The sequence below is a fragment of the Balaenoptera acutorostrata genome, chromosome 19, assembly GCF_949987535.1.
Source record: "Balaenoptera acutorostrata chromosome 19, mBalAcu1.1, whole genome shotgun sequence".
Classification (NCBI taxonomy): domain Eukaryota; kingdom Metazoa; phylum Chordata; class Mammalia; order Artiodactyla; family Balaenopteridae; genus Balaenoptera; species Balaenoptera acutorostrata.
Genome location: NC_080082.1, coordinates 65,959,490 through 66,029,363, shown reverse-complemented (window position 1 = coordinate 66,029,363; position 69,874 = coordinate 65,959,490). Strand labels below are relative to the sequence as shown.

The following is a 69,874-nucleotide window of genomic DNA, read 5'->3' as shown; positions in this document are numbered from 1 at the left end:
TGGAGCCTGTGCTCCGCAACAAGAGAGACCGCAATAGTGAGAGGCCCGCGCACCGTGATGAAGAGTGGCCCCCGCTTGCCACAACTAGAGAAAGTCCTCGCACAGAAACGACCCAACACAGCCAAAAATAAATAAATAAATAAATATATTTTTAAAAAAAGAGAGAGCATCATTTAAAAAAAAAAAAAAGTAGCTCCTGCTCACCGCAACTAGAGAAAGCCAGTGCACAGCAACAAAGACCCAACGCAACCAAAAATAAATTAATTTAAAAAAATAATAATAATATAAAACAGTTATTTTACCAGCAGAAATGGGTTTATTCAGAAATAGCAGAGAATTATAAATCAGAACAAGCAAGCAATGGCAAAAACCATAGGCAAGTCCAACAAAGGAGAGAGATGTTATTTTATAGAGAAAAGGGAGGAAGTCAGGAGGCATTATTTTGAAAGAAAGTCTATTGGAGAAAAGTGAGAGTTTAGGGTAATGAGGGTTTCTCATTGGTGGAGTTGCTGGGGTACTAGGTTTCTTGTAGGAGATGCGATGTACATCTTTTCCTGTTGGGGCCTGTAACTGATGATTCTTTCCTGTTGATGATTCTTCTGTTGGGGTTTATAATTGACAATTCTTCCTGTAGTTGATGTCCAGTGGTATTTCCTGAGAGCTCCCCTTCTGGCCTCTTGACCACATATTAGTGAGGTTTCCCTTTATCAGTGTTCACAAATTCGTTCTTTATGACCTCCTTGTCTCACCCCCCTCTCTGCCTTTAAAAACCTTTCATTTTCTGTAGCCCTTTGGAACTCCTTTCTAATCGCTAGATGGGATGGTCTCTGATACATGAATCATTCAATAGAGCCAATTAGATCTTCAAATTTAATCAGCTGAATTTTGTTTTTTGCCACTAGTTAGCAAAGTTTGTTATGCAAATTCCTCTTGTGCTGTCTCCAGGCTAATAAGGGTCTAAAGTTTTCTCTGGTGATTAATTTTTGTCCTTTGTAAATTTACGTCCTGCTTTTAGGCAAATAAGGGGAGAACACACGTGCCTTTCTTGCATTAACTGCTTCTTAATTTCCTTTAGTTCAAAATAAATATGTCAAAAAGGCATATTTTTGGGTGAAATGAAAAGGAGGTCATGTTTCAGGGATGGAGTCAGATTCTCACAAAGAAACTAAATAAATGACCAATAGGAATGGGCAAAAGACCTAAATAGACATTTCTCCAAAGGAAAAAAAAAATTGGGCTGGCCAAAAAATTCGTTCGGTATTTTCCGTAAGATGGCTCTAATAGTGCTTAGTTGTCTTTAATTTGATTTGAAACAATTTTGTTAGATTGTATCATGAGAGCTGTCGTATCAGAGTGCATTTTTTAAAAAAATCAAAATTGGTGAATTTTTTGCAGCCATTTTAATATTGAAGATGGAAGGAAAAAAAACAACATTTTGGGCATATTATGCTTCATTATTTCAAGAAAGGTAAAAACGCAAATGAAGCACAGAAAGGAAAGATGTTTGCAGTGTATGGAGAAAGTGCTGTGACTGATCAAATGTGTCAAAAGTGATTTGCAAAGTTTCGTGCTGGAGATTTCTCGCTGGATGATGTTCCATGATCAGGTAGACCACTCAAACGTGATAGCGATCAAACTGAGATATTGAGAACAATCAACATTATACCATGCAGGAGATAGCTGACATACTCGAAATATCCAAATCAAGTGTTGAAAGTCATTTGCACCAGCTTGGTTATGTTAATCGCTTTGATGTTTGGGTTCCACATAAGTTAAATGAAAAAAACCTTCTTGACCATATTTCCTCACGTGATTCTCTACTGAAATGTAATGAAAACATTCTGTTTTAAAAACAAATTGTGATGGGCAATGAAAAGTGGATACTGTATAATAATGTGGAATGGAAGAGATCATGGGGCAAGCAAAATGAACCACCACCAACCACACCAAAGGCCGGTCTTTGTCCAAAGAATGTGACGTGTATATGGTGGGATTGGAAGGGAGTCCTCTATTATGAGCACCTTCCAGAAAACCAAATGATTACTTCCAACAAGTACTGCTCCCAATTAGACCAACTGAAAGCAGCACTCGAAGAAAGCGTACGGAATTAGTCAACAGAAAACACATAATCTTCCATCAGGATAACACAAGACCACATGTTTCTTTGATGACCAGGCAGAAACTGTTATAGCCTGGTTGGGAAGTTCTGATTCATCTGCCATATTTACCAGACATTGAACCTTTGGATTTCCATTTATTTCAGTCTTTACAAAATTCTCTTAATGGAAAAAAATTCAGTTCCCTGGAAGACTGTAAAAAGCACCTGGAACAGTTCTTTGCTCAAAAAGATAAAAAGTTTTGGGAAGGTGGAATTATGAAGTTGCCTGAAAAATGGCAGAAGGTAGTGGAACAAAAGGGTGAATACACTGTTCAGTAAAGTTCCTGAAATAAAGTTCTTGAAAATGAAAAATGTCCTTTATTTTAATTTAAAAACCAAAGGAATTCTTGGCCAACCCAATACACATGGCCAATAGACAAATGAAAAGATGCTCAACAACCTTAGTTATGAGAGAAATACAAATCAAAACTACAATGAGGTACCACCTCACACCAGTCAGAATGACCATCATTAAAATGTCTACAAATAATAAATGCTGGAGAGGGTGTAGAGAAAAGGGAACCCTCCTACACTGTTGGTGGGAATGTAAGTTGGTGCAGCCACAATGGAAAACAGTATGGCAGTTCCTGAAAAAACTAAAAATAGAACTACTATATGATCCTGCAATCCCACTCCTGGGGCATATATCCAGACAAAACTATAGTTCAAAAAGATACATGCACCCCTATGTTCACAGCAGCATTATTCACAATAGTCAAGACATGGAAACAACCTAAATGTCCATCGACAGATGAATGGATAAAGAAGATGTGGTACGTATATACAATGGAATACTACTCAGCCATAAAAAAGAATGAAATAATGCCATTTGCAGCAACATGGATGGACCTAGAGATTATCATACTAAGTAAATCAGAAAGAGAAAGGCAAATACCATATGCTGTCACTTATATGTGGAATCTAAAATATGACACAACTGAACTTATCTATGAAAGAGAAAAAGACTACCAGACATAGAGAACAGACTTGTTGCTGCCAAGGGAGAGGGGGGATGGGGGAAGGAAGGAGTGTGAGTTCGGGATTATCAGATGCAAACAATTATATATAGAGTGGATAAATAACAAGGTCCTACTGTATAGCACAGGGAACTATATCCAATATCCTGTAATAAACCATAATGGAAAAGAATATGAAAAAGAATGTATATATATGTATAACTGAATCACTGTCCTGAACAGCAGAAATTAACACAACACTGTAAATCAACTATACTTCAATTTAAAATAAATAAATAAATGGACTTTCCTGGTGGTGCAGTGGTTAAGACTCCGTGCTCTCAATGCAGAAGGCAAGGGGTTCGATCCCTGGTCAGAGAACTAAGATCCCGCATCAATCAATCAATCAATCAAGAAAATGTAAAACGGTCCTAAGGATTCTGAAGTAAAGCAAAAATAAAACAGAGGAGACTAGAGAGTTTGGGGCAATTCCCCCTCCCCTGCCCCCACACCTCGCGACTTGTGGGATCTTAGTTCCCCGACTAGGGATTGAACCTGGGCCCTTGGCAGTGAGAGTACGGAGTCCTAACCACTGGACCACCAGGGAATTCCCTGGGGTAACTTTAGAAGGGGCAGCCTGGGAAGTCTGGGAAGAGGAGGGAATACAAGAATGAGTCTAGAGTGAAGTGAGGAAGGAAGCCATGTGGATGACAAATGAATAAAATATTCAAGTCCTGACAGTGATACGGCTACAGTGAGAGAAACACAGGGCTTCCTGGGCATTTACATCCAAAGGGACATTTCTACATACTATCATGACTGAACAATTTAATTGATCCACTTTCCAAATATAATTGTCTTAAACAGGAAAATAGATTATTAGAATCCAGTTCCTCTTGCTGTTAAACACATGGCAACTACAAAGATAAATCTAGTGATGTTCTCAGTTCCCGGCCTGTCCTGCAACCTTCTCTGATCTAGCAGAGGAGTGGTCATTCTCAAAATTCTTCTCTTGCCCATCTTTGCCCACAAGCTCAACTCTTCCTCTGCCCAGGCCCTTAGCTGTGTAGAGGTTAGGTGTCCCACCCACCAGCAGACAGCAGCCTCCAAACAAGTCAGGGCCTGACAACCAACTAGTCTATGGGCCAGCCATGCCCACCAGACTGCCCAAAATATTCTATTTCTTTTTTCTTTAAAAAAATTTTATTTATTTATTTATTTATTTGGCTGCATAGGGTCTTAGTTGTGGCACGCAGGATCTTCGTTGCAGTGTGTGGGATCTTTAGTTGCATCGTGCAAACTCTTAGTTGTGTCATGCATGCGGGATCTAGTTCCCTGACCAGGGATCCTGGGCTCCCTACACTGGGAGCTCGGAGTCTTAACCACTGAACCACCAGGGAAGTCCCTCTATTTCTTTCTTAGACTGACTATCAGTTTTTCATCGACATTATCTAATTGCTTTTTACATGCCAGTAGAATGACTGTTACATGCCTGTAGCAAAAAATATAATGCAAGGACTTCCCTGGTGGCACAATGGTTAAGAATCTGCCTGCCAATGCAGGGGACACGGGTTTGAGCCCTGGTCCAGGAAGATCCCACACGCAGCAGAGCAACTAAGCCCTTGTGCCACAACTACTGAGCCTGCGCTCTAGAGCCTGCGAGTCACAACTACTGAAGCCCATGCGTCACAACTGCTGAAGGCCCCGCGCCTAGAACCTGTGCATCACAACGAGAAGCCACCACAATGAGAAGCCTGTGCACTGCAACAACGAGTAACTCCCGCTCGCGGCAGCTAGAGAAAGCCCACATGCAGCAACAAAGACCCGACGCAACCAAAAATAAATAAATTAATTAATTTAAAATATATATATATACATACAATGCAAGAGGCTTCAAATTTTAAAAAGAGTTTATTTGGAGTCTTAAGACTTGCAATTCAGGAGACACAGATACAGGTAACCCCTAAAGAGTGTTCAGGGAAGAAAAAGAGTCAGGGGCTTATAAAGCAAAAAGCCCTGAGGTTGTTAAAGTTGCCTGGTTGAGAATTGTAATTGACTCTCACTCAGAAAATATTTGTCCTTAAGGAATCACGAGTTATTTTATGGTAAGGGTCAGATAAATAGCTTGAGTTTCTGACAGGTGTTCTCTATGACTTCATCAGGTCAAAAGGTCAGAGTCCATCCAGGTGAGACATGCATAACTCACACTCCCTAAACATGCTACCCCCAAGTGCAGCACTTTGACATATTAAATATCTTAATAAGAAACAGACATATATGTATAACCGAGACAGGAAGACAAGAGTGTGGCCATCTTGGAAAAGGACGGGGGGATGGCCTTGAGCAAACAGGCCCAACACCTGAAGACTTCAGGTTTTTTGGGGGTTTTTTGGGGGGAGGCTTCACCACGCCGCCTTCGGAACCCGGGCCCCCTGAAGTGGAAGTGCGGAGTCTTAACCACTGGACTGCCAGGGAATTCCCCAAGGCTCTGGTCTTTGAGTCAATAACCAGAGATCCATAGGACTAAAAGATTAGCTCTATCTCTGTTCCACTGATGTATATACATAGTTTTCAAAGGACAAAAGCGGGGCTGTAAATCCGCCACGTAAGATATAAAGGCCTGACACACATTCCTAAGTTGTTTTTGCAGGAAGCAGACCCGGCCCCGCCCCCCACTCAGGCACTCAGGATACTGGCCCTGGGTAGTTAAGGTGCAGATTAAGGGAATGATTTCAATGGGCCCCGAATCTTGCATATTCCCATATATAGAAAAGCGCTAAATTCCTTAACTTGAGATATCTGCTTTTCTTTATTTTTTTAATTTATTTTTGACTGTGTTGGGTCTTCACTGCTGCACGAGGACTTTCTCTAGTTGCGCCGAGCGGGGGCTGCTCTATCGTTGTGGACGCACGGGTTTCTCATTGCGGTGGCTTCTCTTGTTGTGGAGTACGGGTTCTAGGTGCACAGGCTTCAGTAGTTGTGGCACGCGGGCTCTAGAGCGCAGGCTCAGTAGTTGGGGCGCACGGGCTTAGTTGCTCCGCGGCAAGTGGGATCTTCCCGGACCAGGGCTCGAACCAGAGTCCCCTGCATTGGCAGGTGGATTCTTAACCACTGCGCCACCAGGGAAGTCCTGCTTTTCTTTAATTAACAGTAATCTTTTGATGTTCCGACTACATGGTCTTTGTTGCAAAAACTCCTCTAGATCCTGGCTCCTCCCTGACCTCTTCAACTATCTGAGAGGCTGCCTCCCGGGCTTGAAGTCCTCAGAAAACCCGCCAAATAAAACAGAATTCTCAACTTTTAGGTCGTGCATTTTTTTTCAGACAACATGCGTGTGAAGAGCCCTCTGCTTTTCATTTAGTTCTCTTTAAGACCAGTTTCTTGGTCAGCCGACTGTGTGCTGGGCTCAAGGTGGAGGCGGACGCAGCCTTTGGACATAATGAAATTGTGTCTGAGAGAAACGCCTCCCATGGGAGAGGCCCTTGGAGCTGACAGACGATGGCGCCCCCTTGAGGACTGTGCAGGCAGACGGTGAGTGCTCTGGGATTCAGAGGAATGAGGGAAAACCGTCATGGTTAGAATTCAAACAACTCAAAAAGCAGCAGCAGCAGCAGAAGCTGAACCTCCCTGGTCCTTGCTGTCTGCCACCAGCCCTGGTGGGGCATGAAGCGCTTCACGTGCCCTGATAAAATGTTTAAACCCAGCTCTGGGGTCAGTCTTGGGAGTTTGTATTCAACCTCTAGACCCCAAAACTTTCCTGCTGTGTGACCTTGGGAAAGTGTTGGGCTGCATCCAGCAGTCCTGCAAGCCCTGTACTTGCCCAGCCTCAAGACTGAGGAATGCCTGAGGTCAGCGGCAGAGACATCGATGGTCTAATAGGTGGGGGGATCTCACCCACCTGAAGCAAAAAGTTCTTGGAGCCACACCCCACTGTGTGCAGCAGATGACGGGCAGGACAGGGCAGCTGTCTTCACTACCAGGTGTCGACTAAAAAAATACATACAACCTAAAAGTTGAGAGTTATGTTTTATTCAGTGGAAATTTTTCGAACTTGAAGCCCGGGTGGCAGCATCTCAAGTAACCTTGAGAGAACTGCTCCGAGGAGGTGAGGGGGGAGCCAGGATATACAGGAGTTTTGCAACAAAGGGCAGGTGGTAGGAACAAAAGATTACTGTTAATAAAAGAAAACTAGGGACTTCCCTGGTGGCACAGTGGTTAAGAATCCGCCTGCCAATGCAGGGGACACAGGTTCGAGCGCTGGTCCGGGAAGATCCCACATGCTGAAGAGCAACTAAGCCTGTGCGCCGCAACTACTGAGCCCACATGCCGCAACTACTGAAGCCCTCGCGCCTAGAGCCCGTGCTCTGCAACAAGAGAAGCCACTGCAATGAGAAGCCCACGCATTGCAAGGAAAAGTAGCCCCCGCTCGCCGCAACTAGAGAAAGCCCGCGCGCAGCAACGAAGACCCAACGCAGCCATAAATAAATAAATATACTTTAAAATAAAAATTAAAAAAAGAAAAGAAAATTAGAAATCTCAAGTTAAGGAATTTAGTGCTTTTCTGTGTATGGGAAGATGCAAGAGTCTGGGCTCACTGCAATCATTTCTTTGATATGCACCTTAGTTACCCAAGGCCAGTGTCCTGTGTTTTCTCACCCTGAGTTCCCTCAGGGCTCACCGTGGGCAGTGGCTGCAGTCTGATGGCTGCTAGATGGCAGGTATTCTCTATTTCCTTCCTGAGTTCCCTCGGGGCTCACCAGCTCACCATAGGCTGTGGCTGCAATCACTGATGACTGTGACATCCTTTGTTTACTGACATGGCAGGAAATATTCCATTTCTCACAGGGAAGAGGGAGGTTCCCTGTTCCAGGAAGAACTGACATCAGGTTGGCTCACCTGTTGCCAGGAAAACTGGCAGAGGAGCACTCCCCTCACAGTCCCTTTAATAAACTGTCACAGTGGAGATAGTCCTAATCTAAAGATTAGAACAAGGACTTCCCTGTGGTCCAGTGGTTAAGACTCCGCACTTTCACTCTCGTGGTCCTGGTCGGGGAACTAAGATCCTGCGAGCTGAAGTGATGGGGTGTGGGGTGGGGGGAGTATGTAGGCATTTACTGATTAGGCTTTATGATTAAGAGGGAGGTCAGTCAGGTGAGTGGGGTGTAAGTGAGACAGGGACTGATCGGGCAGGGGATGTACAGAGAGCAAGAGAGCAGCCATACGGCTGGGCCTGATCATATAGGAAAACACTTCACTTCTCTGACCGTGCATTTCCCCCAGAAATCTGCTTCTCCAGGTAGGTTGCTGTGAGAAATGTTCATAATGAAACCGAGCAGGACCCTGCAGGGCCCTCTGAGGTACAAAACCCCTCCTTACGTTCGTTGGATTCCCTGGTGGTCCAGTGGTTAAGACTCCATGCTTCCACTGCAGGGGGCACGGGTTCGAACCCTGGTCGGGGCAACTAGAATCCTACATGCCTTGTGGCTAAAAAAAAAGAAAAAAGAAAAAAAGCTTCAGCCTCCTAGACCTTTTCTGAGTTCCAAAGGGCATATCCATACAGTCACTAATTAGGGAAGGGAGGGAATGCAGAAACAAAGGAGGAGCGGTCAAGAAAACAATAGCGCAGGAATAAAGCAGGGTCCTGGTTCCACCTCAAGGGATATACATAACAATATATTTTTGAGTTCTTCTGCAGGATCTGAGGCCCCTACCCATGTGGAGGATGGTAGCTTCTGGCTGAACACAAGCACATGGACCCCAGACTGGCTGGAACCAGAAGGCTGATGACTGAGATTCCTGAAATTCCCTGTTACCTTATCACCAACCAATCAGAGGAGGGTTACACACCCTGCAGCCCACCCCCGGATTTTGCCTATAAAAACTCTTCCCAGAAAACCATTGCGGAATTTAGGCTTTTTAAGTAAGTGTTTCTGCAAACTTTATTGATCCTTCTGATCTCGGGTGGCCTCGGCCTGCAGCGGCTTGAAGCAGGATTTCCCTTCCCCGGCCAGAGAATGAATTCAGTTAGGCTGCAGCAGCGAGAGCGCTGAATCTTAGCCACTAGACCAGTGGCCAGCGACAAGGCCCTCAGCAGGAAGCCCCTTTTCTTGTCATTTTAGCAAAGTTATACTGTAACAAACTTTTAAACCAGGCACCCGCATGCTCTACTAATCTCCGGCCCAAGCACACCTTTCAAGTCTTTTAATCACAGAATACCTTGCCTAACTTGTCATTTCTTTCTGTAGATCAAAGAAGCAGTAATGAAAAATAAGTAATTAACAGATGACCAGATCTCTTCCCTAGCTTCCCCTTCAATGATCTCACAAACAAACTGTGTGAACAAGATAACATCTAGGGGAAGATCACAAGAAGTCCATGAGCCTGCATGCAGTGGAGGATGGCAAGGACTCTGATCCGCCATCTTGAAACCGTGCACCTCAGATTGGGACTTGAACCCACGTGCCGGGACTCGAACCTGGCCAAGACCCTGATTGGGACTTGAACCCAAGTGCTGGGACTTGAACCTGGTCAAAACCCACAGTCTTCCAACTGAGATCGCACACCTGGCTTCAGGACTTAATGAAGCTCAGGTTCTTGATGTCTAATCGCAGAAAGAATTCAGTGATAGACAAAGTGATAGGTAAGAGGTGGATTTATTTAGAGAGAAACACACTTCACAGACAGAGCGTGGGCCATCTCAGAAGGTGAGAAAGGCACGAGGGTGTGGGGTTGTCAGTTTTTATAGTGGTGGGTAATTTCTCATAGGATAATGAGTGGGAGAAGTATTCCATCTATTTTGGGAAGGGGCAGGAATTTCCAGGAATTGGGCCACCACCCAATTTTTGATCCTTATTGTCGCCTTAGAACTGTCATGGCACCTATGGGTGTGTCATTTAGCTCACTCATGTGTTACAATGAGCATATAATGAAGCTCATGGTCTAGGGGAAGTCAACTTGTCCACCATCTTGGACCCATTTGGTTCTAATCCATTTATGTCATGTCCTCGGGCTATGTCATCCTTTCAAACGTTGTGCCCTGCCCCCTTCCCTCCTGTTGCAATCTCAATGATTAACTGAGATGACGTCCCTCCTTTCCTTTAAAACTTTCATGGCGGAGCAGAATCTCTAGAGGTGTTTTCTGGGGGACGCTGAGTCCACCATCTCCCCAGATTGTCAGCATTCTGATTAAAGGCACCTTTCTTTTCTATGGCCATTTGTGAGTATGTAATTGAGTTTGTAAGCTGCGAGCAGCGAGACCTCCATTGGATAACAGCAGGTGGAGGTTCCACGTCCCCAAGCCCAGCCAGGCCTCCGTATAGGTGCAGCCCAGAGAAGGCACAGAGACTCTGGGAGGAGGCACAGTGCCCCTCACTCCTGATATCCCCCAAGTTGAGGAGGTCTGGCAGCGATTAGAGCAGAGTGATGGAAAGCGCTCTTGGAGTGGGGGGCCTGAGGAGTATTTCCCGGGACAGACCTGAGCTGTAGATGCCCAGGGTGCTCCCCCTAGTCATTCCCTGTCCCCCCAGGACACCGCCGGCAAGCTAGCACTAGGGTGACCATGCCCCACAGTAATTGCGTTGTCGGGGCAGGGTGGGGATGTGGGTGTGGCCAGTGCATCCTCTCCTTACCTGCTCTCGGAGCCCTGGGATCAGGCCCCCCCATCCTCTCCATTTTGCACAGGAAGAAACCGAGGCTCAGAGAGGGGGTTTCTCTTGCCCGTGCTAAGTAAATGCCCAAGACAAAGTCAGATGACCAGTGTCCTCAGGACAACAAAGTAGACTGAGAAGATCTTAGAGTCTGGGGTGACTTCCCAGGGGGCAATCAGAGGACTGTCAGGAAAGGACACAAGTCAGTCTGGGATGAAGTGAGGGAGCCACGTGGATTACAAATGAATAAAAAGAAAATTCTGGGAGTTCCCTGGCAGTCCAGTGGTTAGGACTTGGCGCTTTTACTGCCTTGGGCCTGGGTTAAATCCCTGGTCTGGGAACTAATATCCTGCACACCATGCGGTGCGGCCAAAAAAACCCAAAAACAAACAAAAAAATCTTACAGTGATCAGGGCTGTGGTGAGGGTAAACAGGGTCACAGCTAGAGAGTAGCCCCAAGCCTTATTTGGGTTTCCATAGGAAGGGATACAATGCTCCTACACATAATCACTATTAAATATTTTAATGAATTCATTTTTCAATTATAAATAAATATCTTAAAGAGGAAACTGGATTCACAACTGTAAGGGGTAAGCCAGCTCCACTTGGAATAAACAGAGGGCAACCCACCTGCAGAGAAAAATCCAGTGACCTTCTTGGTTCCTTTCTGCACAGGAACCCTCTGTTTATGAAACTGTGGGCCTCAGATTGGGACCTGAACCCACGTTCTTTTAACTGAGATAACACACCTGGTCTCAGGACTTAACGAAGCTCAGGTTCTTGATGTCTTGTCACAGAAAGAATTCAGTGAGAGACAAAGTGATGGGTAAGAAGTGGGTTTACTGGGGGGGCTTCCTTGGTGGTACAGTGGTTAAGAATCCACCTGCTGGGCTTCCCTGGTGGTGCAGTGGTTGAGAATCCGCCTGCCAATGCAGGGGACACGGGTTCGAGCCCTGGTCTGGGAAGATCTCACATGCTGCGGAGCAACTGGGCCCGTGAACCACAACTACTGAGCCTGCGCGTCTGGAGCCTATGCTCCGCAACAAAAGAGGCTGCAATAGTGAGAGGTCCGCGCACCGCGATGAAGAGTGGCTCCCGCTTGCCACAACTAGAGAAAGCCCTCGCACAGAAATGACGACCCAACAGAGCCAAAAATAAATAAATTAATTAATTTTAAAAAAAATAGAAAAAAAGAATCCGCCTGCCAATGCAGGGGACACGGGTTTGAGCCCTGGTCCAGGAGGATCCCGCATGCCGCGGAGCAACTAAGTCCGTGAGCCACAACTACTGAGCCCGCATGCCACAACTACTGAAGCCCGTGCACCTAGAGCCCGTGCTCCACAACAAGAGAAGCCACTGCAATGAGAGGCCCACGCACCGCAATGAAGAGCGGCTCTTACTCGCCGCAACTAGAGGAAGCCCGTGCGTAGCAACGAAGACCAAACACAGCCAAAAATAAATAAATTAATAAATTAATTTAAAATATATATATATATTTTTAAAAAGAAGTGGATTTATTTAGAGAGAAACACATTCCACAGACAGAGTGTGGACCATCTCAGAAGGCAAGAGCGGCACCAGGGTATGGGGTTGTCAGTTTTTATAGGAGTGGGTAATTTCATAGGCTAATGAGTGGGAGGAGTATTCCAGCTATTTTGGGGAAGGGGTAGGGATTTCTAGGAATTGGGCCACCACCCACTTTTTGGCCTTTTATGGTTGGTCTGGAATCTGTCATGGTGACTGTGGGTGTGTCACTTAGTGTGCTGATGTGTTACAGTGAGTATATACTGATGCTCAAGGTCTGGTGGAAGTCAACTCATCCGCCATCTTGGATTTATTTGGTTCTAACCAGTTTGGGTCATGGCCTTGAGCTATGTCATTCTTTTAAAGGTTGTGCCCTGCCCCCTTCTCTCCCGTTTCATTTAGAAGCAGAAACTCCCCAAACGTGTTAGTTTGGACTTGTAGCTGACTCTCCACCTCAGTCGAATGCACAGGAGGTTACCAGTGGGAATCCACCTTTGTATTGTTGAACTCTGCATATAATCACTGAGCTTGGAGCTGGGTGGAGGCCAGGCACTCATTCTATTTATGATTTCAGTACCTGTGTGATGTGTGTGATGCCAAGTAGAGTCAGACAGGCAGCTGGTGTGTCAGGGAGACGTGTCAACTGTGCATTTAACCTGCAAAATCCAAGCATATTGGCTAAGCAGAGGGTGTGAGAGAAAGAGCTGTTTTTTTTTTTTTTAACTTATTTATCTTACTTGCTGATTCCAATAAACCCTACCCCGGGGGTCCAGGTATTAAAGTCAGAGCAGTCACAAAACCAAGCATTTCAGAAGACATGGACATTCAAGATCTTTTGTATTGCTAATGGTGCTACAATGGGTAAAAACCACTTTGAAAAAGTTTGCCGCTGGGTATTGGAAAAATACTTGTGTTTCTCCTTTACTCTCACTCTACTGCCATACTCAACACTATTTTTTTTTCATTGAAGTGTAGTTGATTTACCATATTATATTAGTTTCAGGTATGATTCAATACAATAGTAATTCAAGATTTTTATAGATTATACTCTATTTAAAGTGATTAGAAAATAATGGCTATATTTCCCTGTGCTGTACAATAGATCCTTGTTGCTTATTTCTTTTATACATAGTAGTTTGTATCTATTAGTCTCCTTCCCATATTGTGTCCCTCTCCCCTTCCTTCTCCCCACCGGTAACCACTAGTTTGTTCTCTATATCTGTGAGTCTGTTTCTATTTTATCATATACATTCACTTATTTCTTTTTTTTAGATTCCACATATAAGTGATAACATAGAGTATGTATCTTTGTCTGATTTATTTCACTAAGCATAATACTCTAGTTCCATCCGTATTGTTGCGAATGTCAGAATTTCCGTCTTTTTTATGACTAATATTCCATTGTATATATATACCACATCGTCTTTATCCATTCATCTGTTGATGGCACGTAGGTTGCTTCCATAACTTGGCTATTGTAAATAGTGCTGCTATTAACATTGGGGTGCGTGTGTCTTTTTGAAGTAACCACACTCAACACTTCTGACATCAGAAGTGTGGCTGTTTTGTCACACCAACCAATTGTCTGTGGCACCAACTGGGTGTTCTACAATTCAGTGAATTCTGACACTAATTCGGGTTAGTGAAAATCCCTCAGGTTAAGGGCTCAGTCCCATATGATTGCCCCCCACTTCAGAGGCCAATTGCAGATAGTGGGTACCCATGTTACCCACAACTTCTGTCTGATTTGGCTGCAAATCAGAGGTTCCCCTAACTGCCCTCTTCGAATTGGATTATTCACTAGAACGGTTCACAGAATTTAGGGAAATACTCACTTACTTAAACAGTTTATTATATTTTAAAGGGTATGATAAAGGGTACAGATGAACAGCCAGACAGAGTTACAGAGGGAGAGATCAGGAAGGGTCCCGAGCACAGGAGCTTCTGTCCCTGTAGAGTAGGAGCATGCCACCCTCCTGGCACATGGATGTGTTCTGCAACCTGGAAGATCTCCAAGTCCTGAACTTAAGAATGCATGATCCATTATTAACTCAATCTCCAGTTCTTCTCCACTTCCAGGGATGCAGGGGTGCGGTGGGGCTGAAAGTTCCAAGCTTCTAATCATAGTTCGGTCTTTCTGGTGATCAGTCCCCATCCTGAAGCCGTCCAGGAGCCCACCAAGCATCACCTCATTTAAAGCCAAAGACACTCCTTTCATCCAGGAAATTTAAAGGGATTTAGGTGCTTTGTGTCAGAAGCCAGGGTCCAAGATCAAATTTTAGAACAAAAGATGCTCCCAGAGGAATTCCCTGGAGGTCCAGTGGTAAGCGTCCACTCTTTCACTGCTGTGGGTACGAGTTCGAGCCTTGGTCAGGAAACTACCATCCGACAAGCTCCGTGTCGCAGCCAAAAACAAAAACAAACAAAAAGCTCCTACTGCTCTTATCTCTTAGGAAAATACAAGGGTTTTGGGGGCGCTGTGCTGGGGAACCGGGCAGAGTCCAATATATATATTTATTTGCTGTTATTTCACAACCCATCTCCCAGAGGTCTTTCCAAAGAAAAGCCTTCTTTCATACCAAGATTTGCAAGAATATTCACCATAGTAAAATACCTGGAGACAGCCCAGGAAAGAGGATGGATGAATGGGCTTCTCCACATAGTGGAGCATTATCCCAGCCCGATAGCAAGGGAATCAGAGAAGTGTCACAATTTACCCCGCAGAATGCCCCTGTTCCAGGATTCAGGCCATTTCTACAGGGCACCTTCTAGTTTCTCAATGAGACTGAACCCTAATTTCCTATTGGAAGCCAGATCACAAATGTGTTCGCAATAACTAGCATGTGAGCTTTTGCCTCGACTGTACACAGAATCCGTTTTCTCCAAACTGCTCTTTCAAACTGGTTTTGCATATAAGCCTTCCCTACCCCCACACCCTCCATCTACTGGAAGAAGTGCATGGAAAACATTGGACTTTTCTGGTATTTGTTAATAAAATTGCACTCTGCAACTTTCAGTCCCCAGTCTTCTTTAGGTCCAGTTTAGCTATTAAATTGCCAGTAAATTAAATGATTATATATTATTTAAATACAAAGGGTCCCTTTCTTCAGTTAAGGCCTCTTTCCAAGTTTCCATCTCCGCTCCCCACCTTTTTAGGTGCCTGTGGCTGCACTAGAGATAAAGGGTGTGGACAGAGGACAGGGCAGCAGGCAGGGAAAGTCTCGTTGGACCACTGAGCTTGGAACTCACTGTCTTATTGTAACCGAAAGTGGGGTCCGGCTGCTCGCCACTCAAAAGCCAATAAAGAGGCCAGGTTGGTGGAAAGGAAACTGCTTTATTTTGGATGCTGGCAACCGGGGGATGGGGAGGGTGGACGCCTGTCCTAAGGCTGACTCCACCCCCACCCCCACACCCACCCCCCGCGACAATCAGTGGGCAACAGCTTTTATAGACAGAGGGAGGGGACCACATGCAGAAACAGCACAGTCAGCTCTAACAGTCATCTTGAAATTGGTCATCTGTGCTCTGATCAGCGTTCTCTTGATTGTTTTAAGCACAGTTAGTCTTCAGGTTCAGGGTCCGTTCTTTCCCTATTTCTCTGAGGCCAATTCTCAGAATTGTGGCAGCTTATGTCATGGCTACAGCCTGGTCATCATGCTGTTAACTTCTTCCACCTGGTGGGGGTTTCAGTATCTACAAGACAGCTCAGGAAATGGCTCAGAGTATTATCTACAGTCTTTAAGGAGGAACTAAAGATCCTTGATTTTTGCTTAATGACTAAACAATTATTATTTGGTCTCCTTTGACTGTTTTCCTTTGTCTCTGCATTTTCTCACTTCTCTGATTAAACTTATTCTCTTGCTTAAGTTTTTCCACAGACAAAAGCAGGCTGAGGACATGGGGGGGCAAGGAGCATAGGGTCCTGCTCCGTTTCATTCTCACTTGGGGCACACGCCAAAATTTTAAAGAATAAACACCAAAATAACACATCCATTCATTTATTCAACAGATATTTATTGGTTATTTGAAATGTGCCAGATGCTTTTCTATGCACCTGAGATACTTTAGTGAACAAAACTGAGAAATTCCCTGCTCTTCATAAACTTACTTTTTCTTTTGGGGTGGGGGGTGAAACAATAAATGGAAAATACAATCAGGAAATTACATTCTTTTTTTTAAATTGTCTTTTAAAATTTATTTTCTTTCCTTTTTTAATTTTTCATCTTATTTAATTATTATTATTTTTGGCCGTGCTGCCAGGCATGTGGGATCTTAGTTCACCGACCAGGGATGGAACCTGTGCCCTCTGCAGTGGAAGCGAGGAGTCTTAACCACTGGACCGCCAGGGAAGTTGCCACTTTTTTAAAAAAATTATTATTATTATTATTTTTAACAAAATTTTTAAAAATTTGTATTTATTTATTTATTTATGGCTTGTGTTGGGTCTTCGTTTCTGTGCGAGGGCTTTCTCTAGTTGCGGCAAGCAGGGGCCACTCTTCATCGTGGTGCGTGGTCCTCTCACTATCGTGTCCTCTCTTGTTGCGGAGCACAGGCTCCAGACGCGCAGGCTCAGTAATTGTGGCTCACGGGCCTAGCTGCTCCGCAGCATGTGGGATCTTCCCAGACCAGGGCTCGAACCCATGTCCCCTGCATTGGCAGGCAGATTCTCAACCACTGCACCACCAGGGAAGCCCTTTAATTATTTTTATAAAGTATATTCTATAGAGCAGTACTATGGAAATAAACATACGCACATACATAATTTCTATACATCACATTGGGGCCATAGCCAAGGAAGCATTTAACGTGGAGGGAACACTTTTGAGGGCAATTTTCTGGTGAAACCTAAGGTGGCGGTGGTAGGTGGAGGACTGGCGGAAGCGTCTCTGGCAAAGGGAACATACATAGGGCTTCTCTCCCGTGTGGATTCTCTCGTGAGCCCGAAGGTTGGTTTTGTGGCTGAAGGCCATTTCACACATGCTGCACATGAAAGGCTTCTCTCCTGCATGAATCCTCTGATGCACATGTAGGTCTGATGCCTGGAAGAAGCCTTTGCCACACTCGGCACAAATATATGTCCTCTCATTATTGTGTCTTTTCTGGTGAACTTTTAACCGAGAGGAATACCTAAAGATCTTGGGACACGTCTCACATTTGTATACTTTTGGGGCTCCGTGGAATCTTTCTTGGTGTTCCCCACGTGCAGAGTTCCCCTCAGTGTTCTGGTGGGTAGAAACAGGCTCAAGGGTGACCTGGTCTGGCTTGAAGAGAAACTCTGGTTCCACCTCCACAAGGACATCTTGATAGGAGGGTCCTTTCAGGGACCCTTCCTGGGACCTGGAGGGGCCTGGACCTGCTCTTCTGGAGCTGAGTGGATTCTCCAAACAAACACCTCCTTCTTCAGGCCTCGGACTGTTCTCTTCTTGGATAATGAGTAGGAAAGGTATTTGATTGTTTGGACTAGCAATACGGTCATTTACTTGACATGTTTTCAAAGAAATGTTGCCACCATTTTCTTTACCTTCACTTTCTGTAGCGGGGGAAAAAGTGACTCAGTGAAGTTATACCCAAGAAAGAGTCCACACAGATCATCCCTCTGGTACCTGGGCTTTCCCCACTCACTTTGTCTTGTTTCCAGGGAAGTATCTTGAGGAGTCCAGAAAGGTGTCCCCATGTTCTCTCTTGCTGGAGTTCCTGTCGACAACTGTTTTGTGAAGTGAACAATGACTTCTCTTAAGGGCATATTCTCACAAAAGAGGGCTTCCTGTCCCTGCATGTGGACGTGGACCTGTGAACAAAGCCTGATTACTATCTATAATAACTTCTTTCTCTACTTCCAGGCAACTCCAACAGACTACTTATTCCTTACACTCCCATGCCCCTCACCCTGGGGGTCAGAACCCTCTACTTACTAAGCCAGGTGGCTTCATGCCATCATCGGTCAGATCTTCCATGAATTTCTCCAGGTTTCTGCCGCTTGCATTCCATTTCTCTTGTAAAGTGGACCTGTCACCGCAGCGGCCATTGATCATAAACTGTTCCAGGACCAAACGAGAAATTATTTCATCCTTGCTGTGTTTTTCTGGTTGCAGCCATGAGTGAAATAATTTATAGAGTCTTTGCAGCTCCTGCCTTGCACATGAGTTATTGCTGTTTTGAAATAAGCTGAGCTGAGTGCTCCGGAACTCAGAGATCCCCTCTCCCTCCTGGATGGCAGATCCTTGGCTGGGTTTAAGCTCTAGATTATCTGACCCAGGATCCTTCCTGGATGGTTCATCTTGAAAGGAGATTCTGAGGTCTAAAGCCATTCTTAACAAGAATTCTCAGAGAGCCGCAACTTCAGGGATTCAATCTCTGCTGACTTGTTTCTTGGGGGATCTCTTTCAACAACTGGTGGATGTTTAAGAACTGCAAACTAGAAGAGATATGTAATAAATTACAACACTGGTATAATTGAAAAGAAACAAACAAAATTCAGGTTCAGTTGAGTTCATGGATGAATTCTACTAGACATCTGGTGAATAAACAAATGGAGAAAAGCGCAACCTCATCAGTCATCCCAGAAATGCAAAATAAAACTACAACAACGTGCTACAATATACCTACCAGAATCACTAAAATAAAACAGAGTCAGCATTGACATGGGTTGGAGCACCTGGCACTCTCAGTCACTGCTGGTGAGTACTCACGTTGGAAATGCTTTGACTAATATGTGCTAAATCTGTATTTATGCATTCCCTGTGACTCATCAATTTTACTCCTCGGCATGTACTCAACGGAAGAATATACTCATGTGCAACAAAAGCATATACAATAATGTTTCTATCGACATAATTCATAATATTCCTATGCTGTAAATAATCTAAATGTCCAACATTCAATGGGACAGATTACAATTAATTGATGTAGAGGCATTTTTGATAGCAATGAGAAGAAATTCTTCATGCAGCAACATGGAAATAATCCAGGCACCAAACAATACATTTTGTTTCTTCTCGTTTATGTTCATTGAAAACCATATAAATACTATCAATATTATTTAGGATGTTGGTTAAAATTTTGGAAACAATAGTAGATCCTGGGATAGGTACATATGGAGGGCTCCATAGGACGACCCCATCCCAGTTTGCCTGGGACTAAAGAGAGAGTTCCTGTGATGCTGTACTTCCAATTTTAGCTGGCGATAGTCTACCTCTTGATCTTGGAGGCAGTTACACACGAGTGTTTCTCTGTAAAAATCCACCAATCTATATACTTTCACTTTTCCTTTTTTCTGTATGTGCGTTACATTTCAATTTAAATAGTTCAATTTTAAACAGTAAATAGCGTCTTAAGTTGTAATTGAACATGATTTAACTGAACAAAGGCGATCTAGTACAAAGATGTTCTTTCAGTCATTATAAGAAAACAAAATATTACAAACAATTGACAAGAAAGTGAATGAAATAGGACAGGCTGGAATCCATATACATGATTTCATCTTGTGCTAGAAACTCCTACATCAGACACAAACACCTGCAAAACCACTTCAGCTACACCCCGTGTCAGCCCAATGATACATTCCTCAGGAAATTTTCATTTTACTTTCACCTCTTTCTTTTTTCCAATTACCCTTCCTTATGAAAAACATTTGTCTTTGCTTCACTGATGATCTTATCAAAGTTATAATTTTATATTGATCTGTTTCTTTCTTTTTAAAAATAAATTTATTTATTTATTTTTGGCTGCGTTGTGTCTTTGTTGCTGCGCATGGGCTTTCTCTACTTGCGGCGAGCGGGGGCTACTCTTCATTGCGGTGCGCAGGTTTCTCATTGCGGTGTCTTCTCTTGTTGCGGAGCACGGGCTCTGGGGCACGCGGGCTTCAGTAGTTGTGGCTCGTGGGCTCTAGAGCACAGGCTCAGTAGTTGTGGTGCACGGGTTTAGTTGCTCCACGGCATGTGGAATCTTCCCGGACCAGGGCTCTAACCCATGTTCCCTGCAGTGGCAGGAGGATTGTTAACCACTGCACCACCAGGGAAGTCCGTATTGAGCTGTTTGTATTGCCTATCCTTTTCTACTGGAGTGTAGGATTCAGAGGAGAAACTGAGTTTGTATTATTCAATATTGATTTGTGACTGCAAATCAATGATCTGGGCAACCACAGGCATACCCCTTGGGATGTCAAACAGATAAAAGATTTAATCCTCTTTCTACATCATTGCTCTATTTTTTTGTGTGTGTGTTTTTTATATATATAGTCAACATTTCAAAGACTTGTATTATTATTATTATTATTTTTGTCCGCACCACGCAGCTTGCAGGATCCTAGTTCCCCCAACCAGGGATCGAACCCGCAGCCTTGGAAGTGAAAGCACGGAGTCTGGACCACCAGGGAATTCCCAGATTTTTTTTCTTTTTTCTTTTGGCTGCGCCACGCAGCATGTGGGATCTTAGTTCCCCGACCAGGGATGGAACCCGCGCCCCCTGCATTGGAAGCTGGAGTCTTAACCACTGGACTCCCTGTATTTGTTGTTGTTTTCTTTTAAAGCAAATGTCGTGCCACAAAATCTGAAAATGTGGGTGTTTGTTGGGATATGTGGGCTCCCAAATACCTAATTAATTTCTGTTAACTGATGTCATGTTTTGTGTCAACCTCACCTGCTGATCTGATAAAACTAGCCACCCTGATCTCATCAATGAATGAGGCAAAGATGATTCTAGGCAAAACCCTACAGGAGAAAGTTGAACACATCCTTGCCTTCCCCTAATCCACTTATCACACCTATTTAGTCAACCTTTTTAAAATGCTAATCTGCTCAGGTCATGCTCCACTGCTCCACTTAATTCCCTCCATGGCTCCCTCTTGCTCTCAGGGAAAAGCACTAAGTCCTTCGTGGTTCCACCAGGCTTTGCCTGGGCCTGTCCTCACCCTTCCTACCCCACCTTAGGTGCTGTGGCTGGTTACCTACACCCGGGTATACTGGTCTCTATTGTTTTTCTTTTTTCTGTATAATCCATACCTCCTCCTTCATCTGGGACTCCCCAGGAGTTCTCTCTCTCTCTTTTTTTTTTTTTTTGGCCACACCACATGGCATGTGGGAGTTTAGCTCCCCAACAAGGGATCCAATCTGCGCCCCCTGCATTGGAAGTGTGGAGTCTTAACCACTGGACAGCCAGGGAAGTCCCATGGGTTCTCTTTCTGGACTACCCCAGGCACACACAGACCACTTGGTCACATTTGCAGGCATGCACTCAATTTCACACAAACAAGGCCACGGAGCACTATTATGGCTAGGACCTTGGAATTCAAAATTGCCATATTTAGAATTTTCATCACAAGAAAAAGGGATGTAATGATGCATGCTGACGGATGTTAACTAGACTTACTGTGATCATTTCTCAATACATGCAAATATTGTATCATATGCAGTACATCTGAAATTAATACAATGTTATATGTCAATTATATCTCAATAAAAAACAAAACACAACAAAACCCCCCCAGACTGCCAATGTTCTCAACCTGGAGCCTGGCATTTACAAGCTGTGTGACCCCAGACACGTTACCCATCAGGCCTCCATCCTTGTCATGGGGGCTCTGATCTCTTTATTAATGACACCCAGCTCAGAATTGCCATGAGAGCTAAAAGAATTGATACATATGAAGCATGTGGAGCATTCACTGGTAACTGACACACACTCTTTCATTTTCAGCCCCACCATCATCTCAATCGGCCATGGACCTCCACTGCCACAAGATGCAATAAAAATGAATTACTAGAACATAAAATTAACAAAAAGCAATGCCAAACTAACAGACTTTCCTAGGAGAAGTCTACTTCAGTCAGGCCAGATTTTGCACAGCCAGAGCAGCTGTCATAATCGACCACCCCCCATGCCTGAGAGACATCCATATCTTTGTACCTAGGAATTTTCTCCCCACAGCTATGCATAAATATACACGCATGCACACTCACACACACACACGAAATGGGAAACTCACCTCCTCCAGAAGACTGAACTTCAGACTGTGTAATCTTGAGCTGAAGGCTGAGGACTCGCTGTGTGACTCACTTTCTGAACTGGGTTCATCTGATGTGCCTTCCCAAGGCTCCTCCCTTTTATAGGATCAGGGACAATAATGCATTTAAAGACGTGATTGGATAAAGTGTGACTGTTGATGGAATCTCTGTTGGAATCCTCATCAGCTGCAGCTCCAGCTTTCCAGTATGGTGTTATATAACAGCCCTGGGCCTGGGGCAATAGGCCACAATCAAACACACATATTTCTGCAGTGAAATATAACAACATTCGCACTTAAGTGGGGATATAATGTTTAATCTCACATCAGGTTTTGTCCTATGTGAGTCTTATACAAAGTTAACACTTTCCAATTTTCCAAGACCTGTGGATTGCAAGTGAAGCAGAAAACAAGGCTAAGATTCTCTCCTTCTGGGAATTTCCTGGCGGTCCAGTGGTTAGGACTCTGCACTTTCACTGCTGAGGACCCAGGGAACTAAGATCCCTCAAGCCATGTGGCACAATGCGGGGGTGGGGGTGGGGGGGATTCTCTCCTCCTGTGCATCGGGGCTGATGAGTCAGAGGGTGCCCCAGGACCCCAAAGGAGAGGTTTCTAATCCAACAAATAAATCGTAGGGGCTGAAACCAAGATCATTTAGTGGGAAGGGAAATAGCAGTGCTTATTTTATGTAAAGAAAGCACATGATGTTTGATGGACTTGTGGGGACTGAGGAAGAAGAAGGGGTTAAAATGGGGAGAGCCTCCTGGTTTGAAAATGTGGTGGGAGGGGTGGGGTCTTACACTCACTAGGGGGAAAGCAGGAGGAAGAGATTTTAGGAAAACTCAACACTTCTGTTTCCTGACTTCTTGTGTAGTGAGTAACCACCTGGAAGATAAGAGAAGAGATAGGGAAGCAGATGGAATGTTTTTTGGAGAGAAGGGACTTTTGCAGCAGTCCTAACATTATCTGCTTTCAAGTTATATCCAGAATCAAACCACGTTTTAACCTGCACTGCCCAGGCCCCATCATCCTTCCCTTGGATTAATGAGGTCAGCTCCTAACTGGCTTCCCCTCCTCCCAGTAGTCTTCTTTCCTTTCTTTTCTTTTTTTCTGGCTGAGCCACAAAGCTTGCAGGATCTTAGTTCCTGACCAGGGATTGAAGCCAGAGCCACGGCAGTGAAAGCACGGAGTCCTAACCACTGGACTGCCAGGGAATTCCCACACAAGTCTTTCTATTCCCAAAGCAGCCATCATAGGGACCCTGTTATAACCGAGTCTGGACACGTGCCTCCTCTGCGGAAGCTCCCCAGTGGCTTCGAGTTACTCAGAGCAGGGCTCAGACTGCTTCTGGTAAAAAAAAACTTCGCCGCTACCCGTGGCTTCACAGTTTCACAAAATTCAGTAAAACCAAATTATCAGGGACTTCCTTAGTGGTGCAGTGGTTAAGAATTCGCCTGCCAATGCAGGCGACACAGGTTCGAGGCCTGGTCCAGGAAGATCCCACATGCCGTGCAGCAACTAAGCCTGTGTGCCACAACTACCGAGCTTGCACTCTAGAGCCCATGAGCCACAACTACAGAGCTCACGCACCACAACTACTGAAGCCCGCATGCCTAGAGTCCATGCTTTGCAACAAGAGAAGCCACTGACATGAGAAGACTGCACACTGCAACGAAGAGCAGCCCCCGATCAATGCAACTAAAGAAAGCCCGCGTGCAGTAACGAAGACCCAACGCAGCCAAAAATAAATAAATAAATAAATAAATAAATAAATAAATAAATAAATAAATATATATATATATATATAGAGAGAGAGAGAGAGAGAGAGAGAGAGAGAGAGAGAGAGAAAAGCAAAAGAAAAGCAGTTTCATACTCGCTTCGGCAGCACATGTAATAAAATCGGAACGATACAGAGAAGATTAGCATGGCCCCTGCACAAGGATGACACACAAATTAGGGAAGTGTTCCATATTTTGTGCCCTTCCCCACCGTCCTGAAACCCTTTGCCAATTCACAAACACACACACACACACACACACACACACACACACACAGAAAAGCGGTTTCAGTTACCACCTACATGGCCTCAGTTCAGTAATTACCAGCTGTACCAGCTTCAGACTGTGGTGCTGGAACAGACCGTAATATCTGGCAAGAGGGTCTGAGGAGAGGTCAGGCAGATCAGCTGCCCCTGGGCTGTCAGGCCATCCCCTCTCATCCCGCAAACTTTTGGGATGACAGCTCAGGAGACGCCTCCATCCTGGCTAAGTTAAGATGAAAATAGATGAGCCTGGTCGCCTAGTGTGGTGAAAACTGGGCTCCCTTCCCTGGCCCATCTCCTCATTTCATACTCTTGCATCTGCCAGGGCATCTGGCCTGACCTTGGCCATTCCTCCATACACACACAGAGCAACTCATACATCCAGGGAAAAGTAACTAGATACAGAAGAAGAATCGCAACCTCACAGAAATCATAGTAAGCAACATATGTTATATAGTTTAAAGAATTGGAAGTACAAAGAAATTAAAATAAGAGGATAAAATAATCCAGGACATGAGGAAAGAAAAAAGCCACAGGAGCAAGAAGATATGCTTTAAAAAAATTGGGAAAATGTTGGTTATGGAAAACATTGATAAAGAAAGGACTGAGTAGAATACATAGGAGGATGGGGATATTTAAAGAATGAATCAGTGAGTCCGATGATCAGATTGAAGATGACATCTAAATGGCCAAGGGTAGGAGAATGAAACAAAAAGCATAAAAGAACAAAAGTTGTGATCCACCTGTGGGAAGGGATTTTCTCTCCTTTATGCCTCTGAAACAGTGGCTGACACCTATTGCTACTAAATACTAGTTGTGGGATACATAAAGAAAATGGAACTAGAAACACCAAGATCTGGATCCAAGTAGTCTCCAAAAGAGGGGGAAAATATGTGATGCCCGGGCAGGAGACATGGGGCGGTGGGGGGGAGGGTGGGGTTCAGCAGTCTAAGTCAGGTGCAGACATGAGATCCCTTTTTTTCCCCTTAAATTATCCTTTTTTACTTTTTAAAAAACATCTTTATTGGAGTATAATTGCTTTACAATGTTGTGTTAGTTTCTGCTATTTAACAAAGTGAATCAGCTATATGTATACAAATATCCCCATATCCCCTCCCTCTTGCGTCTCCTTCCCACCCTTCCTATCCCACCCCTCTAGGTCGTCACAAAGCACCGAGCTGATCTCCCTGTGCTATGCAGCTGCTTCCCACTAGCTGTCTATTTTACATTTGGTAGTGTATATATGTCAGTACTACTCTCTCACTTTGTCCCAGCTTACCCTTCCCCCTCCCCGTGTCCTCAAGTCCATTCTCTACGTCTGCGTCTTTATTCCCAGACACGAGATCCTTGAGTTGCTGGACTCTGAAGGGCATGGCTGGAAGTGGCCAAAGTTTAGGGATGAGGCAGGACAACCCATGTGGGTGAGTCAGGGGACGAGAAGACAGAGGCACAGGTGACCGCTGTCAGGGGCACCATGAGGATGTTACCTGAGGGCATATGTATAGAGGCTGGCAAGAGTGGTAAAGAGGCCAGAATGCAAGAAGGCAAGGGTCCTGGGAATTCCCTGGAGGTCCAGTGGTTAGGACTCCACGCTCACTGCTGAGGGCGTGGGTTCGATCCCTGGTCGGGGAACTAAAATCACACACACACACACACACACACACACGCACGCACGCACGCACACAAAAATCCAAAAAAAAAGGCAAGATTCCTAATCAGGAAATGGCACAGCTCATTTAACTTGAGGGGGTGCGGCAGGGTCTCTCCCATCTCTCAGTGGCCCTTAATCTTGAACCATTTAGTATAGCTCAGAGACGGTTACCGACTTGGGTTCTTGGATTTTTGCCTTTTTTTTTTTTTTTTTTTGGCTGTATTGGGTATTCATTGCTGCGTGTGGACTTTCTCTAGTTGCGGTGCGCAGGCTTATTGTGGTGGCTTCTCTTGCTGTGGAGCATGGGCTTTAGGCACGTAGGCTTCAGTAGTTATGGCACGTGGGCTCAGTAGTTGTGGCTCGCGGGCTCTAGAGCACAGGCTCAGTAGTTGTGACGGGCTTAGTTGCTCCACCGCATGTGGGATCTTCCCGGACCAGGGTTGGAACCAATGTCCCCTGCATTGGCAGGCGGATTCTTAGCCACTGCGCCATCAGGGAAATCCCTCTTGGATTTCTTTAATCAATAGAAATTGGTTAAGAGGCCAGGGACTTCCCTGATGGTCCAGTGGTTAAGACTCTGAGCTCCCAATGCAGGGGGCCCGGGTTCGATCCCTTGTCGGGGAACTAGATCCCACATGCATGCTGCAACTAAGAGTTCACATGCTGCAATAAGACCCGGGGCAACCAAATAAATAAATAAATATTTTTAAAAATAATTTAAAAAATAAAAAGAAATTGATAAGAGGACAGATGAGAAATTTAGGCAAGGCTTAATTGGGACTTGTGCTGCAGCAGGAGGGATCAAAAACAAGTAATAGATGCACTTGCTCTCTCCTCACGAAGAGGCGAGCTGGTCTCTTAAATGGGGGGAGAGCAGGAGCAGATTAGTGGGTCTGCCTGCCCCCTTGGTGGTGTTCTGTGCAGGCATCATGCGTAGTACACTGCTTTTGCCCCTGGCAGGCAGTCACCTCAAAGGTGGCAGTTGGGTTTTGGCCTTTTCATATCTTATTGTTTATAATTTGCCCCAACTTCTCATGCATATATTTATTTTTAGTCCCTTAGAGTTTCTTTGTATTCTGTTGTTCAAGAAGACGTTTGTCCAGGTGCAAGCACTGCAGTGAAGGGTCTCAGGTCCCAGGTCCCAGCCTGTCTCAAGGTGAGGAGCCAATCTTTCATTATGTCACCTGGGGTGGCCTATCAGAACTGAGCAGCTGAGGGCCAGATCCCAGGCTTTCTTTTGTTTTCCTGTTGGATGTTAACGTCCAATCTCAGTAGAAAGGCTTTTGGTCTCTCTAAGGCTGTTGTTGATATAGATGATGCACACATCCATACTTACTATAACGCTTTGAAATTGATGGGTTTTTTTCCCCCTGTATCAGTAGTTTATTCCTTAATATTGATGGGGAGTATTCCATTTATAAATATAACAATTTCTTAACCATTCATCTGTGGATGGATGTTTGTTTTTGTTATCTAGTTGTTGGCTTTGAAGAATAAAGTTCCTGGAAACGTGCCAATACGTACAAGTATTCCTGTGGACACAGGTTTCCATTTCTCTTATAGTTATACTTAGGAATAAGTGGATGATTAACTTCTTTAACTGCCAGTGTTTCCAAATTTATTTGTACTATTTTGCATTCCTACCAGCAATGTATGAGAGTTCCACTTTTCTTCACATCTTCAACACCTAGATATTGTCAGTCTTTTAATGTTACCATTAAAATGAGTGTGCAGTGGGACTTCACTGTGGTTTTCATTCATATTTCTTTAAATAATAATACTGAATATTTTCATGTGCTTACTTATGATTCATATATCATATTTAGTGAAATATGTGTTCAGATGTTTTGCCTAGTTTTTTAGTAGTGTTTACCTTATTACATGTTCTGTATACCTGCCTTTTGTCAGATATAGGTTTTGTAAATATTTTTTCTTAGGCCGTAGATCGATTTTTTTTTTCATTTCCTTATCAGTACCTTTTGAACTGCAAGAAATTTTAATTCTTTTTTAAAGAATATGCATTTTAAAAAATTTTTATTTGAAAAAATTATTTATTTATTTATTTATTTATTTATTTATTTATTTATTTATTTTTGGCAGTGTTGGGTCTTCGTTTCTGCGCGAGGGCTTTCTCTAGTTGTGGCAAGCAGGGGCCACTCTTCATCTCGGTGCATGGGCCTCTCACTATCGAGGCCTCTCTTGTTGCGGAGCACAAGCTCCAGACGCGCAGGCTCAGTAGTTGTGGCTCACGGGCCCAGTTGCTCCGCGGCATGTGGGATCTTCCCAGACCAGGGCTCGAACCAGTGTCCCCTGCATCAGCAGGCAGATTCTCAACCACTGCGCCACCAGGGAAGTCCCCAGATATTTTAATTTTATTAAAGTCTAGTTTATCATATTTTTCTTGTATGGTTTTTTTTTTCCTATGTAAGAAATCTTGGCCTAAAGCAAGAACAAAGAGCATTCTTCCTGTTATATTTAAGATGGTATATATTTCTATCTCTTATATTAAGGTTTGTGGTCCATTTTGAGTTCAATTGTGAATATTTTGAGGGAAGGGTTGAGGTTTTTTACTTTTATGCATGAGGATATCACAGTTTTTCAGAATAATTTGTTGAAAATATTATCATTTTAAAATTAAGTTGGCAATTTTGTTGAAAATAAATTAATGATATGCATGTGGCTCTATTTCTGGACTCTTCCATTGCTCCATTGTCTATCCTTTCACCAATACCACACAGTCTCATTACTATAGCTTCATAGTAAGTTTTGAAATCAGGTCTTTAAAGTCCAAATTTGTTCTCTTTTAGAAAATAGAAAATGCTTGGACTATTATAGGCCTTTTGCATTTCCATATATATTTTGTTTTTTTTTTTAAAGAGAACATATTATTGTCTTCATAATAAAACAAAAGATGAAGCTTGGAACTGGATTGCTTGGCCTTGTATCTTCTTTTCTCAATTCACATGTGAAGCAAGGCAGTGTGGGCTAGTAGCTAAGTGCTTGGACTCTAGAGACAGACTGTTTTTCTAATTCGCCTGAGCTGTGCCATTTACCAACTGGCTGACCTTGGTCATGTCCATTCTCCTCAGTACTCAGCATTCACATCTGTTAATGTGGGAAAATGGGACATTGAACTATACAGCTACGCAGTGCAATGAAGACTCCATCCAGGTGCGAAAGTGAAAAATTCCCTGCAAACGGGCTTCCCTGGTGGCGCAATGGTTGAGAATCTGCCTGGCAATGCAGGGGACATGGGTTCGAGCCCTGGTCTGGGAAGATCCCACATGCCGCAGAGCAACTGGGCCCGTGAGCCACAATTACTGAGCCTGCGCATCTGGAGCCTGTGCTCTGCAACAAGAGAGGCCGCGATAGTGAGAGGCCCGCGCACCGCGATGAAGAGTGGCCCCCGCTTGCCGCAACTAGAGAAAGCCCTCACACAGAAACGAAGACCCAACACAGCCATAAATAAATTAATTAATTAAAAAAAAAATTCCCGGGGCTTCCCTGGTGGCGCAGTGGTTGAGAGTCTGCCTGCTAATGCAGGGGATACGGGTTCGAGCCCTGGTCTGGGAAGATCCCACATGCCGCGAAGCAGCTAGGCCTGTGAGCCACAACTACTGAGCCTGCGCGCCTGGAGCCTGTGCTCCGCAACAAGAGAGGCAACGATAGTGAGGGGCCCACGCACCGCGATGAAGAGTGGCCCCCGCTTGCCGCAACTAGAGAAAGCCCTCACAGAAAAGAAGACCCAACACAGCCAAAAATAAATAAATAAATAAATAAATAAATAAAAAAGAACAAGGCAAGGATATCGCCTCAACACATTAAAAAAAAAATTCCCTGCAAAGAGAAAAGCATGTATCAACACCCCAAGGTTAGTGAGAGCTTGGCTTGTTGGTATAGAGTGAAAGACTGCAGGGCTGGAGCGGGAGACTGGTAGGTAGTGAGATGAGCGGGGCAGGGGCTGCTGCATGTATTTTGGAGTCTATGATGAGAAATTTGGATTGTATTCTTACTGCTCTGGGAAGTTGTGGGGATTTAGCAAGACAAGACACATGATCTGTTGTTTTGTTTTTTTCAATGTCTTATTCCGAAATAACTGTATAGTCACAGGAAGTTGCAGATATAGTACAGAGTATCTTTCACTTAGCTTCCTCTGTGGTAGCAACTTATGTAACCTTAATATCAAAACAAGGAATTTGACATTGGTTAAATCCTCCTATCTTTTTCACAGTTCACCGTTTTTACGTGTGTGCATGTGTGTAGTTCTATGCAGTTTTATCACGTGTAGAATCATGTAGGCACAACCACAATCAAGATACAGAATTTTTTTTGGCAGGAGGCCAAAAGGTTATATGTGGTCCCCAAATGCAGATACTACAGGTCATATAAAGAGAGGGAAGTCTGATATGGAGGAGGATATGCCTGCAGAAGTGAGAAGTATTTAGGGAAATAAAACCAATAGACCTTGGGGGCTAAAATCTTGAAAACAGCATTTGACATGAGCAACCAAGAATTAATATTTTGCCAACAGGAATTTTGGTCAGGACCTTATAGTGACCATCCTGAATGGCTGGAGTTAGTATTTATTATTTTTTTAATTAAAAAACCACTGGACCGCCAGGGAAGTCTCTAGAGTTGGTATTTTAAAGGGAAGGCCAGGGAAAGTTGCCCTTTAACTACATAAGCAATAGAGTAGCCCTTAGGCACACTGGATGAAGCTAAGAAATCCACTGGGGTGGCATGAAGCTGAAACATGTGGGGCAGTAGCCCATCTGCTCTCTGTAAGCACAACGATGAATGTATGCCTTGCACAAGTGTCTAGCAAATCCCCTCATGAGGGGATGTCATCAACGTAGCGCCATACTTGGGTGCATGGGGACAGCTGGATCCAATTAAGTTCTTGTCAGTTGAGGTTGTATGTGATGGCTGAACCGTTGCGGTATCCCATGGACAACTAAGTAAAGGTGTATAGTACTGAGTTCCTATGTAGGTGAAGGAGAGGCTGTTAAAATAGGCACTGGCTAGAATACATGTAAGAGCAAAGTATTGGCCTGTGAAGACTGAATGGCACATTCACTTGAATTATGTGAGGTATAGGGGCCTCAATGGTTGGGATCAATGTAGCCGTAATCCACCATGAGATGCCATTCCTCCTAGGACACTTAACTTCTATGGTGGTGTCTCAGATCTAAACAAAATTGGTTACTTCTCACTTTAAGTTAATGAACCTGATCTGTATGTCAAAGATATTTTTTTGATATGTCTTCAACATGATTTCTGGTCATTTTATTTTCTCATTTAATGTGTTATTTTTGTCTAGTAATTCCTTTTTTTATTTCGTGTTTAAATTTACTTGGAAAAGTTCGTGTAAATACACATGAGGATAAATTTAACACACACACTTTCCTCCCCATCTGTATATGTATGAAACGAATCACTTATGGTTGAGGATCCTTTCAGTAACATTTGGATTTGCTTACATACAGTAGCATCTGTTCTCACTCTCTCGATATGACCTCCTGGCTGTTTGATTCATTCCCATAGTGCTCTTTTAGCCCCTGCCAGATGCCTGTATACAGCTGTACGTTTGTAGCTCGTGAGATATGCCCTTCAAGATCCTGCCCCAGACCTGTGGACAATAGGCAACTATTTTCTTCCCAAAACATTAGTGCTAATTATATTTGTTATTACAGTATGCACCAAATATGGACAACTGATATGTGACAATCACAAAAAGATAGAGAGAAAGAGTCTTCAATAAATCCTAGTTTATATGCACTGGATAACTTTAGAAATTAGGGCCTAAAATCTGCTCCCCTGTTAAATATGGGTGATAATATTGAGAATGTCTAGAGCTAATAACACTTTAAATTATAACTGTGCTCCCTCTGATTGTTCTAAAATGTACTGAAATTCCCCAATCACTTTACAGAATCCCAATTATTATGAATTATGTTGGATTACTTATGGCTTTTCTGTCAAAAAGAACAAAGACACAAAATACTAGAGGATTCATCCTGAAAACAGTATGGTTTTGACTCCAAAATAAAATGCTGGAAAACTGCATCTCAACTTTTAATTTAATACGCTTTTTTTTTTGGCCATACTGAGTAGCATGTGGGATCTTAGTTTCCAGACCAGGGATCGAACGCACACCCCCTGAAGCGGAAGTGCAGAGCCCTAACCACTGGACCGCCAGGGAATTCCCTAATATGCATTCCTTCTGATCCTTTGTGAGAAAAACATTTTCAAAGTTTGGGGTTTTTTCTTCCTCAAGACCTGCCTGTACTTGAAATATCTTGCCTGCTCTACTTTTGTTTCTTGCATAATTGAAGTAGTGAACTCAATAATTTAACTGAATAAGTGCCATTATTATATCAATAGATTGTTTTTTGTTTCCAATGAAAATTTTGGTTTCAGGGTGTAAGCATGTATCAAAACATCAAAATGTACACCTTAAATACATGCAGTTTATATGTTCAGTCAATTATACCTTCATGAAACAAATATTCAAAACCTGTCACTTCCAAATAATTTTATTATGTTTTATTATCATCTGTGTCCTACAGGTTATTGTAGCTACTGGAACAGTATGGCGGAGTTAGAATGATGGACCTCTGGCAACTTTTCCCAACTCCATGTTCGGTGACATAATGTTGGCAGTTTGAAATTGGCCATGGTGGGAGTATTTATATCAGGGAAATTGGAAAACACTACAAACCAGGATTTAACTGTATTATTGAAAGCCTAGACTTAAGAATATAGGAACAATGCAGATTAAAATTGTAAGTATATGGTGTATGCGGTAATTACATTGTACAGAATGCACAAAAATTGAGGAACAAAAATGAGCTGATTACTTGTTAATGAAAAGGGAAATAGTCACAACATAAAAAAGTAAAATAAGAATAAGATATAAACAGATATTTCACCAAGAAGATAAACAGATGGCAAATAAACACATGAAAAAAATGCTCAACACCATGAATCCTTAGGGAGATGTAACTAAAACTACTGCTTCCTTACTAAAAGTGTAAATTCAAAAGACTGACAATACCAAGTATTGGCAAGAATGTGGAAGCATTTTACATAAACCTGGTGGGTATACAAAAGCAAACCATAATTTTAGGTCATCATTTGGCAGTTTTGTAAGTTAAACATTCACCTATTCTATGACTCAGGCATTATACTTTGAGTTACTAACACAAGACAAGTGAAAATATATACATACACATAGAATTACACACAAATGTTCTAGCACCTTTTCTCACAATAGCCAAAACTGGAAGTAACCCAAATTCTCTTAACCAAACAAATGAATAAACAAATGGTATAAGTATAGAAAAGATACTACTCAGCAATAAAAGGAATGAACTACTATGGATCATTGAAGAATCTGAAAATAATTATGAACCATGAACGAAACCAGAAAAAAAAAAGTAAACATTTTATGAATAAAATCATATAAAATTCTAGAAAATACAAAATAATCTATTATAAATAAAGGTAAATCAATGATGGCCTGGAGGCCTGGGGAGGATAAGGGCCTGAGGTAAACTGGGGGTGAGAGACATGTTCATTATTGTGATTATGATGAGGTTTCATGGGTTTATATGTAAAATTTAAATTGTATACTTCAAATAGATACAGTATACTGCATGTTGACTATACCTGAATAAAAATTTACAAAATGGTTCAAAAGAAAAATATAGATATCCCACTCTTTTCAGAAAATCAGGCCTGGCAATCCTATATTGCCTCTCTTTTCTGATGACCTTGGAGGAGCAGCCTTGCCTTAGTGGTAGCAAATACTGATGAGTAATAGATTCCTTCCCACCTGAGTTAACAGGAATGCTGGCTGGTCACAATGCCACACTGTGGACTAAGGCAGCGGTCCCCAACCTTTTTGGCACCAGGGACTGGTTTTGTGGAAGACAATTTTTCCACGGACAGGGGAAGGGGGTTGGGGGGTGGGGTGGTGTGTGTGATGGTTCAGGCAGTAACGTGAGCAATGGGGAGTGGCAGATGAAGCTTCACTCTCTCGCCCGCTGCTCAGCTCCTGCTGTGCAGCCCGCTTCCTAACAGGCCTAGGAGCGGGCCGGTCCGAGGCCAGTGGGTTGGGGACCCTGGACTAAGGGATCTCCTTTCTCTCTATGCTTGTTTCTCTGTGTAGCAATGGCCTTTAGGTGAACATCCCAGAGAGGTTATAGGAATCCAGAAAACCAATAGCTTATTTTCTTTCACAATGACCTCAGCTCCAAAAGATACACTTGCCTGGAGGTTCTGAGAATTTCTGGGCATCTGTGCCCACTGATACTGCACAGTCACAGTCAATGGAGCATTTGTTGATGCAATTTTAGAAGGGGCATACTCCATCTACTTCACTGCATTCTCCTCCGCTCCAGGGTTCCTTTACCAAGATGGTTCCCTCTGGCCCTAGTCTTACAGTGGCATTATCTAGCGAACTCTGGGGATCAGGGCATGTGGTTTTTTGCAGGATAACTGCTGAGCATTATGTGATATTTACTGTGAATAAGAAAAACAATTTGTGTTGTTATCAGAAGCACTGGAGGCTGTCATAACTTCCTGGCTCCTCAGGGTGTTTTCTGAGCCCACAAAAAACCCTGATACCCAGTCCACAAATTAGGACCCTGAAACCCTGCAGTCTCCTGCAGTCTTTCCTAGGAGATCCTGGGCAACAATGTACATTAGGCCAAAACCAGAAAGACAGCTATAATCTTAATCATAGTGATATGTGAGGCACACAAAGCATGGGACCTCCATGAGAGCTGTGCAGTCCTTAATGCTGGTAGAGCCCAGTTGTTTTCAGATCACCTCACACAGTGAATAGAACCCCAAGACCAAAGGTGGCTTAAACACTAATATCTTTATTATTACAAAATGCAGAGCAATAGGAGACATGCAGTTCCCAGCTTGGTAACTCAGAGGCTGGGAAAATCCAAGAGAAGTGTCACCAGAAACTAACGTGTCCCTGAAAATGCAGTGCTTCCCGACACATCACCAATGGAACTCAGAGAGGGTCCACTGGGCCCAGACTAGGTCGGGTCCACGCCCTACTTTGGAAATGAGAAGGGAATGAGGACCCCATAAGAGCTAAGACTACTCATCACTTCCCCCGCAAATGGGGATGGGACAGAGGTCAGCTTCCCTGAGTATGTTGGGAGGTAACTTTTGCACACTGTGGACTTCCCAGGTGATAGAGGTGAAATGAATTCTGCCATAGATGGCACTAACATAAAGCTGGCAAGGGTCCTGGGCAGGTAAGAAATTATAATTTATATATTTATAACACAGTTCCTTAAAGATTCTCACATACCTGGAACTTTAGGGAAATCTCCCCACTGCAGACTTTCGGATATATGGGCTTTAATTCAGGCAGATGGCTCCCTCACAACTTCTCTCCTCCAGCGTAATTATACTAGAAGTAAACTGTACATCCCAGCATATCTACGGCACTTCACTAGTCTGAAGGCTCTGGTATTGAATGAGATCAGATTAGCAGCTAACAGATTACCTGCATTCACTGCACTTGTAAGACATCTTCCACTGTGAACTCTCTAATGTTGAATGAGGCTGGAACTTTGGCTAAAGGATTTTCCACAGTCCCCACACTCACAAGGCCTTTCTCCAGTGAATTCTCAGGTGTTCAACGAGGTTAGATTTGCAGCTAAAAGATTTCCTACATTCTCTTCACTTATGAGGTCGTTCTCCAGTGTGAACTCTCTGGTGGTAAACGAGACTAAACTTTCGGCTAAAAGATTTCCCACATTCATGGCATTCATAAGGCCTTTCTCCAGTATGAATTCTCTGATGTTGAATGAGGATGGATCTTTGACTAAAGGATTTTCCACACTCTCCACAATCATAAGGCCTTTCTCCAGTGTGAACTCTCAGGTGGTTAATGAGGTTAGATTTGCAGCTAAAGGATTTTCCACATTCCTGACACTCATAAGGCTTTTCTCCAGTGTGAACTCTCAGGTGGATAATGAGGTTAGATTTGCAGCTAAATGATTTTCCACACTCCTGACACTCATAAGGCCTTTCTCCTGTGTGGACTTTCCGATGTGAACTGAGGCTGGAGCTTTGCTTAAAGGATTTCCCACATTTACTGCACTCATAAGGTCTTTCTCCAGTATGAAGTCTTCTGTGGTGAATGAGAGTGGAGCTTCGGCTAAAGGATTTTCCACATTCATCACACTGATGAAGCCGTTCTCCAGGGTGACCTCTCTGATGCTGAATGAGTTTGGATCTTTGACTAAAAGATTTTCCACATTCCCTGTATTCATAAAGTTTTTCTCCAGTGTGAGCTTTCCTATGGCTATTGAGGCTGTAGCTTTGGGTAAAGGATTTCCCACAGTCATGGCATTTATAAGGCCTTTCTCCAGTGTGGACTTTCTGGTGCTGAATGAGGTTCCATCTTCGGGTACAGGCTTTTCCACATTTGCTGCAATTATAAAGCCCTTCTCTAGTGTGGACTCCTTGGTCCTCAACAAGTGTGTCTGTGCAGCTAAAGGCTTTCCTGCCTTCTCCCCAGTTGTGGTGCATTCTTCCACTGTGAAAGACAGCCTCACACTCATTATTGTTGTTTGGGTTCTCTTCAGTGTGAGTGACTGGTTGATGGAAAAATCTCGTGCTGGCTAAGAAGTCTTTCCCTATCTCCCTACAGGAAAAGGATTTCCCTGACACATGGGTTGTGTGGCTCTTTATAAACAAGGCTCTGTCCACAGAACTTCTGATGGGTATCTCTCCAATGTGCTGTCCCTGATACTGTTGAAGGTTGGCAGAGAAATAGAACCGATTCCCACACGTGTATGGTTTCTGCCCAAGATGTGTTCCCTGGTGCTCAGGCAAGTGCAAAGTATCTCCCAAGATTGGGCCACACATCTCAAAGGGCTGGGCCTTCTGGGGAGATGAACCTGCCTTGAGAATCCAGATCTGTGACACTCCATCTACAGAAATGCTCTGTTGAGAAGGTGCTTCCTTATCTTCTACTCCATGCCAACAGCCTGAAAGTAAAGAAGTGATGATGAAGTACATGTTAACCTTATTGAGAGGGAGCAAAATCATCACAAATGTCACTCGACACATCAAAGAATCAGTCCATGAAACTGTTTTCAGGAAAAGCAAGTTGGGGTCAGCTTGAGGAAGCAACTGCTGTGCAATACTGGGTCCCTAAGGTCACAGGATGGTGCAGGCCTCACTAGGCACAGGACGTGAGGAAAGGGTGTGGCCCGGGGGAAAGGCATGTTCTACAGCTTATTCTTCTGTCAACAGCTTTTCTTTTTTTGGCCGTGCCATGCGGCATGCAGGATGTTAGTTCCCCAAGCAGGGATCGAACCCGTGATCACTGCAGTGGAAGTGTGGAGTCTTAGCCACTGCACTGCCAGGGAAGTCCTCTCAATGGTTTTTAGCAGAATTATATCTGCTGATGACGTGATGCTGTGCAGAAGTCTTGTTCAGGCCCAGAAAAAATCTGACTGAAAAAAAGGTAACAGGTGTTTAAGGATTATTAGACATGTGCACTCTTTAGGACACTACAAAGTGGGAAAGCACTGAGGAGGGCACAGTGTGAGGAATCAGTGAGGTAAACAGTCCAGAGAGGTGGGGAATAGTCTCAGCTGGAGTCAGAATAAAAATGACTAGTATTAAACATGACAAGTCAGCAAAGTGTTAAGAATGGAGAAGGAAAGATGGAGATGAGGTGTGGCCACTGGTGATGGCATCACCAAAACACAATTAAAACAGGACAGGTTCTTGATATGATTGATATGAACCAAGCCCTGAAGTCATGTCCTCCCCCAACAGCCATTTATCTGGGTCAGGCCCCATCTGGGCTCATCTTGTGGAAAATGGGATCATATCCATCCTGGGAAGCACAGAGGACTCTTCCTCTAGCCCCAACTGAGCTACTGCATGAGAGGTGGATGATACAAATCCTAAGGGAAGGACAGGAGAAGTCAGTAGCCAATACTGTCCCAGACAACTCAGACACAACAGATCACAGGAAAGATATTTCAAATATTACAAAAAGTACCCATGGGCACAGCTAAAGGGAAGGTGGCAGAGTAGTAAAACCAGGTATTTTTCCCACCTGGGAAACAACTACAATGGTAGAATCAATCTGATGTAACTACTTTGCAATGCAAAATTGCTTTAATTTAGGTCACCTGCAGCTGTTACTATTACCCTGATGTAAAAAAACAGGCAAAGACACTACAAGAAACCTACGGGGCAATACATTTGATGATTATCAGTGCAAAATTAATCAACAAAATACTAGCAAACTGTATTCAGCAGCATAGTAAAAAGATTATACACCATAAACACCTGGGATTTATTTCTAGAATGCCAGGATGGTTCAACATACAAAATTAATCAGTGTAATATGTCACGTTAACAGTAAGAAAAAAAATTATATCACCTCAATCAATGTACAAAAACCATCTGACAAAATTTATCACCCTTTTATAATGAAAATACTCAACAAACTATGAATAGAAGGAAATTAGCTTAACATAATGGAAGCAAAAAATTTAAAACCCACAGCAAATATTAAACTCAATGGTAAAAGACTGAAAACTATTCCTCCAATATCACTACCAAGAAAAGAATGCCAGCTTTCACCACTACTATTCAACACAGTATTAGAAATTCTAGACACAGCAATTAGGCAAGAAAGACAAATAGGCATCCAAAAGAGAAAGGAAGAAGTAAAACTCACCACAGCTCATGAAATCTTAAAGATTCCACCATAAAACTCTTAGAATAATTGAAGTTTGCAAAGGAAGAAAATATAAATAGAAAATGAAAAAAATCAGTTATATTTTTTATATTAAAAATCAGTTATATATCAGTTATATTTCAACACACTAACAATGAACAATCTGAACAGGGAACTGAGAAAACAATTCCACATATAAAAGTACCTGTCAAGGGACTTCCCTGGTGGTGCAGTGGTTAAGAATTCACCTCCCAATGCAGGGGACGTGGGTTCAATCCCTGGTCAGGGAACTAGATCCCATGTGCCTGCTGCAACTAAGAGTTCACACGTCACACCTAAGGAGCCAACCAGCCGCAACTAAGCTAAGATTTGGCACAACCAAAAAAAAAAAAAAAAAGTACGTGTCAAAAGAATAAAATACTCGGGCTTCCCTGGTGGCGCAGTGGTTGGGAGTCTGCCTGCCAATGCAGGGGACACGGGTTCGAGCCCTGGTCTGGGAAGATCCCACATGCTGCAGAGCAGCTGGGCCCGTGCGCCACAACTGCTGAGCCTGCGCGTCTGGAGCCTGTGCTCCGCAACAAGAGAGGCCGCGATAGTGAGAGGCCTGCGCACCGCGATGAAGAGTGGCCCCCGCTTGCCCCAGCTGCAGAAAGCCCTCGCACAGAAACGAAGATCCAACACAGACATAAATTAATTAATTAATTAATTTAAAAAAAAAGAATAAAATACTTAGAAATAAACTTAACCAAGGAAGTAAGATTTGTACACTAAAAACTACAAAACACAGCTAAAAAATATTACAGACAATAAATGGAAAGATTTCTATACTCATGGACTGGAAGACTTAACACTGTGAAGATGTCAATACTATCCAAGCCATCTACATATTCAATGCAATTCCTATCAAAATTCCAATGATGTTTTCTGCAGTAATAGAAAAATTCATCCTAAAATTCATATGGAATTTCAAGAGACACCAAATTGCCAAAACAATATTGAAAAAGAAGAACAAAGGTGGAGGAGTCACAATTCTAAATTTCAAATATTACTGAAAAGCTACAGTAATCAAAACAGTGTGGGGCTTCCCTGGTGGTGCAGTGGTTGAGAATCTGCCTGCCAATGCAGGGCACACGGGTTCGAGCCCTGGTCTGGGAAGATCCCACATGCCGCGGAGGAACTGGCCCCGTGAGCCACAACTACTGAGTCTGCGTGTCTGGAGCCTGTGCTCCGCAACAAGAGAGGCTGTGATAGTGAGAGGCCCCCGCTTGCTGCAACTAGAGAAAGCCCTCACACAGAAACGAAGACCCAACACAGCCAAAAATAAATAAATAAATTTAAAAAAGAAAAGATGACTACTATCTTTAAAAAAAAAAAAACAAAAAAAACCCAGTGTGATACTGGAATCAAGGCAGACATATAGACCAATGGGATAGAATAAAGAGCTCAGAAATAAACTCTCGCATATGCAGTCAAATGATTTGCAACAAGGAGGCCAAGAACATTCAGCGGGGAAGGACAGACTTTTTAACACATGATGCTGGGAAAACTGAATATCCACATGCATAAGAAGGAGGTTGGGGGCTTTCCTGGTGGTGCAGTGGTTAAGAATCTGCCTGCCAATGCAGGGGACATGGGTTTGAGCCCTGGTTTGGGAAGATCCCACATGCCGCGGAGCAACTAGGCTGGTGAGCCACAACTACTGAGCCGGCGCGTCTGGAGCCTGTGCTCCACAACAAGAGAGGCCGCGATAGTGAGAGGCCCGCGCACCGCAATGTAGAGTGGCCCCCGCTTGCCGCAACTAGAGAAAAGCCCTCGCACAGAAACAAAGACCCAACACAGCCAAAAATAAATAAATAAATAAACTAATTAAATGTCACACCCTCACAAATCTTTCCTGAACTCCAAAAAAAAAAAGAAAGAAAAAGAAACCAACCTAGACCATGCAGTAATATCTCTCCTATCAGGAAACCTTAAAAAAAAAAAAAGAAGGTTGGATGGATACCAGGTACATAAATTAACTAAAAATGCATCAAAGATCTTAAGAGCTACAACTATAAAACTCTTAAGAAAACATAGTGGAAAAGCTTCATGACACTGCATTTGGCAATGATTCCTTGGATACGACAAACGCACAAGGAACGAAAGAAATACAAACTGGATTTCATCAAAATGAAAACCTTTAGTACATCAAAGGATGCTATGAACATAATAAATGGCAACCCATAGAATGGGAGAAAATATCTGCAAATCACCTATCTGATGAAGGGTTAACATTCAGAATATATAGAGAATTCCTAAATCTCAACAACAAAAACACCAAGCAACTTGATTCAAAAATTGGCAAAAAAATTGAACAGATATTTCTCCAAAGATATACAAATGGGCAATAAGTGCATGAAAAGATGCTCAACATCACTAGGCTGTCAAGGAAATGCAAATCAAAACACAATGAGATACCACTTCACATTAGTTAGGATGGCTATTACTCAAAAAAAAAAAACAGAAAAGAAGTGTAGGCAAGCATGGGAGAAATTGGAACCTTTGTGAAGCTGCTATGGAAAACACTATGGTGATTCTTCAAAAAATTTAAAAAAGAACTATCATAAGATGCAGCAATTCTGATTCTGGGTATATACTCAAAAAGAACTGAAGCAGGGACACTAAAAGATATCTGCACACCCATGTTCATAACACCATAATTCACAAGAGCCAAAGGCAAAAGCACCCAACTGTCTACTGATAGAATAATGGGTAAACAAAACGTGGTATATACAATGTTATTCAGTCATAAAAAGGAAGCAAATTCTGACACATACTACAACATAGATGAACCTTTAAGATACTATGCTAAGTAAAGTAAGCCAGACATCAAAGGATAACTACTGTCTGATTCCACCCACATGGAATACTCATAATAGGCAAATTCATATTTACAGAAAGTAGAATGGTGGTTGTCAGTAGATGGGGGAAGTTACTGATTAAGGGGAACAGAGTTTCAGTCTGAAGATGAAAAAGTTCTGTGGATGCAGGACTGTGATGGTTGCACAATGAGAGTGTACTAAATGCCACTTAGAAATGTAAATATTTTGTTTTGTATATTTTGCCACAACTAAAATAAAGTAAAGAGACTTCCCTGGTGGTCCACTGGTAAAGAATCCGCCTTACAATGCAGGGGACATGGGTTGGATCCCTGGTTGGGGAACTAAGATACCACATGCTGCGGGGCAACTAAGCTCGTGCACCTCAACTACAGAGCCCACACGCTCTGGAGTCCACGCGCCACAACTGCAGAGCCCACGCGCTCTGGAGCCCGTTTGCCACAACTAGAGAGAGAAAACCCGCATGCCACAACTAGAGAGAAGCCCACGTGCCACAACGAAGAGCCCATGCACTGCAACGAAGATCCCGCATGCCACAACAAAGACCAGATGTAGCCAAAAGAAAATACACCATAAATAAATAAACAAATAAATAATATATTTTAAAAAAGAGAAAGAAACATAAACCTTTAAAAAATAAAGTAAAAAGAACCTAAGCAAAGGACCTCTCAAGAACACTTGTGTAAGCAGTGACTATATAAGTGACTACAATTCCTGACACAGTCAGACAAAAATAAATGTAAGCTATAGGAAGGGAGACATACCAGGGTGCCATGGTGCTAGACAGTCACCCAGAGAGGGAAAGCGCAAGACAGGTGGGATCCATTACGCTGACCTAAAGAACAGCGATACCAAATCCTTCCCTGTAAGGTCTTTGGCGCAGTAGGCGCTGGAGTGATAAGGATGAGAAGTAGGCATGCACTCAGCTCACCCCTTGAACCACAGCACATACCCAGGCAACTGGGGAAGGAAGCAGTGCCCATGGTTTAGATGGAGACATACCTGACCCTGGAGAAAAGAGAAAGGCCAAGCCTTGCCCAGGGCATAGGGGCAGGTGTAACAGCTTACCCAAGGAAGATGTAAGTGCAAAATTCTCCAGCATCACATCGTGGTACAGGCATCTCTGAGCCTCATCAAGGAGAGCCCATTCCTCCCAGGAGAAATACAGGGCCACATCCTCAAAGGTCACACTTCCCTGCCAGGATAGAGACAGATGAAATCAACAGCCTCACTCCGGAAGACCCACAATCTATCTCCTCACACATCTACTCCATGTCCATCCTCCTTCTAAGATCTCAGAGGAGATTCCAGACTCTGGTGCCACTGGTGTCTGCTGTCTTCTCATGCTCCCATTAACCACTGTGTTCACTCTGCTGTCCACTCTGCAACCAGACGGAGCCTGTTAAGACCTAGATGCGAACACCTCCCTCATCTGATCCAGACCTCCCACTGCCTGCAGAACAGATGCCTAACCTCACAGGCAATCATTCCAAGTCTGACTCTTACTTCCCACACCCAGTTTGTTCTCACCAGAAAGGAAGGAGACCTGCAATTCCCTGAACCAGCTTAGCCTCACCTCCAAGCACTTCCCGTTTTTGTGATAAGCTTCCACATCTCTTTCCATTGGTGGCCTGAAATGGGAACCCCTCCATCAAACTCCTGGACTCAACTCAGGACCCTGAGCTAGGATTCTCTAAGGTCCCCACACCCAAGGGCTGGGAAAATGGCAGGTGACAAGTCTCATGACACCACAAATTTGGAGAAAATAGGGGTTGGGACCAGTGAGGGAGGACGAAACCGCCACTTACCTGGCTAGGTTCCAAAAGCACTTCTGCAGCCATGGAAACCTGTGGGAAGAGGCAGGTCTTAGAGGGATGTGAGCGTGGCATCCTTCCAGGGGCTCAGGCCTTCCCTGAACCCCTGGGGGTCACCAGAGTCAGGTAATCTCGGGCCGACCATCTAACCTCTGTATTGACTCTCAGCAGTTTTGTGTCCTTGGGGGAAAAAACCCTTAACACCCTCTGCCTCAATGTCCTCAGCAGCCCTACAATTTGCGCTTCCACTGAACAGACTCTGGGGATCTTTTCAAACTTAACTTAGATCATGTCTCTTTTCCGCAAAAATTTCCATGGCTCCAAGAGCCCCAAGAAGGAAGGTACAGCTCCTCAGCCTGTCACTGCAGGTGCGACTCTACCCACACTTTGTTCCCTGCAGAAGCAACACGGACCCCAGGTTTCCCCAATCCTCCCGGCTCAATCCGACCTCCCAGCCTTTGCACCTGCCGGTCCGTCCGCCTGTGACCCTCTGCCACGCGCCATCACACCGTCTGTCAGAAACAGGACCCCACCCACGGCCGCCTCACCGTCCTGGACACCGGGGCCTGGGCTGCGGGCACGAGAGCAGGCGCCCCGCACTCGGGGCTTTAGTGTCTGGTGGGGTGAGGGCGGTGAGGGCCCGGAGGACGAGCGTTTACCTGAGGCGGGTCCCTCGGTGCCGCCGCCGCCGCCACCTGAGCCACAAGCCGGGGCAGAGAGGGGACAGCCGAGCGTCCCGAACGGACCGGGCACCAACGTCTCCAGACCGGCCCCGCAAGCGGCGATGTGCCCGACTATAGAACCGCCTCTAGTCACTGGGGACAAAGCCTCTTCCCGCGCTTTCTCTGTCTGTCACCTCAATGCCGACTCTACGCTCTCTGCCTCCTGACCCCGAGGACCGCCAAAATGACCGCCACAAAATACCGGAAGTCCCGCCTTCGCCCAGTGCCCCCTCACGGAAATGCCGAAAGTCTGGATGTTCATTGGGTGTTCATCGCTGCCGCTCAGCTCATAGCTTTCTGGGTAATGGAGTTCCCGCCGCCACACAGGCCCGCAGGAGCGGCGCCTTAGCTGGAATCTCCCAGGGAAAGGGTCAAGCAATGCCCCGGGGCTGCTCAGAACTGAAGGCCTTGTTCTTCTAGGTCGGAGAGAAGCTTCGCTTCCTCTTAAAGGGGCGAAGGCCAATTTCTGGGGGTCCGAAGTGCATTTAGAAATCCTTCAATGCTATTGATCTCTGAAGTGTTTAGATATTCGGATTCCATGCGAACTTTGTCTGGTAGATGCGAACATTGTCTGGTAGATGCAAGTGATTATACATTATCTTATTGTCCTGTAAATGCACGCAGACTGAGGCATTAAAGTCTTTTTTGTGAGCTTTAGTACGTTTTGTCCGGGAATTTAAAGAAAAAAAAATATCACCTAGGCCACAGTAGACAAGATAGAGGAGGCATATTGGACGGCTCTAACGAAGCCGGATGTGGTGGGATCTGGGCCTCTCCTTCCTGGTAGTCAATGATTAATGATTATGCCCAACTCAGTGAGAAACACCGTCTTATCCATAAAACATTAAATCGTTTTATCTAAAAAACATAAATCTGTTTTACACATGCACATTCCTTTTTGTACTGCACAGTTGACAGTTTCTCTTGTATGAAATATAACATTGGCTATTGTTTATTAAGGAGTACTACTCTCTGTACATTTATAAAATAGAAGGTTGTTGATAAACAAAATTCAACTGACTACATGTTAAAGATCTAAACGGGGGCTTCCCTGTTGGCGCAGTGGTTAAGAATCCGCCTGCCAATGCAGGGGACACGGGTTTGAGCCCTGGTCCGGGAGGATTCCACATGCCGCGGAGCAACTAAGTCCCTGCGCCACAACTGCTGAGCCTGTGCTCTAGAGCCCATGAGCCACAACTACTGAAGCCCGCACACCTAGAGCCCGTGCTCCGCACCAAGAGAAGCTACCGCAATGTGAAACCCGCATACCGCAACAAAGAGTAGCCTCCACTCGCGGCAACTAGAGAAGACCGGCGCGCGGCAACCAGGACCCAACGCAGCCAAAAATAAATAAACTAATTAATTTTTTTAAAAGAAAGAAAATATTTTTTTAAAAAATTAAAAGTAAATAATCCTGAATGTATCTCTAAAACATAGAATTCATTCATGAGCAGAACATTTATGTGCTTTTCACACCTACAAAAATAACAGTGACATCAAATACATGGTCACAGTTTACACATAACAAATTTCCTCCCCGCAGAAAATGTCCGTTTTAGATCATTTGAATCAGGATCCAGTCATTTTGTCTTTTAGACCACTTGTAATTAATATTTCTCCCTCCTTCAAAACCTTTTTTTTTCGTGGAGAAGAAAATGGATCATTTGTACAAGATCATTTCCATCATTCTACTATCTAATTGCAGCTTTTTGATATTGCCTAATACATTCTTCCAAATGGCCAATAAATGCATAATTTGCTCCAAAGGGTGGTCTAATGCAGGTTCAGCTTTTTGTCAAGGATACTTCCCAGGCGGTACAATGTCCTTCTTATTGCCTACAATGGAGGGCCATTATGACAGGCTGTATGTAGCCCTTTCTGTGACATGAGGATTGATCAGCACGACCATGTGATCCAGTATCAATTTCCCACAGCCTGTTATCGGTTGGTTGCAGCTGTCACTGATGATCATTCTGTAGATACACTACTATACTAGAGGAAGCAGAATGTTAATATTCTATTATCATTTTTGTATTTTCGCTTAGAATCCTTCTACAAAAAAGTTTTCTGCATCCTCTATTTGATTACCCTGAAATAGTCTGTACTGGAAAGACAGTAGAAATCATTCATATTTCCCTTTATTTTTCTGTTTCCAGAATAACTAGTCAATTCCTTAACTTTCTGAAAGGCTTCTGACTCTGGCTTTGTAGCATTATGAGCATGTGGTTACTTAAAGTACTTGATGCGTTTAAAACTTGTCCAGGTAATTTTCTTTGAGATTTAATTTGTATCATGACTGTGGAGGGGGATGCTTTTCAAGTTGAATCCTGTGGCATCCTCATTCTCACGTGACCCCAGTTGTGTGGTAGACTGTCCTTGTGTCCTGGATTGAATAGATGTTCCATCTTGAACATTTCCTGCACTAGATCTGGAATTGACAATTTTTTTAAAGATGTTATTTTCTTTCATGAGAAAGTGCATTTGGAGAACACAGCCTGAGTAATTTGGATGGTAATTACTCAGGACAGGGCTATCATCTGTAGATCCCTTTAATGAGAGGAGATAGAATATACATATATGATTTAAACAAATATAGATCAAGTTTAAGTTCATTCTTCCAATCAAGTTTAAAATGATATAATTTTTACTTAAATTGTTTCCTTTCATTTTTTCTAACTTTTGATCAAACTGTGACAAATCTCTTGTATAATGTACTTATTAATTTTAAATATAAATATTTTCTTGAAATATAAACATGAGTAAATTTTTTAAATCTCCATAGGGATTTTGCATAGATATGTTTCAGTACAAATGTATAGTCCAAACTGTTTTTAAAAATGTACTTGGGGGGCTTCCCTGGTGGCGCAGTGGTTGAGAATCTGCCTGCCAATGCAGGGGACATGGGTTCGAGCCCTGGTCTGGGAAGATCCCACATGCCGCGGAGCAACTAGGCCCGCGAGCCACAATTACTGAGCCTGCGCGTCTGGAGCCTGTGCTCCTCAACAAGAGAGGCTGCAATAGTGAGAGGCCCGCGCACCGCGATGAAGAGTGGCCCCTGCTTGCCGCAACTGGAGAAAGCCCTCGCACAGAAACGAAGACCCAACACAGCCATAAATAAATAAATAAATAATTTAAAAAAAAAAATGTACTTGGGGAATTCCCTGGAGGTCCTGTGGTCAGGACTCTGTGCTTCCACTGCCGGGGGCCCAGGTTGGATCGCTGGTCAGGGAACTAAGATCCTGAAAGCTGTGCAGTGAGGCCAAAAATAAAAAAGTACTTTAAGTATTACTATTTTGTATGGATAGACTACGACTTTATTACACAATGAGATTTATATATTTGTTTTACTTTTGTCAGTAAATTTGATTGATTGTTTTAATTTCATTTTGATATAATATAGTTTAATAAATAAGTGAAATATTTATATTTACCCCAAAGTCAAAATTATAATTGAGGTAAATTAATTCAGATATATCTAGTTTCTATTCCTGTCCCTCCACATTGTTTAATCTCTGCCCCTCTATATCATTATTTATTGAAGGTTATAGTTCATTCTTTAATTGTTTTTAATGTAATTGTATAGATAGATAGGTAGAGAGAAAATGTGTATTTATCTACATTATTTATATTCTTATTCCTTCACAATCATAAGAATAATTGTAGAATACTAAACATCTCCTAACCCACTTGCCTTTTCTCACTTAAGAATAAATCCTGAAGGTAATTTCATACATGGAGGAAAATGATCTTCATTCAGTTCATGGCTGTAGGAAAATATGTTGTGTGAATGGTGCATCCTTTATTCAAATACCCCCTCATATGAACACTTGGATGAATTCCATCATAAGACCTTAATTAATAACCACTGCACCCATAAGTATGTACTGCTATAATCCAGTTAAAGTAAGCAAATGTGTTACCAAAAGAGAGGAAATCATGTGCTATGTTCAGCAGTAGATACAGCTGAGCAGAAGAAGGTGACACATTTATGTTCATTTATCTTTCTAGCATTTATTCATTTATTTCTATCTCAAATTAAAATCAATATCTCCTAGATACGAAAGTGAAGGTTTGGACTTCCCTGGTGGCGCAGTAGTTAAGAATCCACCTGCCAATGCAGGGGACACAGGTTCGAGCCCTGGTCCAGGAATATCCCACATGCCGTGGAGCAACTAAGCCCATGTGCCACACTACTGAGCCCGCGTGCCACAACTACTGAAGCCCGCGCGTAGAGCCCATGTTCTGCAACAAGAGAAGCCACCGCAATGAGAAGCCCGCACACCACAGCAAAGAATAGCCCCCGCTCACTACAACTAGAGAAAGCCTGCCGAAGACCCAACGCAGCCAAACATAAATTAAAAAAAAAAAAAAAAAGAAGAAGAAAGTTAAGGGAATGCTAACCTGGAAATGGAAATCATCTTCCTCACTCAGACTGGAGATGGGATCCTGGGAAACTCCTCCTTCCTTTGTCATTTAAACTTCACTTTGTTGACTGGATAGGAGTTGAGATCCACAGATCAGATTGTCAACCACTGGCCTTAGCCAACAGCTTGTCTCTCTTCTCCAGAGGGATCCCACAGACAATGGCAGCTTTTGGATTGAAATATTTCCTGGATGATGCTGGATGTAAACTTGTCTTCTATTTACACAAAGTGGCCAGAGGGGTTTCTCTCAGCACTACCAGCCTTCTGAGTGGTTTCTAGGCCATTAAGTTTTGCCCCAGAACCTCTGTGGGTGTACTTCAGAATTCGATCCACAAAGTGTATTGGCTTCTGTAGTTTTCTGTTCTGGATCCTACAACTCTTGCTAAATGTCTGCATTCCTATTAGAGTAATTGGTCCAAGAAGTAGCAAAAATATAAGTGTAAAATCAAATTATGGATACCATTCCTCACTCATGCCTGATAAATTTATCAGCTTATTACATGCAGTTATATTATCTTACATGGATGTTATATGTTTGGGCTTCATGATCTGGACTAGTGGGTACATGGTCCTTTTCCTTCACAGGCACAAGCAACAAGTCCAACACATTCACAGCAACAGACTCTCCCCCAGACCTTCCCATGAGGCTAGAGCCACACGCACCACCCTGATTATAGTGAGCTCCTTTGTCTACGTTTATTGTCTCTCTTCCATTTTGAGTCTTTGCATTACTCTTATTGTGAATCCAAAGCAGTGGCTAATGGACACCTCTGTGCTAATAGCATCATTTTCCCTGCTTTCCTTTGTGTTCATCAGCAGTGACACCCATGTCTCTAAGTTCTTCCGTGATTTCTGAACCAGGAAAAAAAGTTTCCTAATCAAGCTCAAACAGCTATAAGTCTTCTGATTTCTCCAGTTGGATCAATATTAATTTGTATTTTTAATTTTTTAAATTACATGATTGTCAGTCCAAATTATTCTGCTAGAATTGGCGATATAATAGTAAATAAGAATAACTCTTGTTAAGTGAGCAAACAACATATCTATACACAAATTATGAATCCTTTTTACTAAACAAACAAAAAAAATAGGAATATATATATATATGAATACACAGGCAAACACAGAGCGATGCATTCATGTGCAGACAGAATTCAAAAAAGTTACCATGGCATAAACATTGCTTTTCTCCACAAGATAGAATTATCAGACTTTTCACTTTGCTAAACCAGAAACAACAGCCTCTAAGTGGAGTCACTCGTGCTAACACCAAGACTTAATACCTAACATAGCTGCAGTTACAATCTTCCCCAGAAATGTAATCAGAAGCAGTAAGTGTGGAATTGTCTGGTCGGTACCAATGGGACCATCTGTCACATGGGCCTTCTCCAGTTCTCAAAGGAAGATGAGGTAATCCACCTCAAAAGAACTTTTTTCCAATTCTACAATTATAGAACTGTAATTCTACAATTATTCTTATGATTGTGAAGGAATAAGAATATAAATAATGTAGATAAATACACATTTTCTCTCTACCTATCTATCTATACAATTACATTAAAAACAATTAAAGAATGAACTGTAACCTTCAATAAGTAATGATATAGAGGGGCAGAGATTAAACAATGTGGAGGGACAGGAATAGAAACTAGATATATCTGAATTAATTTACCTCAATTATAATTTTGACTTTGGGGTATATATAAAATGACTTTAATGCCTCAGTCTGCGTGCATTTACAGGATAATAAGATAATGTATAATCACTTGCATCTACCAGACAATGTTCGCATCTACCAGACAATGTTCGCATGGAATCCGAATATCTAAACACTTCAGAGATCAATAGCATTGAAGGATTTCTTTTTTTTCTTTTTTTTTAAACCATCTTTATTGGAGTATAATTGCTTTACAATGGTGTGTTAGTTTCTGCTTTATAACAAAGTGAATCAGTTATACATATACATATGTTCCCATATCTCTTCCCTCTTGCATCTCCCTCCCTCTCACCCTCCCTATCCCACCCCTCTAGGTGGTCACAAAGCACCGAGCTAATCTCCATGTGCTATGCGGCTGCTTCCCACTAGCTATCTATTTTACATTTGGTAGTGTATATATGTCTAATAGCATTGAAGGATTTCTAAATGCACTTCGGACCCCCAGAAATTGGCCTTCGCCCCTTTAAGAGGAAGCGAAGCTTCTCTCCGACCTAGAAGAACAAGGCCTTCAGTTCTGAGCAGCCCCGGGGCATTGCTTGACCCTTTCCCTGGGAGATTCCAGCTAAGGCGCCGCTCCTGCGGGCCTGTGTGGCGGCGGGAACTCCATTACCCAGAAAGCTATGAGCTGAGCGGCAGCGATGAACACCCAATGAACATCCAGACTTTCGGCATTTCCGTGAGGGGGCACTGGGCGAAGGCGGGACTTCCGGTATTTTGTGGCGGTCATTTTGGCGGTCCTCGGGGTCAGGAGGCAGAGAGCGTAGAGTCGGCATTGAGGTGACAGACAGAGAAAGCGCGGGAAGAGGCTTTGTCCCCAGTGACTAGAGGCGGTTCTATAGTCGGGCACATCGCCGCTTGCGGGGCCGGTCTGGAGACGTTGGTGCCCGGTCCGTTCGGGACGCTCGGCTGTCCCCTCTCTGCCCCGGCTTGTGGCTCAGGTGGCGGCGGCGGCGGCACCGAGGGACCCGCCTCAGGTAAACGCTCGTCCTCCGGGCCCTCACCGCCCTCACCCCACCAGACACTAAAGCCCCGAGTGCGGGGCGCCTGCTCTCGTGCCCGCAGCCCAGGCCCCGGTGTCCAGGACGGTGAGGCGGCCGTGGGTGGGGTCCTGTTTCTGACAGACGGTGTGATGGCGCGTGGCAGAGGGTCACAGGCGGACGGACCGGCAGGTGCAAAGGCTGGGAGGTCGGATTGAGCCGGGAGGATTGGGGAAACCTGGGGTCCGTGTTGCTTCTGCAGGGAACAAAGTGTGGGTAGAGTCGCACCTGCAGTGACAGGCTGAGGAGCTGTACCTTCCTTCTTGGGGCTCTTGGAGCCATGGAAATTTTTGCGGAAAAGAGACATGATCTAAGTTAAGTTTGAAAAGATCCCCAGAGTCTGTTCAGTGGAAGCGCAAATTGTAGGGCTGCTGAGGACATTGAGGCAGAGGGTGTTAAGGGTTTTTTCCCCCAAGGACACAAAACTGCTGAGAGTCAATACAGAGGTTAGATGGTCGGCCCGAGATTACCTGACTCTGGTGACCCCCAGGGGTTCAGGGAAGGCCTGAGCCCCTGGAAGGATGCCACGCTCACATCCCTCTAAGACCTGCCTCTTCCCACAGGTTTCCATGGCTGCAGAAGTGCTTTTGGAACCTAGCCAGGTAAGTGGCGGTTTCGTCCTCCCTCACTGGTCCCAACCCCTATTTTCTCCAAATTTGTGGTGTCATGAGACTTGTCACCTGCCATTTTCCCAGCCCTTGGGTGTGGGGACCTTAGAGAATCCTAGCTCAGGGTCCTGAGTTGAGTCCAGGAGTTTGATGGAGGGGTTCCCATTTCAGGCCACCAATGGAAAGAGATGTGGAAGCTTATCACAAAAACGGGAAGTGCTTGGAGGTGAGGCTAAGCTGGTTCAGGGAATTGCAGGTCTCCTTCCTTTCTGGTGAGAACAAACTGGGTGTGGGAAGTAAGAGTCAGACTTGGAATGATTGCCTGTGAGGTTAGGCATCTGTTCTGCAGGCAGTGGGAGGTCTGGATCAGATGAGGGAGGTGTTCGCATCTAGGTCTTAACAGGCTCCGTCTGGTTGCAGAGTGGACAGCAGAGTGAACACAGTGGTTAATGGGAGCATGAGAAGACAGCAGACACCAGTGGCACCAGAGTCTGGAATCTCCTCTGAGATCTTAGAAGGAGGATGGACATGGGGTAGATGTGTGAGGAGATAGATTGTGGGTCTTCCGGAGTGAGGCTGTTGATGATTTCATCTGTCTCTATCCTGGCAGGGAAGTGTGACCTTTGAGGATGTGGCCCTGTATTTCTCCTGGGAGGAATGGGCTCTCCTTGATGAGGCTCAGAGATGCCTGTACCACGATGTGATGCTGGAGAATTTTGCACTTACATCTTCCTTGGGTAAGCTGTTACACCTGCCCCTATGCCCTGGGCAAGGCTTGGCCTTTCTCTTTTCTCCAGGGTCAGGTATGTCTCCATCTAAACCATGGGCACTGCTTCCTTCCCCAGTTGCCTGGGTATGTGCTGTGGTTCAAGGGGTGAGCTGAGTGCATGCCTACTTCTCATCCTTATCACTCCAGTGCCTACTGCGCCAAAGGCCTTACAGGGAAGGATTTGGTATCGCTGTTCTTTAGGTCAGCGTAATGGATCCCACCTGTCATGCCCTCTCTCTCGCTGGGTGACTGTCTGGTTCCATGGCACCCTAGTATTGCTCCCTTCCTGTACCTCACATTTATTTGTTCCTGACTGTACCTGGAAGTGTAGTCACTTATATAGTCACTAGTTACACAAATGTTCTTGAAAGTTCCTTTGCTAAGATTCTTTTTACTTTATTTTAGTTGTGGCAATTTTGCAAAACAAAATATTTACCACTTCTAAGTGGCATTTAGTAATTCTCATTGCGCAACCATCACAATCATGCATCCACAGAAGTTTTTCATCTTGTAGACTTCAACTCTGTACCCATTAAATGGTAACTTCCCCCATCCACTCACAACCACCATTCTACTTTCTGTATCTGAATTTGACTATTCTGAGTGTCTCATATTGCTGGAATCATCAGCAGTTGTTTTTTTTTGGTCTGGCTTTTTTGACTTAGCATAATATCTTAAAGGTTTATCTGTGTTGTAGTATGTGTCAGAATTTCCTTTCTTTCTTTTTTTTTTTTTTAATAAATTTATTTATTTATTTATTTTTAGCTGTGTTGGGTCTTCGTTTCTGTGCGAGGGCTTTCTCTAGTTGCGGAGAGCGGGGGCCACTCTTCATTGCGGTGCGCAGGCCTCTCACTATCGCGGCCTCTCTTGTTGCGGAGCACAAGCTCCAGACGCGCAGGCTCAGTAGTTGTGGCTCACGGGCCCAGTTGCTCCGTGGCATGTGGGATCTTCCCAGACCAGGGCTCGAACCCGTGTCCCCTGCATTGGCAGGCAGATTCTCAACCACTGCGCCACCAGGGAAGCCCCCTCCTTTCTTTTTAAGTCTGAATAATATTCTATTTTATGAATGTACCACATTTTGTTTACTATTATTCCATCGGTGGACACTTGAGTGCTTCTACCTTTTGGCTCTTGTGTATAATGCTGTTATGAACATGGGTGTGCAGATATTTAGTGTCCCTGCTTCAATTCTTTTGGGTATATACGGAAAATTGGAATTGCTTCATCTTATGATAAATCTGTTTTTAATAGAATTAAAATTACAGCTGCACAAAGGTTCCAGTTTCTCCCATCCTTGCCGACACTTCTGTTTTTTGTGGGTGATAACCATCCTAATTGGTGTGAAGTGGTAGCATAGTGGGGTGTTTTGTTTTTGTTTTTTTAAAGCAGATATGTTCATTTATTTATTTATTTATTTTTGGCTGCGTTTTCTCTTCGTTGCTGGGCGCGAGCTTTCTCTAGTTGTGGTGAGTGGGGACTACTCTTTGTTGTGGTACGCGGGCTTCTCATTGCGGTGGCTTCTCGTTGCAGAGCATGGGCTCTAGGTGCACGGGCTTCAGTAGTTGTGGCATGTGGGCTCAGTAGTTGTGGCTCACGGGCTCTAGAGCCCAAGCTCAATAGTTGTGGAGTACAGGCTTAGTTGCTTTGCAGCATGTGGGATCTTGCCGGATCAGGGATTGCATCCGTGTCCCCTGCATTGGCAGGCAGATTCTTAACCGCTGCACCACCAGGGAAGTCCCGGTATCATAGTATTTTGATTTGCATTTCCCTAACAGCTGGTGATGTTGAGCATCTTTTTATGTGCTTATTACCCTTTTGTATATCTTCGTTGGAGTACTGTCTGTTGAAGTCTTTTCCCGATTTTTGAATCAAGTTGCTTGATGTTTTTGTTTTTGAATTTTAAGAATTCTCTATATATTCTGGATATTAAATTTTTATCAGATATGTGACTTGCAAATATCTCCCATTCTGTAAGCTGCCTTTTTACTATGTTCTTAGCATCGTTTGATGTACCAAAGTTTTTCATTTTGATGAAGTCCAGTTTGTTTTCCTTTTGTTCCTTGTGCCTTTGATTTTGTTTCCAAGGAATCATTGCCAAATGCAATGTCATGAAGCTTTTCCTCTGTTTTCTTTGAAGAGTTTTATATTTGTAGCTCTTAAGTTTAGATCTTTGATCCATTTTGAGTTAATTTATGTACCTGGTATCCATCTAATTTCATTCTTAAGCATGTGGTATTCAGTTCTCCCAGCATCATGTATTGAAAAACCTGTCCTTCCCTGTCGAATGGTCTTGGCCTCCTTTTTGAAAACCATTTAACCATATATGTGAGAATTTATTTCTGAGCTCTTTATTCTGTGCCATTGGTCTGTATGTCTGCCTTGATTCCAGTATCACACGGTTTTGATTACTGTAGGTTCACACTGATACTTGAAATTTAGAATTATGACTTCTCCAACTTTGTTCTTCTTTTTCAAGATTGTTTTGGCTATTTGCTGTCACTTGAGATTGCATATGAATTTTAGGATGAATTTTTCTATTACTGCAGAAAACGTCATTGGAATTTTGATAGGGATTGCATTGAGTCTGTAGATGGCTTGGGGGTCATATCGACATCTTCAGAATATTAAGTTTTCCAATTTATGAGCATAGAAGTCTTCCCATTCACTGTCTAATTTTTTTTTTGGCAGTGTTTTATACTTTTTAGTGTACAAGTCTTACTTCCTTAGTTAAGTTTATTTCTAAGCATTTTATTCTTTTGATAGATACTTTTATAAGTGGAGTTTTTTCTTAGTTTCCTGTTCAGATTGTTCATTGTTAGTGTGTAGAAATACAACTGTGGAAGACTGCTGCCACGTCCTGCCCGCTGTCTGCCGCACATGGTGGGGTGTCGATCCAGGACCTTGCTTCATACATGTGGAGGGAAGCCCTTCCCCTGAAGTTAGTTATGACTTACAGCAATTGGGTAAACTACACCTGTGCGTAGAATTGAAACATTTTTCTTTTCTCTTTGCCTGGTGCCTCCAGAAACAGGGGACTCTTGGGTTCCGAGCAGCCTTATCAGGGGAATGGAAAAGGCTGGCTCCTGGCATGTGCAGGAATCTCAATATTTTGGGGACTTCTAGAAGAGAAAAATCCACCAAGGCATAATCTGGTGGTAGGCCTTTGGCATGGCTTTCCTGGCCTTGAGAGGCCTTTTGGGAATTCGGTCTGACACTCCTTCTGAGGAATTCCACCACAACCAGTTTGGAGGAGCCTAGGTGGTCAATTGACCACACTTGTTTTGCAAACAAATTAGTTTCGATTTGGCTGTGTTTGGTGGAGATGAGGGTAATTTCAAGGAGAAAAAAGCTATGTTTTAGTGGATATTAAGTTCTAGTTCCGTTAATTGAGGTTTGTATTTATGAAAGTTATTGTGTTAGCCGTACTTTTGCCCTGATGTTCTGGATGGAAAGAAAATTATCTAGTGAATTGTCACAGAGTGTGTGACAGTGTGACAGTTTGTCACATGAAGTGTGACACTGCTTGCTTTAAGTCTGCTACTAAAAGCACATGTACAATGCTTGTGTGACAATTGGGTATAAGAAATATATGGTCTAGGGCTTCCCTGGTGGCACAGTGGTTAAGAATCCGCCTGCCAGTGCAGGGGACAGGGGTTCGAGCCCTGGACCAGGAAGATCCCACATACCACGGAACAACTAAACCCATGCACCACAACTACTGAGCCTGCGCTCTAGAGCCCGCGAGCCACAACTACTGAAGCCCACGTGCCTAGAGCCCCTGCTCTGCAACAAGAGAAGCCACCACAATGAGAAGCCCACGCACCACAGTGAAGAGTAGCCCCCGCTCGCTGCAACTAGAGAAAGCCCGTGTGCAGCAACAAATACCCAATGCAGCCAAAAATAAATAAATAAATTTATTGAAAAAAAGAAGGAAAGAAATATATGGCCTATAAAGTGTTTGCCCATTAACATTCCTCTGAGTCTGTTCATGAGATCTGATTGGTTTTCCCCCACCTTGTATGACTAGGCAAATATAAAGGAGGCCCAGCACCGAGGGACATGATCTGAACCTGGGGTAGGAGCCAGCACCCCAGCAAAGAGGGACGGATATTTTAGTCATCAGTGCTTTCTACTGAGAGATTTGCAGTCAGAAGGGGAAATGATGGAAAAATCTCCATGTGTTGAGGTATAGGGAAGTCATTCTGGCTTAACTTAAATTTTACTGACCAGAGCAGCCTATTTGTGGTCTTTCAGACGTGCATTGTACATCTGCTTTGGCCGTTGAGGAAGGGAATGGATTTGAAAGTCAAAATGGAGTAACTTGTTCAGACATCCAAGGTGAAACTAAGGGGCCATTGTATACATGATTTTAGTCACGTTCTTGTGTTATTGAAAGTTGAGTTTTTGAACTGTTACACAGACTAGGAGAAAAACCACAGGCAGGTGTGTTATCTCAGAACGTGGTTACTGCTTGTGTTTTGCTTAATTGTCATAATCTCTCGTGCTGTGCCTGTTAGATGTCTTAAATTTCATCTCTAGCCTGAAAGAGGAAATCTATTCCACGACTGAGCAGCAACACTGGCCTCACTGCGAAGTGAGTCTAATTGCTGGGTCTCCAGCAAGATGCCATTGTCAACCTTCTCTGGACTTCCATGAAAAATTGACCTGGCTACTATGACTATGTGGGGACTACTGACAATGGGGGAGAAAGAATCTCACCATATTCCTGTCCCGCATGCCAGTACATCAGAAGGAGCCCTGTTGAACTAAGATCTCGCATGCTTTGTGGCACAGCCAAAAATTAAAAAAAAAAAAAAAAGAAGAAGAAGAAGAAGGACCCCTGTTGGTAAACGTTACTATACAACTGACTGCCCATGAGCCTCCCTTGGCTATGCTGTGTGGAATGGAATAGGCTGGCTTCTGGACACACAAGTCCAACTAGTGGGATTAACTGTTTTTTCTTTGGAAGGACCTAATGGGTCCACTCTTAATGGCACTCAACCTAGCATGGAAAGCCAGATCTGTAGTGTGACTGCTGACCCTTGGCTAGGCCACCAGAATGTTTCTTTAAAATCCGGACCTCCCTATGGGGGTAGCTCTGGGTTTGTGAAAACCCGGGGTGGCTTACCTTCCTGATAACTGGACAGGGCACTCCTACTATTGACTCTCTTTCCATCGACCTGGTAAGCTCTTGGCTCCAAAATTTGCCCACATCCTGGCAAATGACTCTTCTGAGCATAGTAGGTATCTTGATACTCTGAGGCTGCTGCTGTCTGTATTGTATTTGTGGTATCTGGTTGCAGTGCCCCCTACATACTTGACCCCAGGGATATCGCGTAAGAGGGTAGACCAAGATTGTAAGGGTCGTGCAGTGTGTGTAGGGGTAGAGTGTATGGTCAGGCCACTCAAGATGGCTGTTCTCTTGCTCTCTGTACATCCCCTGCCCGACCAGTGCCTGCTTCATCTATACCCTATGCACATGACTGACCTTCCTACTCACTTGCCCCAGGCCCCAGCTAGTGATCATTCTTATCAAAGGGGTGGTGAGGGGTTTGCCCCTCTACTGGTTTCCCTGGTAACTAATGAGCCCACCTGATGCCAGTTCCCCTATAGCTGGTAATCTTCCGTTCCCCCTGGGAGCGAAGACTGCTGTCATGTCCTGCCCATTGTCCGCCGTACAGGGTGGGGTGTCACTTCAGGACCTTGCTTCAGATTTGTAAGCTCCCCCATCCATTAAACCGTTGATGTCTCTGTTGCTGGGAGGAAAAAAAAAAAAACACAACTGCTTAATTCTTTTTTTCCCACACTGCCTGGCTTGGAGGATCTTGATTCCGGACCAGGGAGTGAACCCAGGCCTTGGCAGTGAAAGCGCTGAGTCCTAACCACTGGACCTCCAGGGAATTCCCACAGCTGTTTAATTTGTATCCTCTTCCTTTGCTGAATTCATTTATTCTAACAGTTTTGTGGTGGAATCTTTAAAATTTCATGAGCTATGGATGCCTTTTGTCTTTGCTGCCTAATGCTCTGTCTAGAATTTCCAGTACTATGTTGAATAGTAGTGGCAGAAGCTGGTGTCCTTTTCTTATTTCTGATATTGTAGGAATACTTTTTAGTCTTTCACTGTTGAGTATAATATTTGTCATGGATTTTAAATCCTTTGCTTTTATTATGTTAAACTAGTTTCCTTCTATTGATAGTTTGTTGAGTATTTTCATCATGAAAGGGTATTAAATTTTGTCATGTGGTTTTTGTGCATTGATTGAGGTGGTATGATTTTTTCCTCATTCTGTTAATGTGATATATATTACACTGAATTTTGTATCTTTTTAAAATATTTAGTTGCAGCACGCAGGATCTTCCTTGCAGCATATGTGATCTTTCATTGTGGTGCGTGCTTCATTGTGGCGTGCAGGCTCAGTAGTTGTGGCTCGAGGGCTTTAGTTGCCCCGCGGCATGTAGGATCTTAGTTCCCTGACCAGGGATCGAACCTGCGTCCCCTGCGTTGGAAGGTGGATTCTTAACCACTGGAACACCAGGGAAATCCCTGAATTTTTTATGTTGAACCATCCTGGCAAGTTGTATCTTGTAGAAAGCAAATAGTTGGATTATGTTCTTTTATCCATTCTGCCAATTTCTCTTTTGCTCAGAAATTTTATTCCATTGACATTTAGAATAATTACTAATGAGGAGGGAATTACTTCTGTCATTTTGCTATTTGTTTTCTACACGTCTTTTGGTCTCTTTTGTCCCTCGTTTCCTCATTACTGTTTTTGTGTTCCACTGATTTTTTGGTAGTAAAATGTTTAAATTTTTTGTCGTTTCCTTTGTGTACTTTCTATAGCTATTTTTTTCTTTTTGGTTACCATGGAAATTACATTTACCATGCTAAAATTATAACACATTATTTGAATTTATACCCTTTTAGCTTCAACGATATTTTAACAAGGGTGAAAGGGGGTGGAGGGATAAATTGGGAAATTGGGATTGATGTATACACACTACAATATATGCAATAGATAACTAATAATAACTCACTGTATAGCACAGGGAACTCTACTCAGTACTATATATACTTATATGGGAAAAAATCTAAAAAAGAGTGGATTTATGTATATGTATAACTGATTCACTTTGCTGTACAGCAGAAACTAATACAACATTGTAAATCAAGTATATGCCAATAAAAATTAATTTTAAAAAAACCAATATTTTAACAAAATGCTCTGCTTCTATATAGCTTGGTCCCCTCCCCTTTCAGTTATTGATGTTGCAAAATTACATCTTTATATGTTGTGTATTCAGAAACTTAGACCAGTAATTGTTTTTTATGCATTAACCTCTTAAATATTATAGAAAACAAAAAGTGGAGTTATAAACTCAAGTTATTATAAAAGTGCTTTTATAATTGTCTATGTATTTACTTTTATCTGAGACCTTTGTTCTTTGTTTACTAACTAGTGTTCTTTCATTTCAACCAGGAGTCCCTTTAACATTTAATATTATTTGTTAATATTAAAATTTTATATATATTATAATGTTGTAAAGAATATTTCATTTTTTGCAGGACACATCTAATAACTCCCTCAGCTTTGGTTTATCTGTGATGTTTTAATTTTCCCCTCAGTTTTGAAGGACAGTTTTTCTTGATATAGAATTCTTGGTTGACAGATTTTTTTTCCCCTTCAATACTTGGAATATATCAACCCACTGCCTTATGACCTGTGTGGTTTCTGATGAGAAATCTCTTCATAATCTTGTTGGGGATTGCTTATATGTGATGTGTGCTTCTGATTTGCTGCTTTCAAGACTCTCTCTTTGCCTCTGGCTTTTGACAGTTTGATTCTAATGTGCTGCATGATGGGTCTCTGAATTTATCCTGCTTGGAGTTTGTTGAGCTTCTTAGATGTTTATATTTTTATTTCATCAGGTTGGGATGTTTTCAGCTGTAATTTCTTCAAATAAGGTCTCTGCCTTTTTGTCTCTCTGTTTTACTTCTGGATGTGTACATTGTGCTTGTTGGTCTACCTGATGGTATCCCACAGGCCCTTATGCTCTTTGCTTCTGTTCAGTATTTTTTCTTTCTGTCTTCAGATGCAGTGTCTTCAAATTCACCGATTGTTTCTTCTCACTGCTCAGATCTGCTTTTGAATCCCTCTAGTGATTTTTTTTCAATCAGTTATATTGCATTTTTCAGCTCTGATATTTCTTTTTCATTTGTTTATGTTTCTTATGTCTTTATTGGTATTTCTGTTTTGCTCATGCAACATTTTCTTAACTTTGCCCACATATTTTTTTAATTTTTTTTTTTTTTTTTTGGCCACATGGCACGTGGGATCTTAGTTCCCCAACCAGGGATCGAACCCATGCCCCCTGTAGTGGAAGCATGGGGTCTTAACCACTGGACCGCCAGGGAAGTCCCTGCCCATATTTTCTTTTAGCTCTTTCTGCATCTTTTAAAATAGTTGTTTAGTTGTTTTCAAGTTTTTCTCTAATAAGTATACCATTTGGTCTTTCTGAAGGATGGTTTCTATTGATTTGTGGGTTTTTTTTTTTTTCCTTAGAAAGGGCCATGCTTTCCTGTTGGTTTGTATGTCCTGTGATTTTTTTTGTTATTGAAAAATGGGTGTTTGTGTCTTACATTGTGGTAACTTGAGATTCAGTTCTCCCTCTTCCTACGGTTTGCTGGGATCTGTTTGTTTGTCTTTCTGTTTGTTTGTTTATTGGTAGGGTGTCTCCATCCTGGAGATCAGTCTGAGGTATAAATTTAAGATCTGCTCAGGTTTTTTTCTTACCCAGATATGCATGGTGACTTTGTAAATTCCCCTGTATATATGATTGATTTTGAGTGCCTTAGTCCTTGAATTTCTGCCTATCAAAACGGGACTAAGAGAAAAATGGTGTGAGGTGGGTGGACGGAATAGACGCCTGCCCTTTAAATCCCCTGTGAAATTGCTTCAGCTAGTGAGGGGAGGGCCTTTGCAACATTGGTAGTGTGGTTTACAACAATGGCTGCCCAACTCCGTAGCACTACCATCATTAGAAGCAGCAAAAAGAGCACAGATTTCTGATATTTGGAGGACAGACGCCTTATTGCCCACCCTGGCTCCTAGAAGCTTCTCCAGGAACACATACATGGTGCCTGCCCCAGGGCTCAGAGTTAGGGGAGTTGGAGGATGAATACCATTACCATGCTAAGAGCTGAAAGTGATCAAAATTAAAGCAGTTTAGCATTGCAGAGGGGTTACATCAGATTGATTCTACCAGTATAGTTGTCCAGAAGGGAAGACACATTGCTGGTTCTTACTTTTCTGCTCTCTTACCTCTGTCTGTCCTTAGGAACTTTTTTGTAGTATTTAAACAGCTTTCTGGTAGTCTATTGTGTGCTGAGTTGTCTGGGACAGTATTGGCTACTGACTTGTCCCGTCATTCCCTTAGGAATTGGATCCTCTTGGTCTCATGCAGATCCTCAGGTGGGGCTACAGAAAATGTCCTCTGCTTCACAGGATGGACATGACTCCATTCTCAACAAGATGGGCTCAGAGCAGGCCTGACACAGATGAATGGCAGTTGAGAGAGGACATCACTTCAGGGCTTTGTCGAAATCATACCAAGAACCTGTCCTGTTTAATTCTGTTTTGGTGCCATTGCTAGTGGCCACACCTCACTTCTACTTTTCCTTCTCCATTCTTAACACTTTGCTGACTTGTCATTTCTACTAGTCATTTTTATTCTTACTCCAGCTGAGAGCTACTCCCCACCTCTCTGGACTGCTTACCTCACTTATTCCTCACACTGTTCCCTCCTTAGTGCATTCCCACTTTGTAGTGTCCTAAAGTGTGCACGTGTCTTATTATCCTTAAACACCCATTACCTTTGTTCCAGTCAGATTTTTCTGGGACTGGACTGGACTTCTGCACAGCATCCCATGTCGTCAGCATATGTAATCCTGCTAAAAGCCATTGACAGAAGAATGAGCTGTAGAACATGCCTTTCCCCCTGGGCCACACCCTTTATTCATGTCCTGTGCTTGGGGAGGCCCGCACCATCCTGTGACCTTAGGGACCCAGTGGTGCACAGCAGCTGCTTCCTCAAGCTGACCCCAACTTTCTTTTCCTGAGAACAGTTTTATGGCCTGATTCTTTGATGCATCTATTTACATTTGTGATTGTTTTGCCCCCTCTCAATATGGTTAACATGTACTTCACCATCACTTTTTCAGGCTGTTGGCATGAAGTGGAAGATAAGGAAGCATCTCCTGAACAGAGCATTTCTGTAGAAGGAGTGTCACAGATCAGGACTCCTAAAGCAATTTCATCTCCCCAGAAGGCCCAGCCCTTTGAGATGTGGGGCCCAATCTTGAGAGATATTTTGCACTTGTCTGAGCACCAGGGAATGCATCTTGGGCAGAAACCATACACGTGTGGGAAACGGTTTTATTTCACTCCCAACCTTCAGCAGTACCAGGGGCAGCACATTGGAAAGATACCCATCAGAAGTTCTGCGGACCGAGACTTGTATATAAAGAGTTGCACAACCCACTTGTCAGGGAAATCCATTATATGTGTGGAGATTGCGAAGGACTTCTTAGCCAGCATGGGATTTTTCAATCAACAGGTCATTCACACTGAGGAGAAGCCAAACAACAGTAATGAGTGTGAGGCTGTCTTTCACAGTGGAAAAAAGCATGAGAACTGGGGAGAAGGCAAAAAAGCCCTCAACTGCACAGACACACTTGTTGAGGCCCAAGGAGTCCTCACTAGAGAAGGGCTTTACGAGTGCAGCAAATGTGGAAAAGCCTGTACCCGAAGATGTAACCTCATTCAGCACCAGAAAGTCCACACTGGAGAAAGGCCTTATGAATGCCATGAATGTGGAAAATTCTTTACCTACCTTTCCAGCTTCATTATACATCAGAGAGTTCACACTGGAGAAAGGCCTTATAAGTGCAGTGAATGTGGGAAATCTTTTAGCCAGAGCTATAGCCTCAATAGCCATAGGAAAGTTCACACAGGAGAAAAACCTTATGAGTGCAGGGAATGTGGGAAGTCTTTTAGTCAAAGATCTAACCTCATTCAGCATCAGAGAATTCACACTGGAGAAAGGCCTTATGAGTGCAGTGAATGTGGGAAATCCTTTAGCCAAAACTTTAGCCTCATTTACCACCAGAGAGTTCACACTGGAGAACGGCCTCATCAGTGCGGTGAATGTGGGAAATCCTTTAGCCGAAGCTCCAGCCTCATTCACCACAGGAGACTTCATACTGGAGAAAGGCCTTATGAGTGCAGTAAATGTGGGAAATCCTTTAAGCAAAGCTCCAGCTTTAGTTCACATCGGAAAGTCCACACAGGAGAAAGGCCCTATGAGTGTGGGGACTGTGGAAAATCATTTAGCCATAGTTCCAACCTCAAGAACCACTGGAGAGTTCACACTGGAGAAAGGCCTATTGAGTGCAGTGAATGTGGGAAATCGTTTAGCTGCAAATCTAACCTCGTTAAACACCTGAGAGTCCACACAGGAGAAAGGCCGTATGAGTGTGGGGACTGTGGAAAATCCTTTAGCCAAAGTTCCAGCCTCATTCAGCACCAGAGAGTTCACACTGGAAAAAGGTCCTGAGTGCAGTGAATGTTGGAAAAAATTTTCAGCTGCAAAAATAACCTCATTCAACACGAGAGACTTCACACTAGTGAAGGGCCATAGATAGCTGGGATGTGCAGTTTCCTTCTAGTATAATTACACTGGAGGAGAGAAGTTGTGAGGGAGCCATTTACCTGAATTAAAGCCCATACATCCAAAAATCTGCAGTGGGGAGACTGCCCTAAAATCCCAGTTATGTAGGAATCTTTAAGGAGCTCTGTTATACTTTATTTCCTGCCAGGCTCTTTCTAGCTTTATGTCACTGCCAGTGTGGCAGAATTCATTTCACCTGTGTTACCCAGCAGGTTCACACAATGTGCAAAAGTTACCTCCCAACATGTTCAGGGAAGCTGACTTCTGTCCCATCCCTGTTTGTGGGGGATGTAATGAGTAGTCTTAGCTCTTGTGGGATCTTCATTCCCTTCCCATTTCCAAAGTAGGGCCTGGACCCGACCCAGTTTGGGCCCAGTGGACCCAGTCTGAGTTCTATTGGTGACTTGCCAGGAAGAACTGCATTTTCAGGGACATGTTAGTTTATGGTGACACTTGTCTTGGATTTTCCCAGCCTCTGAGTCACCAAGCTGGGAACTGCATGCCTCCTATTGCTCTGCATTTTGCAATAATAAAGGCATTAATGTTTAAGCCACCTTTGGTCTTGGGGTTCTATTCACTGTGTGAGGTGATCTGAAAACAACTGGGCTCTACCAACATTAAGGACTGCACAGCTCTCATGGGGGGTCCCATGCTTTGTGTGTCTCACATGTCAGTATGATTAAGAATATAACTGTTTCTGGTTTTGGCCTAAGGTAAATACATTGTTGCCCAGGGTCTCCTAGGAAAGACTGCAGGGTTTTAGGGTCCTAATTTGTGGACTGGGTATCAGGATTTTTTGTGGGCTCAGAAAACACCCTTCCTTGTAAAGTCACCTGACCGACCGTGGACTACCCACCTCCAAACTTGTTTGGTGTGAGAGAGAAATAAATGTCTGTCTTATTCAAACCAAAAAAAAAAAAAAAAAGAAAACACCCTGAGGAGCCAGGAAGTTATGACAGCCCCCAGTGCTTCTGATAACAACACAAATTGTTTTTCTTATTCACGGTAAATATCACATAATGCTCAGCAGTTATCCTGCAAAAGAACCACATGCCCTGATCCCCAGAGTTCGCTAGATAATGCCACTGTAAGGCTAGGACCAGGGGGAACCATCTTGGTAAAGGAACCCTGGAGTGGAGGAGAGTGCAGTGGAGTAGATGGAGTATGCCCCTTCTAAAATTGCATCAACAAATGCTCCATTGACTGTGACTGTGCAGTATCAGTGGGCACAGATGCCCAGAAATTCTCAGAACCTCCAGGCAAGTGTATCTTTTGGAGCTGAGGTCATTGTGAAAGAAAATAAGCTATTGGTTTTCTGGATTCCTATAGCCTCTCTGGGATGTTCACATAAAGGCCATTGCTACAGAGGCAGAGAAACAAACAGAGAGAGAAAGGGAATCCCTTAGTCCAGGGTTCCCTAACCCACAGGCCTTGGACAGGCACCGATCCGCGGCCTGTTAGGAAGCGGACTGCACAGCAGGAGCTGAGTGGCGGACGAGTGAGTGAAGCTTCATTTGCTGCTCCCCATTGCTCACGTTACCGCCTGAACCATCACACACCCCACCCCACCCCCCAACCCCCCTCTGTTGAAAAATTGTCTTCCACGAAACCGGTCCCTGGTGCCAAAAAGGTTGGGGACTGCTGCCTTAGTCCAGTGTGGCTCTGTGACCAGCCAACATTCCTGTTAATTCAGGTGGGAAGGAATCTACTACTCATCAGTATTTGCTACCACTAAGGCAAGGCTGCTCCTCCAAGGTCATCAGAAAAGAGAGGCAATATAGGATTGCCAGGCCTGATTTTTGTTTGTTTGTTAATTTTTGTTTTTTGGCTGTGCCATGCGGCTTGTGGGATCTTAGTTCCCTGACCGGGGATTGAACCCAGGCCACGGCAGTGAACCACTGGACCTGCCAGGGAAATTCCCCAGACCTGATTTTCTGAAAAAAGTGAGAGATCTAGATTTTTCTTTTGAACCATTTTGTAAAATTTTATTCAGGTATAGTTGACATGTGATATACTGTATCTATTTGAAGTGTATAAATTTTTACATATAAAACCACAAAGCCTCATCATAATCACAATAATGAACATGTCTATCATCTCCAGTTTACCTCATGCCATTTCATAATGTCCTTCCTCTCCCCCACCCACAGATCACCATTCATTTACTTTTATTTATAGTAGATTGTATTTTCTAGAATTTTATATGATTTTATTCATGAAATGTTTACTTTTTTTTCCTGGTTTCATTCATGATTCATAAATATTTTGAGATTCTTCAGTGATCCATATATAAGCAGTTCATTTTTTTTATTGCTGAGTAATATGTTTCCTATACTTATGCTATTTGTTTATCCATTTGTCTGGTTATGGTCACTTGGTTATTTCCAGTTTTGGCTATTGTAAATAAAGGTGCTAGAACATTTGTGTGTAATTCTGTATGTATGTATGTATTTTCACTTGCCTTGTGTTACTAACTCAGAGTATAATGCCTGAGTCATAGAATAGGTGAATGTTTAACTTATGAAGCTGCCAGACTGTGACCTGAAATTGTTGTTTGCTTTTGCATACCCACCAGGAGCATGTAAAATACTTCCACATTCTTTTGAATTTCCTTAAATTTTGAATTTAAGCAACCAGTAGTTTTAATTGCATCTCCCTAAAGATTCGTGATGTTGAGCATTTTTTTCATGGTTTATTTTCCATTTGTATATCTTCTTGGTAAAATGTCTGTTCATATCTTTTGACTATTTTTCTTTTCATTAACAAATAAATAGCTTATTTTTATCCTCAATTTTTTTGCGTGCTACATACAATGTAATTACCACAAAAACCATTTATATACTTTAAATTTAATCTGCATTATTCACATATTCTTAAATCTAGACTTTGAATAATATAATGAAGTCCTGGTTTGTAGTATTTTCCAGTTTGCCTGATACAAATACTGCCACCATGGACAGTTTCAAACTACCAGCAAGGTGTCACTGAACATGGAGCTGGGAAGAGTTCATAGAGGTACATCATTCTAATTCCAGTAGCTACAAATAACCTGTAGAACACAGATGATAATAAAACATAGTAAAATTATTAGGAAGTGACAAGTTTTGAATATTTGTTTCATGAAGGTATAATTGACTGAACATATAGACTGCACATATTTAGCATGTACATTTTCATGTTTTAATACATGTTTATACCCCGAAACCAAAATTTTCATTGGAAACAAATGACAGTCTATAATAATGGCACTTATTCAGTTAAATACTTCAGTTCAAGAAACAGAGCAGGCAAGATGTTTGAATACAGGCAATTTTTGAGAAAAAAAAGCAACCTAACTTTGAGGATATTTTCCTCACAAAGGATCAGAAAGAATGCATATTAAATTAAAAACTGCAGTTTTCCAGCAGTTTATTCTGGAGTCAAAACCATAGTCTTTTCAGTATGAATCCTCTGGAAGTTTGTGTCTTTGTTCTTGTTGACAGAAAATTCACAAGTAAGCCAACATAATTTATAGTGATTAAGGTTTCGTAAGTGAGTGGGAACTTCAGTAAATTTGAAAACTCAGGGAGCATACTTATAGTTTAAAGTGTTATTATGCTTTAGCATTCTCAGTATTATCATCCATATTTTGGAGGAGCAAATTTTAGCCCCTAATTCCTGAAGTTATCCAGTGCATCTAAACTAGGATTTATTGAAGTCTGTTTTTCTCTGTCACATTTCAGTCGTCCATATTTCATACAATCTATAATAACAAGTCCAATTAGTACTAATGTTTTGGGAAGAAAATAGCTGCCTATCATTCACAGATCCAGGACTGGACGTTTTTTTGTTTTTTGTTTTTTTTTTTGCCTGCGTCGTGCAGCACGCAGGATCTTTGTTCCCCAACCGGGGATTGAGCCCGTGCCCCCTGCACTGGGAGCGTGGAGTCTTAACCACTGGACCGCCAGGGAAGTCCAGAGTTGGACCTTGAATAGCACATCTCTGGAGCTACAGTCACGCAGATGTTTGCAGGCATCTGGAAGAGGCTAAAAGAGCACTATGGGCATGAGTCAAACAGCCAGAAGGTCAGATCAATGGAGTGAGAAAAGATGTTACTATATGTAAGTGAATCCGAATGTCTCCAGAAGGATCTACAGCCATAAATGTGTTTCCTTTCAGACTCATACAGGTGGGGAGGGAAGCGTTTGTTTTATATTTACCCTCATATGTATTTATATGAACTTTTCCAAGTAAATTAAAACACGAAATAACAAAAGGAAGTAGTAGGCAAAATAACATAATTTAATCAATTAAATGAGAAAAGGTCAGAAATCATTTTGAAGACATATCAAAAAATATCTTTAACATACAAATCAGGTTCATTAACTTGAAGTGAGAAGTAACCAATTTTGTTTACATATGAGACACCACCATAGATACTAAGTGTCCTACGAAGAATGGCATCTCATAGTGGATTACTGATACCCTGGTCGCATCCATTGAGGCCCCTATACCTCACATAATTCAAATGAACGTGCCATTCAATCTTCACAGGCCAATACTTTGCTCTTACATGTATTCTAGCCAGTGCCTCTTTCAACAGCCTCTCCTTCACCTACATAGGAACTCAATACTATACACCTCTATACTTAGTTGCCCATGAGGTACCTCAATGGTTCAGCCATCACATACCTCCTCAACTGACAAGAAGTTAATTGGATCCAGCTGTCCTCAGGCACCCAAGTATGGCGCTACATTGATGACATCCCCTCGTGAGGGGATTTGCTAGACACTCATGCGGGACACATATTCATCATTGCACTTGCAGAGAGCAGACGGGCCACTGCCTGACACAGATTTCAGCGTCATGCCACCCCAGTGGATTTCTTTTTTTTTTAAAATATATTTGTTTATTTTTGGCTGTGTTGGGTCTTCATTGCTATGCGCCGGCTTTCTCTCGTTGGGGCGAGCGGGGGCTACTCTTCGTTGTGGTGCTGCGCAGGCTTCTCATTGCGGTGGCTTCTCGTTGCAGAGCACAGGCTCTAGGCGCCCAGGCTTCAGTAGTTGTGGCACGTGGGCTCACTAGTTGTGGCTCATGGGCTCTAGGCACATAGGCTTCAGTAGTTGTGGCACACGGGCTCAGTAGTTGTGGCTCATGGGCTCTAGGCACGCAGGCTTCAGTAGTTGTGGCACACGGGCTTAGTTGCTCCGCGGCATGTGAGATCTTCCCGCACCAGGGCTCGAACCCGTGTCCCCTGCATTGGCAGGCGGATTCTTAACCACTGTGCCCCCAGGGAAGCCACCCCAGAGGATTTCTTAGCTTCATCCAGTGTGCCTAAGGGCTACTCTACTGCTGATGTAGTTAAAAGCAACTTCTGATTTTGTCAGCTTCCATCAATGTAAGACGGGCCAAACCTATTGGATCTTTCTGGCTTCTAGAGGCAACATATTCTCCATTGACTACTAAGGCTTATTTACGC

General features: G+C 43.3%; 3 protein-coding genes, 1 non-coding gene and 1 pseudogene across 5 annotated transcripts; 3 read left to right on the top strand and 2 right to left on the bottom strand.

Annotated features, from left to right (window-relative positions):
* Positions 1–15,721: 15,721 nt before the first annotated feature.
* ZSCAN4 (zinc finger and SCAN domain containing 4) lies at positions 15,722–35,397 on the bottom strand. Its single transcript, XM_057534993.1, has 5 exons — positions 35,314–35,397; positions 22,267–22,552; positions 18,197–18,699; positions 17,907–18,072; positions 15,722–17,814 (listed from the first exon to the last, which is right to left on the bottom strand). Exons 3-5 carry the CDS (start codon positions 18,590–18,592, stop codon positions 17,057–17,059), a joined length of 1,320 nt encoding a protein of 439 aa, XP_057390976.1. The 5' UTR covers positions 18,593–18,699; positions 22,267–22,552; positions 35,314–35,397; the 3' UTR covers positions 15,722–17,056.
* Positions 24,154–24,260, top strand: LOC114236887 (U6 spliceosomal RNA). Its single transcript, XR_003622731.1, has one exon. It is a non-coding gene; the product is annotated as a U6 spliceosomal RNA (small nuclear RNA).
* LOC103006563 (zinc finger protein 211) lies at positions 34,059–44,318 on the bottom strand. 2 transcript variants are annotated; one of them, XM_057534992.1, is made up of 5 exons: positions 44,071–44,318; positions 43,406–43,444; positions 43,174–43,228; positions 42,666–42,792; positions 34,059–37,003 (listed from the first exon to the last, which is right to left on the bottom strand). In XM_057534992.1, the coding sequence occupies exons 3-5, from the start codon at positions 43,219–43,221 to the stop codon at positions 35,688–35,690; spliced, it is 1,491 nt and encodes a 496-aa protein (XP_057390975.1). In that variant the 5' UTR covers positions 43,222–43,228; positions 43,406–43,444; positions 44,071–44,318; the 3' UTR covers positions 34,059–35,687. The 2 variants fall into 2 exon arrangements, 1 of the variants encoding a protein (XP_057390975.1); XR_009006184.1 differs by lacking the exon at positions 43,174–43,228 and adding an exon at positions 37,336–37,474 and having other exon boundaries at positions 36,940–37,003.
* Positions 44,319–48,540: 4,222 nt separating this feature from the next.
* On the top strand, positions 48,541–49,413 carry LOC114236877 (vomeronasal type-1 receptor 1-like; annotated as a pseudogene).
* A 1,587-nt stretch (positions 49,414–51,000) lies between these two features.
* LOC103006858 (zinc finger protein 211-like) lies at positions 51,001–64,970 on the top strand. The gene is made up of 4 exons (XM_028164802.2): positions 51,001–51,248; positions 51,875–51,913; positions 52,530–52,656; positions 62,908–64,970. The coding sequence occupies exons 2-4, from the start codon at positions 51,881–51,883 to the stop codon at positions 64,299–64,301; spliced, it is 1,554 nt and encodes a 517-aa protein (XP_028020603.2). The 5' UTR covers positions 51,001–51,248; positions 51,875–51,880; the 3' UTR covers positions 64,302–64,970.
* The last annotated feature ends 4,904 nt before the right edge of the window (positions 64,971–69,874 follow it).

Excerpts from the sequence above, each read along its gene's own strand:
- LOC103006858 (XM_028164802.2), top strand. The coding sequence starts at position 51,881 with ATGGCTGCAGAAGTGCTTTTGGAACCTAGCCAG. Across the intron at positions 51,914-52,529 it reads TGCTTTTGGAACCTAGCCAG|GGAAGTGTGACCTTTGAGGA; the intron begins GTAAGTGGCGGT and ends CTATCCTGGCAG. Across the intron at positions 52,657-62,907 it reads TGCACTTACATCTTCCTTGG|GCTGTTGGCATGAAGTGGAA; the intron begins GTAAGCTGTTAC and ends TCACTTTTTCAG.
- LOC103006563 (XM_057534992.1), bottom strand. The coding sequence starts at position 43,221 with ATGGAAAGAGATGTGGAAGCTTATCACAAAAACGGGAAGTGCTTGGAG. Across the intron at positions 42,793-43,173 it reads AAAACGGGAAGTGCTTGGAG|GGAAGTGTGACCTTTGAGGA; the intron begins GTGAGGCTAAGC and ends CTATCCTGGCAG. Across the intron at positions 37,004-42,665 it reads TGCACTTACATCTTCCTTGG|GCTGTTGGCATGGAGTAGAA; the intron begins GTAAGCTGTTAC and ends CTTTACTTTCAG.
- ZSCAN4 (XM_057534993.1), bottom strand. The coding sequence starts at position 18,592 with ATGGCTTTAGACCTCAGAATCTCCTTTCAAGATGAACCATCCAGGAAG. Across the intron at positions 18,073-18,196 it reads GCATGAAGCCACCTGGCTTA|GTCCACGTCCACATGCAGGG; the intron begins GTAAGTAGAGGG and ends CTTTGTTCACAG. Across the intron at positions 17,815-17,906 it reads TTCCCTGGAAACAAGACAAA|AAAGTGAAGGTAAAGAAAAT; the intron begins GTGAGTGGGGAA and ends CCCCCGCTACAG.